Source organism: Triticum urartu, chromosome 3 (assembly GCF_003073215.2).
Source record: "Triticum urartu cultivar G1812 chromosome 3, Tu2.1, whole genome shotgun sequence".
In the NCBI taxonomy this organism is placed as follows: Eukaryota; Viridiplantae; Streptophyta; class Magnoliopsida; order Poales; family Poaceae; genus Triticum; species Triticum urartu.
The window spans coordinates 309,708,589-309,780,677 of record NC_053024.1 but is presented as its reverse complement, the minus strand read 5'-3'; the positions used below and the strand labels follow the sequence as shown (position 1 = coordinate 309,780,677).

Here is a 72,089-nt window from a genome sequence, read left to right as displayed (position 1 = left end):
CCCGTTGAAACGCACGGGCCCTTTTCCTTTTCTTAGTAAACGGGCCCTTTTGCTAGTAAGGACCAGAACACGTCAACCGACCATCAGCCCGTTTGCCTAAAAAAACTTGATGTATGTAGAGCACATTTGCTAGTATGATCCGCTGGATGCGGAGCCCCGGTGAAGATCGGACGGGCATTTCCTATTTGGCGCTGCAGGCGCCCGTTACAGTGTAATTTTGTAAACAGGTGCCTGCAGCAGTCCAAACTGGGCTGGCCCATTGTTGTTTTCAAAAGGTTAAAAAAGTGTTTATGATTTCACGAAATCGAGAGTGATAATGTATCTCGACGATGCAGCAAAATGTGTTCATAACCATTGAAGATTATGACATTTTTTTCTCCCGTTGAAACGCACGGGCCCTTTTCCTTTTCTTAGTAAACGGGCCCTTTTGCTAGTAAGGACCAGAACACGTCAACCGACCATCAGCCCGTTTGCCTAAAAAAACTTGATGTATGTAGAGCACATTTGCTAGTATGATCCGCTGGATGCGGAGCCCCGGTGAAGATCGGACGGGCATTTCCTATTTGGCGCTGCAGGCGCCCGTTACAGTGTAATTTTGTAAACAGGTGCCTGCAGCAGTCCAAACTGGGCTGGCCCATTGTTGTTTTCAAAAGGTTAAAAAAGTGTTTATGATTTCACGAAATCGAGAGTGATAATGTATCTCGACGATGCAGCAAAATGTGTTCATAGCCATTGAAGATTATGATATTTTTCTCCCGTTAAAACGCACGGGCCCTTTTCCTTTTCTTAGTAAACGGGCCCTTTTGCTAGTAAGGACCAGAACACGTCAGCCGACCATCAGCCCGTTTGCCTAAAAAAACTTGATGTATGTAGAGCCCGTTTGCTAGTATGATCCGCTGGATGCGGAGCCCCGGTGAAGATCGGACGGGAATTTCCTATTTGGCGCTGTAGGCGCGTGCAGCAGTCCAAACTAGGCTGGCCCATTGTTGTTTTCAAAAGGTTAAAAAATAATGTTTGAATCAGGGTTCGACCTCGCGACCTTTCATTGCAAGAGGTCGCCCCCAGCTACCAGGCTATACACCCGTGACGTTTAGGTAGTTCATTTTGCTGTCTTTATCTCGTTCTACAGCTCGGTTTATTCTTTTTTCTCATCTTTTTTGTTTTCCTTATTGCGCGGCTTTTTTAATACGTGAACTTTTTCTTTAAATAAGTGAACTTTTTTCGAAAATCGATGAACTTCTTTATAAATTTTTGAATTTTTTTCAAATCCGATGAACTTTTTTCCAAATTTGTTGATATTTTTTTGAAATTCATTGAACCTTTTTCAAATCCGTTGAACTTTTTTGAAATTCTATGAATTTTTTTCAAATTTGATGAACTTTTTTTCAAATTCGATGAACTTTTTCCTAATTCGATGAACTTTTTTTGAATTCATGAACTTTTCCATTTTTGTGAACTTTTCCTTTCAATTCATGGATTATATGATGCCTTTTCAAATATATGTTTTCTCTACTGAAAGAATTTATAGGAGGTATAAAGTACTAGTATATGTTTAATGTTTGTACTATATGAAGATTAAATAGCTTTGCTTTTCTAAGGTAACCAGCAGATTGAGGTTGGTCCGGTGGTTAAACCTTGCAGGCATTTAAAACCTCATGCCGAGTTCGACTCCCGCTTCTTCGGAATAAACCTGGTATTTTTTCCTTCGCTTTTTGCTTCTTTGCAGCTTGCTAGGCCGGCCCAGTTTGCGTCCGTGAGGGTGCCAGCGGGGAAAACCGGCGCTTAGAGCAACTCAAATAGGGCAACCCATTTCGAAGCTTCTTAGCAGCTTGTTGGGTCGGCCCAGTTTGTGTCCGTGCAGGCGCCAGTGGGGCAAACTAGCGCTTAGAGCAACTCAAATGGGGCGACTCATTTCGTCCGCGACCGTTTGTTTGGGTCGGCGCGGACATAAAAGGCGGCTCGCGTGCCGCCGCGCCGACTCAAACGGACGCGCGTCCATTTTTCGTCCGCGGGCGACCTATTCCTGGTCCATTTTTTAGCCAGCTTCTTCGGAATAAACCTGGTATTTTTTCCTTCGCTTTTTGCTTCTTTGCAGCTTGCTGGGCCGGCCCAGTTTGCGTCCGTGAGGGTGCCAGCGGGGAAAACCGGCGCTTAGAGCAACTCAAATAGGGCAACCCATTTCGAAGCTTCTTAGCAGCTTGTTGGGTCGGCCCAGTTTGTGTCCGTGCAGGCGCCAGTGGGGCAAACTAGCGCTTAGAGCAACTCAAATGGGGCGACTCATTTCGTCCGCGACCGTTTGTTTGGGTCGGCGCGGACATAAAAGGCGGCTCGCGTGCCGCCGCGCCGACTCAAACGGACGCGCGTCCATTTTTCGTCCGCGGGCGACCTATTCCTGGTCCATTTTTTAGCCAGATTTGCATCGGCGCGGACACGCGGCGGACGCATGCGCTCGCCTACTCCTCTCCCCGGGCCCGCTGGTCTGTGGCACATTGACCTCCCGTCTCACCTTGCGGCCAACAAGCAACCCTCTCGCCTCCTCCGTCGCCGACCTCGCCGCCCATTTTTTCCGGTGACTCTTCCAACTGTCGCCGCCTCCACATCCGCCCAGCAATGCCGCCCCTCCTCCCGTCGCCCTCCGCCGTCGTTTTGTCGCCGGGGAGCAAACTGCCCCCCACCGCCGCTTCCCTCACCGTACAGCCGTCTGCGACTAAGAAGCCGCCTCGCCGCCCCTACCACATCCGACTGGCACGCTCGTCGGATGCCGTCACACTCGTCAGACGCCGATAGGGCAGCTAGCTTGCCTGTGGGCGCCATGACTCCCCTCGCCAGCCGTCTTCAACGTCGACGCCCGCAAGCTGTTTGACAGTTTGACAAGGTACGAAATGGACTCCGCCGACGAGTTCTTTTTCCACAATTTCCTTTGCGACTCCGACGATTCGTCGTCCGACGACGAGGAGGAGATATTGGCTGCCGTATTGGTCCGTCACCACCTCAACAACCAACGGTCGTTGTTTCGTGGCTCCATTCCGGGCCACCTTCTGATACGTCCATTTTGCATCATGATTTTATATCAATATTTATTGCATTATGGGTTGTTATTACACATTATGTCACAATACTTATGCCTATTCTCTCTTATTTTACAAGGTTTACATAAAGAGGGAGAATGCCGGCAGCTAGGATTCTGGCTGGAAAAGGAGCAAATATTAGAGACCTATTCTGCACAGCTCCAAAAGTCCTGAAACTTCACGGATGATGTTTTCCAAATATATAAAAAACATTGAGCACAAGAACTTCACCAGGGGGCACACCCTGCCCACAAGGGTGGGGGCGTGCCCTACCCACCCCCCTGGGTGCGCCCCCCTACCTCGTGGGCCCCTGGTGGCCCTCCGGTGACCATCTTCTGCTATATGGACTCTTTTGATAGGAAACGATCATAAGCCATCTTCTCGGAAGAAACTCCGCCGCCACGAGGCGGAACCTTGGCGGAACCAATCTAGGGTTCTGGCGTAGCTGTTTTGCCGGGAAAACTTCCCTCCCGGAGGGGGAAATCATCGCCACTGTCATCACCAACGCTCCTCTCATCGGGAGAGGGCAATCTCCATCAACATCTTCATCAGCACCATCTCATCTCAAAACCCTAGTTTATCTCTTGTATCCAATTCTTGTCTCCAAGTCCGGGATTGGTGCTAGCAGGTTGCTAGTAGTGTTAATTACTCCTTGTAGTTGATGCTAGTTGGTTTAATTGGTGGAAGATCATATGTTCAGATCCTATATGCACATTAATACCCCTCTGATTATGAACATGTTTATGCTTTGTGAGTAGTTACTTTTGTTCCTGGGGACATGGGAGAAGTCTTGCTATTAGTAGTCATGTGAATTTGGTATTCGTTCGATATTTTGATGAGATGTATGTTGTCTCTCCTCTAGTGGTGTTATGTGAACGTCAACTACATGACACTTCACCATTGTTTGGGCCTAGAGGAAGGCATTGGGAAGTAATAAGTAGATGATGGGTTGCTAGAGTGACAGAAGCTTAAACCCTAGTTTATGCGTTGCTTCGTAAGGGGCTGATTTGGATCCATATGTTTCATGCTCTGGTTAGGTTTACCTTAATACTTTTGTTGTACTTGCGGATGCTTGCAATAGAGGTTAATCATAAGTGGGATGCTTGTCCAAGTAAGGGCAACACCCAAGCACCGGTCCACCCACATACCAAATTATCAAAGTACCGAACGCAAATCATATGAACGTGATGAAAACTAGCTTGACGATATTCCCATGTGTCCTCGAGAGCGCTTTACATCTTATAAGAGTTTGTCCAGACTTGTCCTTTGCTAGAAAAGGATTGGGCCACCTTGCTTCACTTTATTTACTTTTGTTACTTGTTGCTCGTTACAAATTATCCTATCACAAAACTATCTATTACCACTTATTTCAGTATTTGCAGAGAATACCTTGCTGGAAACCGCTTATCATTTCCTTCTGCTCCTCGTTGGGTTTGACACTCTTACTTATCGAAAGGACTATGATAGATCCCCTATATTTGTGGGTCATCAAACTCTTTTCTGGCGCCGTTGCCGGGGAGTGAAGCGCCTTTGGTAGGTGGAATTTGGTAAGGAAAAATTTATATAGTGTGCTGAAATTTACTGTCACTTGTTACTATGGAAAGTAATCCTCTGAGGGGCTTGTTCGGGGTATCTTCACCCCGACCAGTAGAGCAAAGAGTTGCTCCTCAACCTACCGAACCTACTGAAAATGAAAATTCTTGCTTTGAAATTCTTTTGGGTATGGTAGAAAAACTGCTAGCTAATCCTTTTTCAGGAGATGGAACAAAACATCCTGATGAGCATCTAATATATGTGGATGAAGTTTGTGGGTTATTTAAGCTTGCAGGTGTACCCGGAGATGTTGTTAAGAAGAAGGTCTTCCCTTTATCTTTGAGGGGAGATGCATCGACATGGTATAGGCTATGTGATGATATGGAGTCTTGGAACTACAAACGATTGAAATTGGAATTTCATCAAAAGTTTATCCTATGCATCTTGTTCATCGTGATCGCAATTATATATATAATTTTTGGCCTTGTGAAGGAGAAAGCATCGCTCAAGCTTGGGGGAGGCTTAAATCAATGTTATATTCATGCCCCAATCATGAGCTCTCAAGAGAAATGATTATTCAAAAAAATTATGCTCGGCTTTCTGGTAACAATCACACCATGCTTGATACTTTCTGTGAAGGAAATATTCCCTAGAGGCAATAATAAAGTTATTATTTATTTCCTTATATCATGATAAATGTTTATTATTCATGCTAGAATTGTATTAACCGGAAACATAATACATGTGTGAATACATAGACAAACAATATGTCACTAGTATGCCTCTGACTAGATCGTTGAATCAAAGATGGTTAAGTTTCCTAGCCATAGACATGAGTTGTCATTTGATTAACGGGGTCATATCATTAGATAATGATGTGATTGACTTGACCCATTCTGTTAGCATAGCACTTGATCGTTTAGTTTGTTGCTATTGCTTTCTTCATGACTTATACATGTTCCTATGACTATGAGATTATGCAACTCCTGTTTACCGGAGGAACACTTTGTGTGCTACCAAACGTCACAACGTAACTGGGTGATTATAAAGGTGCTCTATAGGTGTCTCCGAAGGTACTTGTTGAGTTGGCGTATTTCGAGATTAGGATTTGTCACTCCGATTGTCGGAGAGGTATCTCTGGGCCCACTCGGTAATGCACATCACTATAAGCCTTGCAAGCATTGAAACTAACGAGTTAGTTGCGGGATGATGTATTACAGAATGAGTAAAGAGACTTGCCAGTAACGAGATTGAACTAGGTATTGAGATACCAACGATCGAATCTCGGGCAAGTAACATACCGATGACAAAGGGAACAACGTATGTTGTTATGCGGTTTGACCGATAAGATCTTTGTAGAATATGTAGGAGCCAATATGAGCATCCAGGTTCCGCTATTGGTTATTGACAGGAGACGTGTCTCGGTCATGTCTACATAGTTCTCGAACCCGTAGGGTCCGTACGCTTAAAGTTCGATGACGGTTATATTATGAGTTTATGTGTTTTGATGTACCGAAGGAGTTCGGAGTCCCGGATGAGATCGGGGACATGATGAGGAGTCTCGAAATGGTCGAGACATAAAGATCGATATATTGGACGACTATATTCGGACATCGGAAAGGTTCCGAGTGATTCAGGTATTTTCGGGAGTACCGGGGAGTTACGGGAATTCATATTGGGCCTTAATGGGCCATACGGGAAAGGAGAGAAAGGCCTCAAAGGGTGGTCACACCCCTCCCCATGGGGTGGTCCGAATTGGACTAGGGAGGGGGCGCCCCTTCCTTCCTTCTCCTTATCCCTTCCCTTTCCTTCCCTCCTACTCCTACTACTTGGAAGGGCTCCTAGTTCTACTAGGAAAGGGGTAATCCTACTCCCGGTGGGAGTAGGACTCCCCTAGGGCGCGCCATAGAGGGGGCCGGCCCTCCCCCTCCTCCACTCCTTTATATACGGGGGCAGGGGGCACCCCAAAGACACAACAATTGATCTCTTGATCTCTTAGCCGTGTGCGGTGCCCCCCTCCACCATAATCGACCTCGATCATATCGTAGCGGTGCTTAGGCGAAGCCCTGCGTCGGTAGAACATCATCATCGTCACCACGCCATCGTGCTGATGAAACTCCCCCTCAACACTCGGCTGGATCGGAGTTCGAGGGACATCATCGAGTTGAACGTGTGCAGAACTCGGAGGTGCCGTGCGTTCGGTACTTGATCGGTCAGATCGTGAAGACGTATGACTACATCAAGCGCGTTGTGCTAACGCTTCCGCTTTCTGTCTATAAGGGTACGTGGACAACACTCTTCCCTCTAGTTGTTATGCATCACCATGATCTTGCATGTGCGTAGGAAATTTTTGAAATTACTACGTTCCCCAACAGTGGTATCAGAGCCAGGTTTTATGCGTTGATGTAATATGCACGAGTAGAACACAAGTGAGTTGTGGGTGATATAAGTCATACTGCTTACCAGCATGTCACTCTTTGGTTCGGCGGTATTGTTGGATGAAGTGGCCCGGACCGACATTACGCGTACGCTTACGCAAGACTGGTTTTACCACCGTGCTATGCACACAGGTGACTAGCGGGTGTCAGTTTCTCCAACTTTAGTTGAACCGAGTGTGGCTACGCCCGGTCCTTGAGAAGGTTAAAATAGCACCAAGTTGACAAACTATCGTTGTGGTTTTGATGCGTAGGTAAGAACGGGTCTTGCTAAGCCCGTAGCAACCACGTAAAACTTGCAACAACAAAGTAGAGGACGTCTAACTTGTTTTTGCAGGGCATGTTGTGATGTGATATGGTCAAGATGTGATGAGATATAAGTTGTTGTATAAGATGATCATGTTTTGTTGAAGTTATCGGCAACTGGCAGAAGCCTTATGGTTGTCTCTTTATTGCATAAGATGCAAGCGCCAAATAATTGCTTTCCTTTATCACTATGCGATAGCAATAGTTGCAAGAGCAATAGTTGGCGAGACGACCATGTGACGACACATTGATATAGATCAAGATGATGGATCATGGTGTCATGCCAGTGACGATGGAAATCATGACGATGCTTTGGAGATGGAGATCAAAGGCACAAGATGATGAAGGCCATATCATGCCACACATTTTGATTGCATGTGATGTTTATCTTCTATGCATCTTATCTTGCTTTGATTGACTGTAGCATTATAAGACGATCTCTCACTAAATTTCAAGATAAAAAGTGTTCTCCCTGAGTATGCACCGTTGCCAAAGTTCGTCGTGCCCAGACACCATGTGATGATCGGGTGTGATAAGCTCTACGTCCATCTACAATGGGTGCAAGCCAATTTTGCACACGCAGAATACTCGGGTTAAACTTGACGAGCCTAGCATATGCAGATATGGCCTCGGAACACTGAGACCGAAAGGTCGAGCATGAATCATATAGTAGATATGATCAACATAGTGATGTTCACCATTGAAAATTACTCCATTTCACGTGATGATCGGTTATGGTTTAGTTGATTTGGATCACGTGATCACTTAGAAGATTAGAGGGATGCCTTTCTAAGTGGGAGTTCTTAAGTAATATGATTAATTGAACTTAAATTTATCATGAACTTAGTCCTGGTAGTATTAGCATATCTATGATGTAGATCAATAGCTCGCGTTTAGCTCCCCTATTTTATTTTTGATATGTTCCTAGAGAAAACTAAGTTGAAAGATGTTAGTAGCAATGATGCGGATTGGATCCGTGATCTGAGGTTTATCTTGCTGCACAGAAGAATTATGTCCTTGATGCACCGCTAGGTGACAAACCTATTGTAGGAGCAAATGCAGATGTTATGAACGTTTGGCTAGCTCAATATGATGACTACTTGATAGTTTAGTGCACCATGCTTAAACGGCTTAGAATCGTGACTTCAAAGACGTTTTGAACTTCATGGACCATATGAGATGTTCCAGGAGTTGAAGTTAATATTTCAAGTAAATACTCGAGTTGAGAGATATGAAGTCTCCAACAAGTTCTATAGCTAAAAGATGGAGGATAATAGCTCAAGCAGTGAGCATGTGCTCAGATTGTCTGGGTACTACAATCGCTTGAATCAAGTGGGAGTTAATCTTCCAGATAAAATAGTGATTGACAGAATTATCTAGTCACTATCACCAAGTTAGTAGAACTTCGTGATGAATTATAATATGCAAGGGATAACGGAAATGATTCCCAAGCTCTTCATGATGCTGAAATTGATGAAGGTAGAAATCAAGAAAAGCATCAAGTGTTGATGGTAAACAAAATCACTAGTTTTAAGTAAAGGGACAAAGCGAAGAAAGGGGAACTTCAAGAAGAACAGCAAACAAGTTGTTGCTCAAGTGAAAAAAACCAAGTCTGGACCTAATCCTGAAACTGAGTGCTTCTACTGCAAAGGGACTGGTCATTGGAAGCGGAACTACCCAAGTAATTGGCGGATAAGAAGGATGGCAAAGTGAACAAAGGTATATTTGATATACATGTTTGTGTACTTTACTAATGTTTTTAGCAACCCCTTAGTATTTGATACTAGCTCAGTTGCTAAGAATAGTAACTCGAAACGCGAGTTGCAGAATGAACAGAGACTAGTTAAGGGTGAAGTGACGATGTGTATTGGAAATGGTTCCAAGATTGATATGATCATCATTTGTAACATCCCAAATTTTCAATTTGGAATGTTATACAATAGATCATCATTGCATATCACATTTTAATTGCATTTTGGTTGATCCTAAAAATTCTACGCAACTCAAGGACCCTCGGAGAGAGTTGGGGATTTCGTTATTTTCATATTTGAGTTTTCTCAAATTTTGAAAATAGGATCATTTGATTTTATTTATTTTATCTTCAATTATTTCTATCATCCAAATATGAGAGAGGGAATAAAATGACTTTCCCAAAACAAAGAAATATTGAGGATTTCATAATAAAATCAAATAAGATTTTATTTCGGTTTTATTTGCTATTTTATTTGAATTTAGGAAAAATGCGCGTTTTTTAAAATTGCATTTAGGCCCCAAATAAATGTTCATCCTGTGCGGCTTGATTTTAGAAGGCGGGGAAAATTTATTTTGGGATTTTTAGAGTCTGTTTAGTATTCCTTTTGTTTTTTCTTTTGAGCGTAATTATTTAAAAAACGCCCTAACCGACCTACGGGCCGTATCCGGCCCGGACTCCTCGGGGGGGGGGGGGGGGGGGGGGGCTTTATATACCGCGACCCCGGGCCGAGGCAGCCCAGAGCCGCGCCGAGCCGCCCCAAACCCTAAGCACCGCCGCCACCGTCGCTGCCCGCCGCCGACGAGGTTGGCCGCTGCCGCCATTTTTTAGAAAAACCGTTCGGTTTTTCGGTCGGTTTTTTTCGAATTTTTTAGATCCTTTTTTTATAGATCAGTTTTTTTGGTTTAGTTAATTAGCGAGCGTTCGCTCGTTCGTTCATTTTAACGAACGCGTTCATCGTTTAGATCCAGGTAACGAGCGTTCGTTCGTTAATCTGGTCGTCGTTTTTCTTTTTCTCGGATTAAATCCGTGATTTTTCTGATCTCGATTTCTGATCCAATTTTCATTCTAGTATAACTTTTCGCTCGTTTATCGGAATCAGGCGATTCAAGCGCCTGGAGTTTCGTATCGAAACCCTCTTTAACCAACACAAACAAGTTTTTGCCCATGTAAAATTTGACCTAGATCCAGAATAGTAAACGAAGCATGTTTCTTTTGTCGTTTGTCTTTCGTTGCTTCGTTCGATTTGATTCTTTTTGCCAACCTGAGTTCTTAAGTTGAACTTTCTGGTTAGATCTCTTATTTGAGTTTTACTTGTGCATTAGTTGAGTACTTATTGTATGCTTGTTTGTTTGCGATAGAGTACCCGAAGTGCGCTGCTTGCTACTTCGAATCGCTAGGTTTTGCGGATCATCAGCAAGGCAAGTAACACTTTGATCATACCTCCTACTACTCGGTTTTTATTGCATTAGATCAACCCTCACACATTGCATGATTAGGATCTAATTAAATTGTGGGTTTGGGAAGTAGTTGAGGTAGTACCTATTACCTGTTTATTATCAAACCTTTGGGAGTTACTTCTACGTTTGCTTATTATGCCATGTTATGCTACTAGACGTGGATTGGGTGAGTGAAATCCATGATATATGTGAGTTTGTTAAATTAATGGTTTATGTAAGGTGGCAGCTTAAATACACATATGGGTGGATTGAGGCACCTGGGTATTCCAGCGATTGCCTGTTTTTCTTTTGGACCGCCACCCAGACTCAAAGGGATCATGAGATTATTCATGCTAGAAACTTCCGTGTGCAGCCACAAGCTACTATGGGCTCTAGCATAGTTGACTAAGTTGTGCGAACTCTTACAGTGGTAGACTAGCAGATGTAGGGGAAAGTAGGTGTAACGGTCTACCCGATCGTAAGGTGCTAGCGCTTCTGAAAGACTATGTCTCGGTCATCCGTTTCCCAAACACCATGTAGTGCGAGAATCCCAACGGAGGAGATCGAGTCTTGTGGGGAAAAGTGCGCAAACCTCTGCAGAGTGTATAAACTAATCGTGGTTAGCCGTGTCCCCGGTTATGGACATCTTGAGTATCTGGTACTTGGATTATCATGTGAATCTCATCATGTTACTCTAATTAATTCTGTTGAGGTTTTAATGTTGATGTTTAATTGGGATTGAGAGCGTGTCTACACTCTCAATGTTTAGCAACCACCATGATAATTAAATAAAATTTATTCCTTTGCAGTAGGGAAAAATTGGCTTTACGCAAAACTGTAACCATAGAGCTTTCCACCAGCCAAATATGCATATAGAATAGCCTTATTCTTTCATTGTTCTCTATGTGTTACATTGCCAGCATATTCCATGTGCTGACCCGTTTCGGGCTGCAACGTTCATGTTGCAGACTTTTCAGACGACAAGTGAGGTGTTTTTAGGTCGTGGTTCTATACTCAGTGATGCCGTTGGAGTTGATGGACTCACTTATCTTCCAAGCTCCGCTGTTATCGTTATTAGATGGCCTTAAGCCATATTTATTGTAATAAGTTCTCTTTTGAGACATTCGATGTAATAAGTGTGTGATTGCTACTCTGTTATAAATCCTTCAAGTACTGTGTGGTGTCAGCATTACTGATCCAGGGATGACACCGGAGCACAGAGATTGGACCATTTGAGGTCTGGTCGCTACAAGATGGTATCAGAGCACACGCTGACTGTAGGACACGACCACTAAGCTAAAGCCCTAGATCACTACTCACTCTTCTCATTCTGACTCGTCATCTTTTCTACTCTTTAGGATGGCGGATGCAAGGAATAAGTTCACGCAACCGGATGAAGATACACCCTTTGGACGTCAGTTGAAGGAAGTCACTAGATATCTGAATATAGGAGTACCAAGCTTCATCGGGACTTACAACACCACTTTACCTGAAGAAGAGCGCTGGATGATTCAAGTTCAAGTTTCAGGAAGGACATTCATGCTAGTCACTGAGCCCATAGAGTTTTCTTTTGATGCACCAACTTGGAGTCTAGGAAAGAGCATGGCAGCTCACATCGCCATGGGACACATTGGAGAAGTTTACCGTAATGATCTCAAGGATACTATCTACCAGATTTGTGGGCGCCGAGATGAGCACTGGGAGATGATCAGCACCAGGAAGGATAGATCAATTGTAGCTTTTATCCAGGAGTTAAACCAACATATTCGACGTCAGGAGAACCAGATGTGTGCCGACATGATAGATCTGAAGAAGGCAAGGACAATAATCAAGGAACTGGAGGAAGAACTCAAGGCTACACGTGAAGATTATGAAGAGGAAATCGAAGTACTAGTGGATAAGAATGCCGACCTAACAATGAAGCTAGCAATATTCATGGGAGGCCCTACACCAGTAGAAGAAGACGAAGAACCCAAGGAGATTCGCCCGGAAGACTACATCATCATCGTTGACACCGACTCGGATCCAGATGATAGCGATGATGACTATGTTGATGAAACTGGAGCAGATATCATGGAGTCTGCAACCGAAGAATATTTCTAGTAGACCACCCCAACAGTAGTAGTATTCCACCATGTAAATATAGTAGTCCGAGCACTTTTGCGATAGTTAGACCGATTGTATGCCCTTGTTTGATTGAATGAAGTGAATTGTTTGTTTTTGCCTCATGTGCATATGGGTAGTGTTTTCTCTCTAGACCCCTCTCTATTCTTAAATCTCATCTTTTCTAAACCCTCAAATGCCTCCGAGACGTGACCCCGGATTTACCTTCCCGCCGGAGCTCACCCAGTTGATCCAGCAGCAGAACACATTGATGCAGTTGCTAGTCCAGAATCAGAATCAGGGGAACAACAACAACAACAACCCACCACCACCACCACCACCTGTTGATCACTTAGCCCGTTTTCTTAGGCTGAATCAGCCGGTGTTTTCCAGTAGCACCGAGCCGATAGTAGCAGATGATTGGCTCCGCAAGACAGCAAGGGAGTTGACCACAGTAGGATGCACAGATGTGGAAAAGGTGAAGTTTACCGCACATTAGCTTGAAGGACCCGCGGCATCATGGTGGGAGAATTTCACAGCCACTTTCCCTATCGACACTGTCACATGGGACCAGTTCCAGCAGGCTTTCCGTACTGGCCATGTTGCTATGGCCATGAAGAAGCGAGAGTTTCGCAACTTGCGCCAAGGAGGACGGACAGTTGGCCAGTATGTGGAGGACTTTAGTAAGCTAGCACATTATGCCCCAGATGACGTTGCTACGGATGCAGCTAAGCAGGAGAAGTTTTTGGAAGGACTGAATGATGAGTTGAGCATGCAGTTGATGGTAGCAACCTTCAACAACTACCAGGAGTTGGTAGATCAAGCTCTTATGATTGAAGGGAAGCAACAGCAGATTGAGAATCGCAAGAGGAAGTATGGACAAGGGAAGTACAATTCTGGAGCTCAGCAGAAGCCATGTTTTACCCCTAGACCGGGAGGACATTTTCAGCATACCCATGGAGGAGGTAGCTCGCACAATCATAATGGCCCCAAGAATGGTAATGGGAATGGAGGAAGCAACGGCCAGAACCGCACCAACCCATCGACCCCAGCCAAGAGAGACCTGAGCCAAGTCACTTGCTTCAAGTGCCAGAAAACCGGACATTATGCCAATGAATGTCCTGAATCTCAGAATGGAAATGGCAATGGAAGCTCTGGGAAGAAGCCGAACCCTTTCAACAGGGGACAGGTGAACCACGTTAACGTGGAGGAGGTTGAAGAGCAGCCGGATGTAGTAATCGGTAAGTTTTTGGTTAAGTCATTTACTGCACTCGTTCTTTTCGATACTGGTGCATCACATTCATACATATCAAGGGGATTTATGGATAAGTATAACCTGCCCACCAAAGTTCTTAGAACACCTATGCTAGTAAGCTCACCAGGAGCGGAGTATATGGCTAGTAAGGGATGTTTTCAAGTGCCATTGAGTACAGGTAGGCATGTGTTTCCCATGGATTTAATCATTTTGGAATCACAAGGTTTGGATGTAATTCTGGGTATGGATTGGCTGTCGATGTATGGGGGAAACATCGATTGCGCCAGTAGGTCAATTTTGCTTACCACCCCAGAAGGAAGAAGGATCAAGTATGTATCCCGGCATGTGCCGAAGAGGACTCAAGTAAATTCGTTAACTGGAGTTGTGCAGGAGGAAGTACCAGTAGTGAAGGATTTCCCTAATGTATTTCCAGAAGAGTTGCCAGGCATGCCACCGGATAGAGATATTGAGTTTTTGATTGAACTTTTGCCAGGCACAGGGCCAATATCTAAGAGACCATATGGGATGCCCGCAAAGGATTTGGAAGAGATTAAGAAGCAGATTAAGGAGTTACTGGATAAAAGTTATATTCGCCCAAGTTCTTCGCCTTGGGGATCGCCAGTACTTCTAGTGGAGAAGAAGGATGGATCGTTAAGGATGGTTGTTGATTATCGAGGATTGAATGAAGTAACCATCAAGAATAAGTACCCACTACCGATGATCAATGATCTGTTTGATTGATTGCAAGGAGCTAAGGTATTTTCCAAGATCGATCTGCGATCAGGATACCATCAGTTGAAGATTCGAGAACAGGATATACCAAAGACAACTTTTACCACTAGGTATGGGCTGTACGAGTATATTGTTATGTCATTTGGTCTGACTAACGCACCCGCATATTTTATGAACATGATGAACAAAGTATTTATGGAGTTTTTGGATAAGTTCGTCGTAGTGTTCATTGATGATATTCTGGTTTACTTGAAGAATGAAGAGGAGCATAAGGAGCATTTGCATTTGGTACTTGGTAAGCTCAGAGAACATCAGTTATACGCCAAGTTTAGCAAATGTGAGTTTTGGTTGAAGGAAGTTGGATTTCTCGGACACGTTATATCCGGGGAAGGTATAGCAGTGGACCCCACCAAGGTTGACACGGTGACAAGTTGGGAAGCGCCAACCACAGTTGGAGAGATCCGGAGTTTTCTTGGACTTGCAGGATACTACCGGAGATTCATTGAAAATTTCTCGAAGATTGCAAAGCCTATGACGGAGTTGTTGAAGAAGGATACCAAGTTCAAATGGACTGAAGAGTGTGAGGCTAGTTTCCAAGAGTTGAAGAAACATTTGGTTACATCACCAGTGTTGATTTTTCCAGATCAGACCAAGAATTATGAGGTGTATTGTGACGCTTCATGTCGAGGAATTGGAGCAGTGCTTATGCAGGAAGGAAGAGTTGTTTCCTATGCCTCACGACAGCTTAAGCCTCATGAGTTAAATTATGCCACGCATGATTTGGAGTTAGCAGCCGTAGTGCATGCATTGAAGACTTGGAGACACTTTCTCATTGGAAACCATTGTGAGGTGTACACGGATCACAAGAGTTTGAAGTATATTTTCACGTAGAAGGAGTTGAATCTTAGGTAAAGGAGATGGTTGGAGCTCATCAAGGATTATGATATGAGATTGCATTACCATCCCGGAAAGGCTAACGTAGTAGCTGACGCGTTGAGCCGTAAAAGCCATGTCAACACCTTAATGACGGGAGATTTACCAAGGGAGTTAGCCGAGAATCTTCGTGAGCTATGTTTGGAGATAGTCCTGAGAGGCTATGTAGCAGCATTGGAGATTCAGTCTACTTTGATGGGTAAGATCAGAGAAGCTCAAAAGACTGACAAGGAGATCGCTTCTATTAAGGAGAAAATGAGCAAGGGAAAAGCTAAAGGATTTCGTGAGGATGAGCATCATACCTTATGGTTTGAAGGCCGTGTTTATGTTCCTAATGATTCAGAGATCAGGAAGTTGATTCTGCAAGAGGCCCATGATTCACCATATTCGATTCACCCAGGAAATACCAAGATGTATTTGGATTTGAAGGATACTTTCTGGTGGACCGGAATGAAGAAGGATATTGCGGAGTATGTGGCAGTTTGTGATGTATGTCAAAGAGTAAAGGCAGGGCATCAGAAGCCAGCAGGATTGCTACAGCCATTGCCAATACCCGAATGGAAGTGGGATAAGTTAGGCATGGATTTTATTACAGGATTTCCCAAAACTCGTTCAGGCTATGACTCAATTTGGGTTGTAGTCGATCGTTTGACAAAGGTAGCTCATTTCATTCCAGTGAAGACCACCTATACTAGTGCCAAGTTGGCAAAGATATACATGACCAGGATCGTATGTCTGCATGGAGTTCCAAGGAGCATTGTATCAGATAGAGGAACCCAATTTACCTCAAAGTTTTGGAATCAGGTGCATGAAACTTTTGGTACCAGGCTAGAGTTTAGTATGGCTTTCCATCCGCAGACAGATGGACAGACCAAGAGAGTCAATCGGATTTTAGAGGATATGCTGAGAGCTTGTGCGCTAGATTACGGATCTAGTTGGGACGAGAATTTGCCATACGCATAGTTCTCTCATAACAACAGTTATCAATCCAGTTTGAAGATGGCCCCTTTCGAAGCCTTGTACGGAAGGAGGTGCAGGACCCCATTGTCGTGGGATGAAGTTGGAGACCGCCAGTTGTTTGGACCGGATCTGATTAAGGAGTCTGAACAGAAGGTGAAATTGATTCGCGATAGGCTCAAGGTAGCCCAGTCCAGGCAGAAGAGCTACGCGGATTCGAAACGCAAGGAGACAGTTTACGAAGTCGAAGACCGAGTTTATCTTCGAGTATCTCCACTTCGAGGAGTTAAGCATTTTGGAGTTAAGGCAAAGTTAGCACCACGTTTTGTAGGACCATACAAAGTTTTGGAGCGTATGGGAGAAGTAGCCTACAAGTTGGAATTGCCCGAAGGATTGTCAGGAGTTCACGACGTGTTCCACGTTTCCCACTTGAAGAAGTGCCACGCGGAGATGGCTGATATACCGCTGAGAGACACGGTACCGCTGGAAGCGATTCAGTTGGACAATGGTTTGACCTATGAGGAGAAACCAGTCAAGATTCTTGAGTATGCCAGCCGAGTTACCCGCAGCAAGGTTATCAAGTTTTGCAAAGTTCAATGGAGCCACCACACGAAGGGTGAAGCCACCTAGGAACGAGAGGAAGATCTGTTGAAGGACCACCCTCACCTATTTTCTAGCCAACCCGAATCTCGAGGGCGAGATTCATTTTAAGGAGGGTAGGTTTGTAACATCCCAAATTTTTAATTTGGAATGTTATACAATAGATCATCATTGCATATCATATTTTATTTGCATTTTGGTTGATTCTAGAAATTCTACGCAACTCAAGGACCCTCGGAGAGAGTTGGGGATTTCGTTATTTTCATATTTGAGTTTTCTCAAATTTTGAAAATAGGATCATTTGATTTTATTTATTTTATCTTCAATTATTTCTATCATCCAAATATGAGAGGGAATAAAATGACTTCCCCAAAACAAAGAAATATTGAGGATTTAATAATAAAATCAAATAATATTTTATTTCGGTTTTATTTGTTATTTTATTTGAATTTAGGAAAAATGCGCGTTTTTAAAAATTGCATTTAGGCCCCAAATAAATGTTCATCCTGTGCGGCTTGATTTTAGAAGCCAGGAAAAATTTATTTCGGGATTTTTGGAGTCCGTTTAATATTCCTTTTGTTTTTTTTCTGAGCGTAATTATTTAAAAAAACGCCCGAACTAACCTAAGGGCCGTATCCGGCCCGGACTCCTCCAGGGGCGGGGGCTTTATATACCACGACCCCGGGCCGAGGCAGCCAAGAGCCGCGCCGAGCCGCCCCAAACCCTGAGCGCCGCCACCGCCGCTGCTCGCCGTCGCCGCCGTTTTTTTAGAAAAACCGTTCGGTTTTTTCGTCGGTTTTTTTTGGTTTTTTTGGATCCGTTTTTTTCGATAGATCGGTTTTTTCGGTTTAGTTAATTAGCGAGCGTTCGCTCGTTCGTTCGTTTTAACGAACGCGTTCATTGTTTAGATCCAGATAATGAACGTTCATTCGTTAATCTGTTCTTCGTTTTTCTTTTTCTCAGATTAAATCCGCGATTTTTCTGATCGCGATTTCTGATCCGATTTTCATTCCAGTATAACTTTTTGCTCGTTTATCGGAATCAGGCGATTCAAGCACCTAGAGTTTCGTCTCGAAACCCTCTTTCCGTTTAACCAACTCAAACAAGTGTTTGCCCATGTAAAATTTGACCTAGATCCATAATAGTAAATGAAGCCTGTTTCTTTTATCGTTGGTCTTTCATTGCTTCGTTCGATTTGATTCTTTTTGCCAACCGGAGTTCTTAAGTTGAACTTTCTGGTTAGATCTCTTATTTGAGTTTTACTTGTGCATTAGTTGAGTACTTATTGTATGCTTGTTTGTTTGCGATAGAGTACTGGAGTGCGCCGCTTGCTACTTCAAATCACTTTGTTTTGCGGATCATCAGCAAGGCAAGTAACACTTTGATCATACCTCCTACTACCCAGTTTTTATTGCATTAGATCAACCCTCACACATTGCATGATTAGGATCTAATTAAATTGTGGGTTTGGGAAGTAGTTGAGGTAGTACCTATTACCTGTTTATTATCAAACCTTTGGGAGTTACTTCTACGTTTGCTTATTATGCCATGCTATGCTAGTAGACGTGGATTGGGTGAGTGAAATCCATGATAGATGTGAGTTTGTTAAATTAATGGTTTATCTAAGGTGGCAACTTAAATACACATATGGGTGGATTGAGGCACCTGGGTATTCCAGCGATTGCCTGTTTTTCTTTTGGACCGCCACCCAGGCTCAAAGGGATCATGAGATTATTCATGCTAGAAACTTCCGTGTGCAGCCACAAGCTACTATGGGCTCTAGCATAGTTGACTAAGTTGTGCGAACTCTTACAGTGGTAGACTAGCAGATGTAGGGGAAAGTAGGTGTAACGGTCTACCCGATCGTAAGGTGCTAGCGCTTCTGAAAGACTATGTCTCGGTCATCCGTTTCTCAAACACCATGTAGTGCGAGAATCCCAACGGAGGAGATCGAGTCTTGTGGGGAAAAGTGCGCAAACCTCTACAAAGTGTATAAACTAATCATGGTTAGCCGTGTCCCCGGTTATGGACATCTTGAGTAACTAGTACTTGGATTATCATGTGAATCTCATCATGTTACTCTAATTAATTTTGTTGAGGTTTTAATGTTGATGTTTAATTGGGATTGAGAGCGTGTCTACACTCTCAATGTTTAACAACCACCATGATAGTTAAATAAAATTTATTCCTTTGCAGTAGGGAAAAATTGGCTTTATGTAAAATTATAACCATAGAGCTTTCCACCAGCCAAATATGCATATAGAATAGCCTTATTCTTTCATTGTTCTCTATGTGTTACATTGCCAGCATATTCCATGTGCTGACCCGTTTCGGGCTGCAACGTTCATGTTGCAGACTTTTCAGACGACGAGTAAGGTGTTTTTAGGTCGTGGTTCTATACTCAGTGATGCCGTTCGAGTTGATGGACTCACTTATCTTCCAAGCCTTTCGTTGTTATCGTTATTAGACGGCCTTAAGCCATATTTATTGTAATAAGTTCTCTTTTGAGACACTCAATGTAATAAGTGTGTGATTGCTACTCTGTTATAAGTCCTTCAAGTACTGTGTGGTGTCAGCATTACTGATCCAGGGATGACACCGAAGCACAAAGATTGGACCGTTTGAGGTCTGGTCGCTACATCATCGCACACTCCCTATACTTTCGGGATTAGTGGTAAACCTAAAATAAATGTTATTTAGTGTTTGCGTTGAGCATGAATATGATTGGATCATGTTTATTGCAATACGGTTATTCATGTAAGTTAGAGAGTAATTGTTGTTCTGTTTACATGAATAAAACCTTCTATGGTCCTATACCCAATGAAAATAGTTTGTTGGATCTCGATCGTGGTGATACACATTTTTATAGTATTGAAGCCAAAAGATGCAAAGTTAATAATGATAGTGCAGCTTATTTATGGCACTGTCGGTTAGGTCATATTGGTGTAAAGCGCATGAAGAAAATCCATGCTGATGGGCTTTTGGAATCACTTGATTATGAATCAGTTGATGCTTGCGAACCATGCCTCATGGGCAAGATGACTAAGACTCCGTTCTCCAGAACAATGGAGCAAGCAAGAGATTTGTTGGAAATCATACATACTAATGTATGTGGTCTGATGAATATTGAGGCTCGCGGCAAGTATCATTATTTTCTGATCTTCACAGATGATTTGAGCAGATATGAGTATATCTACTTGATGAAACATTAGTCTGAAACATTTGAAAAGTTCAAAGAATTTCAGAGTGAAGTTGAAAATCATCGTAACAAGAAAATAAAGTTTCTACGATCTGATCGTGGAGGAGAATATTTGAGTTACGAGTTTGGTCTACATTTAAAACAATGCGGAATAGTTTCGCAACTCACGCCACCCGAAATACCACAACGTAATGGTGTGTCCGAACGTCGTAATCGTACTTTACTAGATATGGTGCGATCTATGATGTCTCTTACTGATTTACCACTATCGTTTTGGGGTTATGCATTAGAGACAACTGCATTCACATTAAAAAGGGCACCATCTAAATCCATTGAGACGACACCGTATGAACTATGGTTTAGCAGGAAACCTAAGCTGTCGTTTCTTAAAGTTTGGGGTTGCAATGCTTATGTGAAAAAGTTTCATCTTGATAAGCTCAAACCCAAGTCGGAGAAGTGCATCTTCATAGGATACCCAAAAGTAACTGCTGGGTACACCTTCTATCACAGATCCGAAGGCAAGATATTCATTTCTGAGAATGGATCCTTTCTAGAGAAGGAGTTTCTCTCGAAAGAAGTGAGTGGAAGGAAAGTATAATTTGATGAGGTAATTGTACCTGCTCCCTTATTGGAAAGTAGTTCATCACAGAAATATGTTCCTGTGACTACTACACCAATTAGTGAGGAAGCTAATGATGATGATCATGTAACTTCAGATCAAGTTACTACCGAACCTCATAGGTAAACCAGAGTGGTATGGTAATCCTGTTCCGGAGGTCATGTTACTTGACCATGACGAGCCTACGAACTATGAGGAAGCGATGATGAGCCCAGATTCCGCAAAATGGCTTGAGGCCATGAAATCTGAGATGGGATCCATGTATGAGAACAAAGTGTGGACTTTGGTTGACTTTCCCGTTGATCGGCAAGCCATGGAAAATAAATGGATCTTCAAGAGGAAGACGGACGCTGATAGTAGTGTTACTATCTACAAAGCTAGAACTGCCGCAAAAAGGTTTTCGACAAGTTCAAGGTGTTGACTACGATGAGAGTTTCTCACTCGTATCTATGCTTAAGTCTGTCCGAATCATGTTAGCAATTGCCACATTTTATGAAATCTGGCAAATGGATAAACAAAACTACATTCCTTAATGGATTTATTAAAGAAGAGTTGTATATGATGCAACAAGAAAGTTTTGTCAATCCTAAAGGTGCTAACAAAATATGCAAGCTCCAGCGATCCATCTATGGACTGGTGCAAGCATCTCGGAGTTGGAATGTGCGCTTTGATAAGTTGATCAAAGCATATAGTTTTATACAGACTTGCGGTGAAGCCTGTATTTTCAAGAAAGTGAGTGGGAGCACTACAACATTTCTGATAAGTATATGTGAATGACATATTGTTGATTGGAGATAATGTAGAATTATTCTGCAAAGCATAAAGGAATGTTTGAAAGGAGTTTTTCAAAGAAAGACCTCGGTGAAGCTGCTTACATATTGAGCATCAAGATCTATAGAGATAGATCAAGATGCTTGATAAGTTTTTCAATGAGTACATACCTTGACAAGATTTTGAAGTAGTTCAAAATGGAACAGTCAAAGAAGGAGTTCTTGCCTGTGTTACAAGGTGTGAAGTTGAGTAAGACTCAAAACCCGACCACGGCAGACGATAGAGAGAGAATGAAAGTCATTCCCTATGCCTCGGCCATAGGTTCTATAAAGTATGCCATGCTGTGTACCAGACCTATTGTATACCCTGCCCTGAGTTTGGCAAGGGAGTACAATAGTGATCTAGGAGTAGATCACTGGACATTGGTCAAAATTATCCTTAGTGGAATAAGGATATGTTTCTCGATTATGGAGGTGACAAAAGGTTCTTCGTAAAGGGTTACATCGGTGCAAGTTTTGACACTGATCCAGATGACTCAAAGTCTCAATCTGGATACATATTGAAAGTGGGCGCAATTAGCTAGAGTAGCTCCGTGCAGAGCATTGTTGACATAGAAATTTGCAAAAATACATACGGATCTGAATGTGGCGGACCCATTGACTAAACTTCCCTCACAAGCAAAACATGATCACACCTTAGTACTCTTTGGGTATTAATTACATAGCGATGTGAACTAGATTATTGACTCTATTAAACCCTTTGGGTGTTGGTCACATGACGATGTGAACTATGGGTGTTAATCACATGGTAATGTGAACTATTGATGTTAAATCACATGGCGATGTGAACTAGATTATTGACTCTAGTGCAAGTGGGAGACTGAAGGAAATATGCCCTAGAGGCAATAATAAAGTTATTATTTATTTCCTTATATCATGATAAATGTTTATTATTCATGCTAGAATTGTATTAACAGGAAACATAATACATGTGTGAATATATAGACAAACAGTATGTCACTAGTATGCCTCTACTTGACTAGATCGTTGAATCAAAGATGGTTAAGTTTCCTAGCCATAGACATGAGTTGTCATTTGATTAACGGGGTCATATCATTAGATAATGATGTGATTGACTTGACCCATTCCGTTAGCATAGCACTTGATCGTTTAGTTTGTTGCTATTGCTTTCTTCATGACTTATACATGTTCCTATGACTATGAGATTATGCAACTCCCGTTTATCGGAGGAACACTTTGTGTGCTACCAAACGTCACAACGTAACTAGGTGATTATAAAGGTGCACTACAGATGTCTCCGAAGGTACTTGTTGAGTTGGCATATTTTGAGATTAGGATTTGTCACTCCGATTGTCGGAGAGGTATCTCTGGGCCCACTCGGTAATGCACATCACTATAAGCCTTGCAAGCATTGCAACTAATGAGTTAGTTGCGGGATGATGTATTACGGAACGATTAAAGAGACTTGCCGGTAATGAGATTGAACTAGGTATTGATATACCGACGATCGAATCTCGGGCAAGTAACATACCGATGACAAAGGGAACAACGTATGTTGTTATGCGGTTTGACCGATAAAGATCTTCATAGAATATGTAGGAGCCAATATGAGCATCCAGGTTCCGCTATTGGTTATTGACAGGAGATGTGTCTTGTTCATGTCTACATAGTTCTCAAACACGTAGGGTCCGCACGCTTAAAGTTCGATGACGGTTATATTATGAGTTTATATGTTTTGATGTACCGAAGGAGTTTGGAGTCCCGGATGAGATCGGGGACATGACGAGGAGTCTCGAAATGGTCGAGACGTAAAGATCGATATATTGGACGACTATATTCGGACATCGGAAAGGTTCCGAGTGATTCGGGTATTTTCGGGAGTACCGGGGAGTTACGGGAACTCGTATTGGGCCTTAATGGGCCATACGGGAAAGGAAAGAAAGGCCTCAAAGGGTGGCCGCACCCCTCCCCATGGGCTGGTCCGAATTGGACTAGGGAGGGGGGCTCCCCCTTCCTTCCTTCTCCTTTTCCCTTCCCTTTCCTTCCCTCCTACTCCTACTACTTGGAAGGGCTCCTAGTTCTACTAGGAAAGGGGGAATCCTACTCCCGGTGGGACTAGGACTCCCCTAGGGCGCGCCATAGAGAGGGTCGGCCCTCCCCCTCCTCCACTCCTTTATATACGGGGGCAGGGGGCACCCCAAAGACACAACAATTGATCTATTAATCTCTTAGTCGTGTGCGGTGCCCCCCTCCACCATAATCCACCTCGATCATATCGTAGCGGTGCTTAGGCGAAGCCCTGCGTCGGTAGAACATCATCATCGTCATCACGCCGTCATGCTGACGAAACTCTCCCTCAACACTCGGCTGGACCGGAGTTCGAGGGACGTCATCAAGTTGAACGTGTGCAGAACTCGGAGGTGCTGTGCGTTCGGTACTTGATCGGTTGAATCGTGAAGACGTACGACTACATCAACCGCGTTGTGCTAACGCTTCCGCTTTCGGTCTACGAGGGTACGTGGACAACACTCTCCCCTCTCGTTGCTATGCATCACCATGATCTTGCATGTGCGTAGGAAATTTTTGAAATTACTACGTTCCCCAACATCTTGTGCTAGCTCTTTTATGATGAAGACTATTGAATTCAAATGGGATTTATTGGAAAGAATTAAACACAACTCCGAAGATTGGGACCTCGACAATGGTAAGGAGTCAGGTATGACACCTAGTTTTGATTGTGTTAAATCTTTTATGGATACCGATATTTTTCGTAAATTTAGCACTAAATATGGACTTGACTCTGAAATAGTAGCTTCTTTCTGTGAATCTTTTGCTGCTTATGTTGATCTCCCCAAGGAGAAGTGGTTTAAATATCATCCTCCCATAGAAGTAAAAGTAGTTGCACCTATTAAAGTTGAAGAAAAGACTATTACTTATAATGATCCTATTGTTCCTACTTCTTATGTTGAGAAACCACCTTTCCCTGTTAGGATAAAGGATCATGCTAAAGCTTCAACTATCGTTTGTAAAAGCAATATTAAAACATATACACCTTCTGAGCAAGTTAAAGTTGAACCTAATATTGCTATTGTTAAAGATCTCTTGTCTGATAATATAGATGGGCATGTTATTTATTTCTGTAATGAATCTGCTAGAATTACTAAACCCCTTGATACATATAAACCTAGACCTGTGGTAGGCATGCCTGTTATTTCTGTTAAAATAGGAGATCATTGTTATCATGTCTTATGTGATATGGGTGCTAGTGCTAGTGCAATACCTATTGACTTATACAAAGAAATTATGCATGACATTGCACCCGCTGAATTAGAAGATATTGATGTCACAATTGAACTTGCTAATAGAGATACTATTTCACCAATGGGAATTGTTAGAGATGTTGAAGTCTTGTGTGGGAAAACTAAATATCCTGCTGATTTTCTTGTTCTTGGTTCCGCACAAGATAGTTTTTGTCCCATTATATTTGGTAGACCCTTCTTAAATACTGTTAATGCTACCATAGATTGCAAAAGGGATGTTGTTACTGTCGGTTTAGATGATATGACTCATGAATTTAATTTTTCTAAATTTAGTAGACAACACCGTGAAGAAGAATTACCTAGTAAGGATGAAATTATTGGTCTTGCTTCTATTGGCGTACCTCCTAGTGATCCTTTAGAACAATATTTGCTAGACCATGAAAATGATATGTTTATGAATGAAAGAAGAGAATTAGATGAAGTATTCTTTAAACAGGAACCTATTCTGAAAAACAATTTACCTGTTGAAATCCTAGGGGATCCTCCTCCACCCAAGGGTGATCCCGTGTTTGAGCTTAAACCGTTACCTGATACTCTTAAATATGCTTATCTTGATGAGAAAAAGATATACCTTGTTATTATTAGTGCTAACCTTTCAGAACATGAAGAAGAGAGATTATTACAAACTCTGAAGAAGCACCGTGCTGCTATTGGGTATACTCTTGATGATCTTAAGGGCATTAGTCCCACTCTATGTCAACATAAAATTAATTTTGAAGAAGATGCTGAACCAGTTCGTGATCATCAACGCCGTCTGGATCCTAAAATGAAAGAAGTGGTAAGAAAGGAGATTTATCCCGTTGCTGATAGTAAGTGGGTAAGTCATGTCCATTGTGTCCCTAAGAAGGGAGGTATTATTGTTGTTCCTAATGATAAATATGAATTTATTTCTCAAAGAATTATTACTGGTTATAGGATGGTAATTGATCTCCGCAAATTAAATAAGGCTACTAAAAAAGATCATTACCCCTTACCTTTTATCGATCAAATGCTAGAAAGATTATCCAAACATACACATTTTTTATTTCTAGATGGTTATTCTAATTTCTCTCAAATAACTGTGTCAGCCAAAGATCAATCAAAGACTACTTTTACTTGCCCTTTTGGTACTTTTGCTTATAGACGTATGCCTTTTGGTTTATGTAATGCACCTGCTACCTTTCAAAGATGCATGATGGCTATATTCTTTGACTTTTGTGAAAAGATTTGTGAGGTTTTTATGGACGACTTTTCCGTCTATGGATCTTCTTTTGATGATTGCTTGAGCAATCTTGATCGAGTTTTGTAGAGATGTGAAGAAACTAATCTTGTCTTGAATTGGGAAAAGTGCCACTTTATGGTTAATGAAGGTATTGTCCTGGGGCATAAAGTTTCTGAAAGAGGTATTGAAGTTGATAAAGCCAAGGATGATGCTATTGAAAAGATGCCATGTCCCAAGGACATCAAAGGTATAAGAAGTTTCCTTGGTCATGCCGGTTTTTATAGGAGGTTCATTAAGTACTTCTCAAAAATCTCTCGGCCTCTGACTAATTTATTACAAAAAGATATACCATTTGCCTTTGATGATGATTGTGTAGAAGCATTTGAAATACTTAAGAAAGCATTGATCTCTGCACCCATTGTTCAGCCACCTGATTGGAATTTACCCTTTGAAATTATGTGCGATGCTAGTGATTATGCTGTAGGTGTTGTTCTAGGACAAAGAGTTGATAAGAAACTAAATGTTATTCAATATGCTAGTAAAACTCTAGACAATGCTCAAAGAAATTATGCTACTACTGGAAAAGAATTCTTAGTAGTTGTATTTGCTTGTGATAAGTTTAGACCTTATATTGTTGATTCTAAAGTAACTATTCACACTGATCATGCTGCTATCAAATATCTTATGGAAAATAAAGATGCTAAACCTAGACTGATTAGATGGGTTCTCTTGCTTCAATAATTTGATTTACATATTGTTGATAGAAAAGGAGCTGAGAACCCCGTTGCAGACAACTTGTCTAGGCTAGAAAATGTGCTTGATGACCCACTACCTATTGATGATAGCTTTCTTGATGAGAAATTAAATGTCACAAATACTTCTCATACTGCTCCATAGTATGCTGACTATGCTAATTACATTGTTGCTAAGTTTATACCACCTAGTTTCACATACCAGCAAAAGAAAAAGTTCTTCTATGATTTGAGGCATTACTTTTGGGATGACCCACATCTTTATAAAGAAGGAGTAGATGGTGTTATTAGATGTTGCGTACCTGAGCATGAACAGGAACAGATCCTACGCAAGTGTCACTCCGAAGCTTATGGAGGACACCATGCTGGAGATAGAACTGCACATAAGGTACTGCAATCTGATTTTTATTGGCCTACTCTCTTCAAGGATGCCCGTAAGTTTGTCTTATCTTGTGATGAATGTCAAAGAATTGGTAATATTAGTAGACGTCAAGAAATGCCTATGAATTATTCACTTGTTATTGAATCATTTGATGTTTGGGGCTTTGACTATATGGGACCTTTTCCTTCCTCTAATGGTTATACACATATTTTAGTTGTTGTTGATTACGTTACTAAGTGTGTAGAAGCTATTCCAACTAGTAGTGTTGATCATAACACTTCTATTAAAATGCTTAAAGAAGTTATTTTTCCAAGGTTTGGAGTCCCTAGATATTTAATGACTGATTGTGGTTCACATTTTATTCATGGTGCTTTCCGTAAAATGCTTGCTAAATATGATGTTAATCATAGAATTGCATCTCCTTATCACCCTCAGTCTAGTGGTCAAGTAGAATTGAGTAATAGAGAACTCAAATTAATTTTGCAAAAGACTGTTAATAGGTCCAGAAAGAATTGGTCCAACACTACTGGAATCAGCTAATTTGCCATCTGCCAGCTCTTTGCCGTCTGCTAGCTGATGGCAAAGAAGCTCTTTGCCATCAGCTACCAAAGCAGACCAAGATCTGGCGGACGGCCAAGCTCTGCCGTCCGCCAGATCTGCCGTCTGCCAGCTGACGGCAAAGAATCTTTGCCGTCTACCAGCTGACGGCAAAGAATCTTTGCCGTCAGCTGGCGGATGGCAAAGAGAGAGGTGGCCCCCACCCCCCGCCCGTTTGGGAAACACTTAACGGCCCACCTCTTTGCCGTCTGCCAGCAGACGGCAAAGAGGCAAAAGGCGGACGGCAAAGAGGGGCGGACGGCAAAGAGGCAGTACCTAACGGCCCGTATGCCCCCCGCCCCTCTCTGTTCTCTCCTCGCCCCACTTCCCACCCGGCCCACTGCCGCCGCCTCTCGCCCCCGCGCCGCCCCGTCGCCCCCGCCTCCCCGGGCCCCGGCCCCGCCGCCCCGGCGCCCCGGCCGCCCGCGCCCCCGCCCCGGGCCCCCCCGCCGCCCCAGGCCGCCCCGGCGCCCCCGGCCAGCTCCTCCACCGCCCCGCCCCCCTCCTCCACCGGCCCTGCCCCAGGTGAGCTCCCTCCTTTTTTCTGTTTTTTTCTTTTCTAGTTTTAGTTTAGATTTAGTTTTAGGTTTAGTTTTAGTTTAGTTTTAGGTTTAGATTTAGTTTTTTCCTTTTTTTCTGTTTTATTAGTTTTAGGTTTATGTTTAATTTAGATTTAGTTTTAGTTTTAGTTTTAGGTTTAGTTTAGTTTGAGGAAAGAAGAAGAAGAAGAGAAAAAGAGGAGAGGAGGAGAAGAAGAAGAGGAAAAAGGAAAGGAAGAAGAAGAAGAGGAGGAGGAGAAGAAAAAAGAAGAAGAGGAAGAAGAAGAAGAAAAAAGAGGAGAGGAGGAGAAGAAGAAAAGGAAAAAGGAAAGAAGAAGAAGAAGAAGAAGAAGAAGAAGAAGAAGAAGAAGAAGGAAGAAAAGGAAGAAAAGGAAGAATAGGAAGAAGAAGAAAAGGAAAAAAGAGGAAAAAAACCCGACCCGACACGGCACCCCGACCCGACACGGCACCCCAACCCCGACCCGGCACCCCGACACCGACAGGACACCCCGACCACCGACACCTCCCGAAAAGGTGTTCTTTGGCCTTCCAGAGGCCGACGGGGTCATATATTTGTGAATTATTAGTTAGGTCATATATTTTTCGATTTTGTTATGAAAAACATCATATATAATTGTGTTGATCGTGTAGTTTTAAATGTGCAGTTGTTTCATCGCTGCGAGGTTTGGTGTTCGACGACCTCGCCGTGCGTTTGACGAGCTCTGCCCCTTCGTTCGTGGGTGAGCACAAATGACAAGTCCTCCTCCCCCATTAATTATTTGATCTATTCCGATGAAACCTGATAGCTAGCTATATATGTGTCTTGAATCATCAGTATGCGTAACCAATATGTGTCTCCCGTTCGAAAGCGTCATAGTTATAAATATGCATGCATTTGCATATTTATAACCTTGATTCTTTCGAATTGTCCAACGCTATCCATGGACAGCCCGAGTATGTGTAGATTGGGTTCGTTTTTCCATATGCTTTGCTCCGGATCCGACGCATATATTTCGTCAGTGCCTCCCCTGTTGTTCTCCGGGTACACATCCTCTCTGTTTATTGCAGAGACATGTATCAGGAGAACAGCGGGGAGGTGCTACCGAAATTTTGCGTCGGATCCGGAGCATAGCATGGGAAAATATACCCAATCTACACATACACGGGTGGGATTAGGACCTATCATTACCTATTAGAGTGTAGGTTGCATGGACGTAATAAAATTGACAAAGTAGATCAACTGATGAATACATACATGGTGAATTACATATATAATTGTTGTGTGTCCAGTAGCTCTAAAAGTCAAGATGAGTGACCGTGCTTGGATGTATACCGGTCACACTGGTCAGAACAAATGGAGCGCTGAATGGTTCACAAAAACTAAGGGGTTTGTGCAAGCCGCATTTGCAAATGGCCAAAAGAAAACCTGGTGCCCCTGTTTCCGGTGCGGCAATTGGGAAAAGAAGACAGAGGCTGAAATGGGCAAACACCTGCAGAAGAGTGGTTTTACGCCCGATTATACGGTGTGGACATTTCATGGTGAGTCTGCCCAACGTGACCGAGCTGAGGTGGATCGTCGTCGCACCGACGAGCATGGTACCGGGATGGAAAACATGGTGCAAGGCTATGATGATGCTCGGGATTCGGACGAGAAGATGGAGGAATCTGCAAAGGCCTTCAATGAAATGTTGGAGTCTTCGAAACGTCCGCTCCACAAGCACACTGAGCTTTGTCAGTTGGATGCCATCTCACAAGTAATGGCTCTGAAGGCTCAGTTCAACTTGGGCAGAGAATGCTATGACGCAATTATGACAGTATTTGGACGCTTTCTACCCAAAGGCCATGTAATGCCTGCAAACCTGTACCAGTCGGACAAAATCCTCCGTGCACTGAAGATGCCCTATGAGAAGATACATGCCTGTGAGAAAGGATGTGCCTTATTTAGGCTTGACTATGCGGACTTGAACTATTGTCCCATTTGCAAGTCTTCCAGGTATATTGTGGTAGACAACGGTATGGGTGAGAAGACACAGACCAAAATCCCCGTTAGTGTTCTTCGGTATATGCCAATCGTACCAAGACTTCAACGTCTTTTCATGGTCGAAGAGACGGCCAGACAGATGACATGGCACAAAACAGGCAAAAGAACCGAACTAGATGCAGATGGGAATCTGATGATGGTACACACATCGGATGGTGTTGCGTGGAAAAGGTTTGATGAATTACATGCTGACAAAGCGGCAGATCCGAGGCATCCTCGAGTCGGCATCAGCATGGATGGGTTCAGTGTGTTTGGTATGACGGCAGCCCAATACAGTTGTTGGCCCGTATTTGTCTTTCCACTCAATCTCCCCCCCGGACAGATTATGTAAAGAAAGAACATTTTCCTGACGTTGATAATTCCAGGACCCAACTATCCGGGCAAAAATATGAATGTGTACATGCAGCCGCTTAAGGACGAATTGCAAGAAGCCTGGGATAATGGGTTCAAGACATACGACGCCTTTAGCAAACGGAACTTCATAATGCATGTCTGGTACATGTACTTGACGCATGACTTGCCGGCGTATGCGCTATTCGTTGGCTGGTGTGTGCATGGAAGGTTCCCGTGCCCCACATGCAAGGGAGCTCTTGAGTTTCGTTGGCTTCAGGCCGGTCGCAAGTTTTCTTGCTTCGACATGCATAGACAGTTCCTGGATCCTCGCCATATGTTCAGGAAAGACAAGAAGAACTTCATCAGGGGTAGAGTTGTCAAAAACTCTGCACCACCTGCATTGACAGGCCAACAGACCCTGGATCAGTTAAACGCTCTCGAGCCAGATCCACAACGTCCAGGGTACTTCAAGGGGTATAATACTAAGCATGCGTGGACTCACAAAACATGCTTATGGGATCTGCCTTACTTCAAAGACCTCCTTTGCCCACACAACATCGACGTGATGCACACTGAGAAGAATATCGCCGAGGCACTTTTTGGTACATTGTTCGGCATAGATGGGAAGTCAAAGGATAATACTAAGGCTAGAGTCGATCTGGAGGCGCTATGTGATAGGCCGTTACAACACATGAAAGAACCGAAAGGAAAGCAGAACTGGACGAAGCCAAAGGCATGGTTCAATCTTGGAAGGCCAGCTATGAGGGAAATTCTCTTGTGGGTGCAACAGCAGTTGATGTTCCCCGATGGGTATGCAGCGAATCTAAAGAGGGGAGCGAATCTTGATAAACTAAAGATATTTGGTCTCAAGAGTCATGATTGGCACATATGGATTGAGCGGGTAATGCCGGTGATGTTGCGTGGCTTCATCCCTGAGGATGAATGGCTAGTACTGGAAGAACTCAGCTATTTCTTCCGTGTTCTTTGTGCGAAAGAACTATCGCCTGGCGTGCTAGAAGAAATGGAAGAGTTGGCGCCGGAGTTGATCTGCAAGTTAGAGAAGATCTTTCCACCAGGCTTCTTTAATCCAATGCAGCATTTGATTTTGCATCTCCCGACCGAGGCAAGATTGGGGGGGCCCGTGCAAAATCGTTGGTGCTACCCAACTGAGAGGATGCAGAAGACGCTTCGAGAAAAATGTAAAAATAAACGTAGAATTGAAGCATCGATGGCTGAGGCATTCATCACAGAGGAGGCGGCAAACTTCATAACAGCGCACTACGAAGCCAAAAATCGTCATTTACATAATCCGAAGCCTCGGTACAATGCTGACGAGCCTAAAAAGGGTGGATCCAACCTCAGCCTATTCAAAGGGAATCTCGCACCAGCTAGTGTTTCACATCCAGTATCTTTGGATAACGAAGAATGGCGGACCATTTCGTTGTATATCTTCAACAACCTGATAGAAGTGCGGCCGTACATCGAGTAAGTTCTCGGTACATTGTTTCGCAACTTCTATTTCCTTTGAACTACTCTTATTCTTGGATATGTCATACAGTCGATACGTCACCATATTCTTGTATGGAGCGGAGATCCAAAAGGATTCCATCGAAGAGTATGAGCTTCTCGCAAAGCAAGGAGGTGGCTATCCCGGTTTCATCTCTTGGTTCAAACAAACGGTAATTTCTATTAGACAATTTCATATCATTCGCTAATTTGTGCATAATGCAACAATCCTTTCATATTAAACTTGTAGGCTAATTCAGAGTCTATGGACGCCGAATTGAGACAAGTCGCTAATGGTTTTGACTATAAGGTCCGTTCATTTGACAAGTACGACATCAACGGGTATCGCTTTCGTACCTATGGCAAAGAGCTATCTATGGCCGACCGAAAGTCAACAAATTGTTGTGTATCTGCTATCGGCGAAGGAGGTACCGAGTATTATGGGAGAGTTGAAGCAATTTATGAACTTCTGTTCTATGGTGAAAATCCACCGAATGTCGTAGTCTTCAAATGTTATTGGTTTCAGCCGAAGGAGACTAGAAGGACTCATGAGCATGTAGGGCTAGTTGAAATCAACCAAAGCACTCATTTATATGTTCCTGATGTCTATATTATGGCTCAACAGGCGACCCAAGTATTCTATCTACCGTGGGCCTGCCAAACTAATCCAAATCTGAAAGGTTGGGATGTCGTTTATGAAGTGCCGCCACGTGCTAGACTTTCTCCCCCAAAGGAAGAGGATTATGAACCTCACATTAACCCAGACACATATGAAGGAGAATTCTTCCAAGAGACACGTCTTTCCAAAAAGCGTTTCAAGAACCGCTATACTTCACCCCAAAACATTGAAATAAACAGCGACAATGAATCCGACATCACCCCAGAGGAGGAACAAGAAGAGCCGGAACAAGAAGAGGTTACTGCTGCGGATGACCTGTCAATGCTTGACCGATTACGTCAAGGTGGCCTTGCACATGTTGATGCCAATGAACCCTATGAGCCCGTCATTGATTATAGTGATGATGATGATTATGCATTTATTGATGATACTGATCGAGATTATTAGTAGTGTCAGGTATTACATTTTTTTTATGTTGTACTTGATGATGATACACTTAAGTGATACACATATTATTATTCATGTCGGTCTTTTTTTATGTTGTACTAATTTCGTTTACTGTTTGTCATGGCAGGTGTTGAAAGATGGTGGGCGCTGGTCGGGAGCGTGGTCTGAGGTCTTCCATTCCAGACGCACCTCTCCGCCGAGCGTTGCTTGACAGTATGGCCACACCGCCGGGCCCTTCTTCGTCGACCGCGGTGCCCAGCAGGGGACGAGCTCGAGGTAGGAAGAGAGGAGGTGGGGCACGTGGTCGTGGGAGAGGAGGTAGGGCTACGGCGCCTTCCTCGCCGCCACCCCCGGCTGTTTCACCCGAGCACGTGACTGCTAGGGTGGACTCGTCCAAGGAGGAGGCTACACGGACTCCGGTCCACGAGCCTCCGGTCCACGGGTCTTGGGCCCACGAGCCTCGGGTCGACTGGCCTTCGGCCCACGAGAGTTCGTCCCACGTGACCCCGGAGGAGCACACGTCCGGATGGGGTACCTGGTCGGATCAGCCCGAGGAGCCGAGTGGCCATGCTGATGATGGTGGGGAGCCGATTGATCTTGAGGAGGAGGGGGGCACCGTCTACCAGCGTGGTGCTACACGGCTCCCGTCCGTGCCGGTGACCCGCGAGCAGAGGTGGTTGATTTTCCCTGATGGGGAGAGGTACGTAAGTGCATTTAATATTTTTGTACCTTGTGCATTCACGTTTTTTCAAATAACTAATGTGTTGGCCTTGTCATGCTGCAGGGGTTGGGACCACCATCATAGTGTCCGCCGGCCCAACTCCGTCCTTGGAGTTCTTTGCCGGCAAAACTTCCCGGGGTTTGTCACGTTGCCTGGTGAGGGTCGGCTTCCAGAGCTTGGATTGAGCTGGGAGCACTACGTGGCTGCCCCGGCCCCGCCGGATGAGATTATCGACGGTGTCGTGTGCGACACGAGGGCAGACATGGTGATCAGAAAGTTTTGGGTAATTTCTCCTTTACACATTTAAAAATCTTCAACTAGCTAGTTATTAATTGTACTAATCAATATTGTCTCATTTGATTGCAGACATTCTACAGGTGTGAGGAGGGATACGAGGAGGACGCGGCACATGTTATCGAGAACGTCTGCAAGCGCCTACTCCAGAACTTACGGGACGAGGCTCGGGTGCAGGCTGTTCGAGACTACTACGCCTTGCGTGGTATCAAGAAGACCAAGACGGCGTGCCGCGATAAGTTCCTGAGTAAGGAGTAGTACATGAAGGTAATTCTTAAGGCCTTCTCTACTTAAGTTCCTTCATTTAGTAATTCTTAGTCGTAGCGCTCAAGTTTCTATTTGCCAACTTAGGCGCCTCCGAGATGGTGTGCGGATCGGATGGATTGTTGGGAGGTGTTGGTCGATGAGTGGTGCTCTCCACAATGGCTAGCCCTCCACAACGAGGCCAAGGACAAACGTGCCCAAATGGAAGGTGTGCCACACCATCAAGGCAGCTCCAACTTATATCAGTTCGGGCGCAACTGGGTATGTGGTTTGCTTCATGATTCATGCAATTCATTCATCATGCTAGCTTGAGCCCTTTAATTACTAATTTTCATTGTTTCTCTCTTTCAGGCACGCTACAATAAGGCGGATAAGGTGCCAGAGGTGTACGACCTGTATGCCATGGCCCACACTGCCTCTTTCAAGAAAGTCAAGGCTTTCTCTCAGTCTGACCTCGATGATGCAAACAACTTCACCAACATCTCCTCCCACAACAAGCTCGTGAGATATAGAGATGAGGGGAAGGCGAGGAAAGGGGAGGACTTTAACCCGAGCCAGGGTCCCATTGATCCAGAGCTGTTGATGATATCTAGTGGCGGGAGGTCCCATGGCTCCATAGCCATTGGAGATGGACTTATCCGTTGTCCTAGCACTCTCCCGGAGATCAAGGCGCGCCAGTCGAGCTCCGCTCCTGAGATAAGGCCTCGTGAACGGCCAGTGCAACTCACCATCAAGGTTAGTGATACGTACTCAGTTATCTTTCTCCATTACATTCTGTGCGCTTCCATCAATGATTACAAATGGTCATGTGAGTGGTGTTGCAGGCTGCTATACAGAGTGAGAGAGATAGAACAGAGAAACTTCTGGCGGAGGCGGCGGAGAGGCAGCGGGAGTTGGAGGAGAGGACGACAAAGATGATGGAGGAGGAGAGGGCACGGAATGACATGTAGGCAAGGGCCATGTACGAGCTCCTTGTGGTAAGTTTCTTCTGCAGATTAGCCAAAACATTCATGTAGTGTTTGTCTCATTACTAACTAGTATGACTGAGTCATCAAAACCAAATGTGCAGTCTGTGTGCGAGAAGACAGGTCAGACCGCTCCGCCGATGCCAGTGATTGCTCCTGGGACCACGGTGAGTTTTATTGAATGGACATTACTTGCTAGTCTTAACATTTGAGTGTCATCATGCTAACAAGACATTGGAAATGATCTTTGGTGCAACGTAACTCCAGACAAGCATCGCACGATCCTTCTCCAGCTACCGACACGAGCCACCCCGCTCCTACACCTCCTACATCTTGGTAAGTTTATCTAGTGTTTTGCTTAACACATGCATAAAGACCTAGACTTAGCTTTATTTCCTCCAATGCTTACCATAATGACCTAGACTTAGCTTCTTCACCTCCAAAATGACTTAATAAGCTTACTGACCTCCAAAACCATCCATTTTACCTAAGTTAGCTCTAAAACGATCTGTACTTAGCTTTGTTTCCTCCAAAATGACCAAAGTTAGCTCTAATATGCTTAGTTAACTAGGTTTGCTCAATAATGACATGTACTTAGCTTACTTATGTCAAAAATGGCATAATTAGCTTAGTTAGCTCATAAACGATCCATTTTACCTAAGTTAGTTCTAAAATGATCCATTTTACCTTACTTAGCTCATAAATGATCCATTCTACCCAAGTTAGCTCTAAAATGACCCATTTTACCTAGGTTAGCTCCAAAATGATCCATCTTACCTAGGTTACCTCTAAAATGATGCATTTTACCTAAGTTTGCTCATAAGCGATCCATTGCACCTAGGTTAGCTCATAAACGATCCATTTCACCTAAGTTAGCTCACAAATGATCAATTTCACCTAAATTAGCTCATAAATGTCATATATTCTTCTTCTTCTTCATTTTCTTCTTCTTCTTCTTCTTCTTCTTCTTCTAATCTTCTTCTTCTAACTTTCTTATTTCCCATTTTGCAGAATTCATTCACTTCACGGAAGCTTGCATAGATGGAGTGCTTGTTTGGATGAACTATGTTTCCTTTGTATCTATGAACTATGCATCTATGGTAGGATGACACTATTGTAATATGTATGGTTGGATGCATGTATATGTCGAACTTGTTATGTATGGTTGATGGAACTATGCATGTATGATGAAATTATATGTGTTGGATATCTCATATGTTTGCTGTGAACTTGCCATGTGAAAAATATATATGTATCATCTATTTGCTGTGAAAATGGTTGGGTATATGAAAAAACAGAGGCAATGCAGGCTCTTTGCCGTCTGCCACTGACGGCAACGGGCTCTTTGCCGTCTGCCGCGGACGGCAAAGAAGCCACGTGGCATCCAGCTGTGCTTCCTGGGAGCTGACCCATTTGGTCAGTTTGCCTACAGTGGCAGACGGCAAAGACTTTGCCGTCAGTGGCAGACGGCAAAGAACCTGCCATGTAGTGACGTGTCGATGACATCATACGGCGGACGGCAAAGACCCTAGAAATTTTGCCGTCAGCGGCGGATGGCAAAGGCCTTCCGTTAGCCACTTAACGGACTGACAGCGCAATTATTGCCGTCCGCTCTCTTTGCCGTCCGCCGCGCTCTCTTTGCCGTCCGCCGCAGACGGCAAAGACTTTGCCGTCAGTAGCAGACGGCAAAGTAGCTGTTTACCGAAGCCTACTTTGCCGGAGCCTTTTGCCGTCCGCGGCTGATGGCAAAGGCCTTTGCCGTCCGCCGTTCAGGCCTTTGCCGTCCGCCGTGGCAGACGGCAAAGTAGCTGATTCCTGTAGTGCAAGAAACTTGATGATGCATTATGGGCCTATAGAACTGCATATAAAAATCCTATGGGTATGTCTCCGTACAAAATGGTCTATGGAAAAGCATGTCACTTACCTCTCGAACTAGAACACACGGCTTATTGGGCTATTAAAGAACTTAATTATGATTTTAAACTTGCCGGTGAGAAGAGGTTATTTGATATTAGCTCACTTGATGAATGGAGAACCCAAGCCTACGAAAATGCCAAGTTGTTTAAAGAAAAAGTTAAAAGATGGCATGATAAAAGGATACAAAAGCGTGAGTTTAACGTAGGTGATTATGTATTGCTATACAACTCTCGTTTACGATTTTTTGCAGGAAAACTTCTCTCTAAATGGGAGGGTCCTTACGTTATCGAGGAGGTCTATCGTTCCGGTGCCATAAAAATCAACAACTTTGAAGGCACAAATCCGAAGGTGGTGAACGGTCAAAGAATCAAACACTATATCTCAGGTAATCCCATAAATGTTGAAACCAATGTTATTGAAACCGTAACCCCGGAGGAATACATAAAGGACACTTTCCGGAATTCAGACTCCGAAAAGGAATCAGTATGTGGTACGGTAAGTAAACCGACTCCAAAACAGTTTTTAAGGCAATATTTCTCCATTTTGGAATATTTAGAAAAATAGAAAAATAAGCAGCAGTCCGGGAAGGACACGAGGGCTCCACGAGGGTGGAGGGCGCGCCCTACCCTACTGGGCGCGCCCCCTACCTCGTGGGCACCTCGTGTGCTCTCCGGACTCCGTTTTCATACACGACACGTATTTTGGTCGGTAAAAATTCATTATATAATCTCCCGGGGGTTTTGACTCCCGTATCACGCAAAAATTCCTTGTCTTTGTTTTGAGCTGTCCTGCTGCACACAGAGCAACATGTCGTCCCAGGATTCAGAAGGAGAAAGCTACGTGGCTGATTACCTTGAAGTTCCTAAGATCTATGGGGATGTGGAGCATTGCAGTTGGACTACGGAAGAAGAATAGGACTATGAACCCAAGGGAAAGGAGGAGACGAGCTCAGATGAAGACGAAGTCCCACTACCTCAACCTGGGGATATGCATGTGGAGTTCAAAAAGTCAAGTCTCCCGGATAGAGTAAAGAAACCTAAGATCGAGTTTATCCCCTTTTGCCTCTTGCAGGAGAACAAGCAGGAACTATGCAAAAAGATACTGAGCCTGGAACAGGAGATCAAGGACCTAAGGGACCAAAATTCCGTCCTCAAACGCAAGTTAAGGAAGAAGCCTACGCCATCAACAAAATCTCCACCATCTCCACCAACAAAGAAGATTTGAGTATCTGGTATGGGCACTCCACTTGGCAACTGTCAAGCTTGGGGGAGTGCCCCGGTATCGTATCACCATCACTTTATCTTTACCGTTTTTCTTAGTTCGATCCTTTTAGTAATATCTTGATCTAGTAGAATAAAAGTTCTTAGTATGATCTAGTTGTGAGTTTTGCTTTTTTATCCTTCTATGTAATCGAGTCCGTGAACTATATAATAAAGATTAGTGTTGAGTCAAGGGCTTGATTATTTTGCCACGATCCTAAAGGAATAAAAGAAAAGAGAAAAAAATAAAAAGAAACAAAGAGATCATATCAGTCTTATGGAGAGTAATGAGCTCACATATAAAGAGTATGATGAATAAAAGTTATTGAGGGTTGACAAACACAGTTTTGGTCATCGTTGCAATTAATAGGAAGTAATAAAGAAAGAGAGGTCTTCACATATAAATGTACTATTTTGGACATCTTTTATAATTGTGATCACTCCTTAAAATATGACATGCTAAAGAGTTGATATTGGACAAGGAAGACAACGTAATGGGTTATGTTTTCTTACATCTGAGATAAATTATATTGTGTTGGATCTTCCAACATGTTGAGCTTGCCTTTCCCCCTCATGCTAGCCAAATTCATTGCACCAAGTAGAGATACTACTTGTGCTTCCAAACACCCTTAAACCAGTCTTGCCATAAGAGTCCATCATATCTACCTATGGATTGAGTAAGATCCATCAAGTAAGTTGTCATCAGTGCAAGCAATAAAAAATTGCTCTCTAAATATGTATGATTGATTGGTGTGGAGGAAATAAGCTTTATACGAGCGTGTGATATGGAAGTAATAAAAGCGATAGACTGCATAATAAAGGTCCATATCACAAGTGGCAATATAAAGTGACGTTCTTTCACATTAAGGTTTTGTGCATCCAACCCATAAAAGCGCATGACAACCTCTGCTTCCCTCTGCGAAGGGCCCATCTTTTACTTTTATCTCCTACATTGCATAAGAGTCATGGTGATCTTCACCCTTCCTTTTTACATTTTATCCTTTGGCAAGCACAATATGTTGGAAAGATCCTGGTATATATGGCTAATTGGATGTGAGTTTTCATGAACTATTACTGTTGACATTACCCTTGAGGTAAAGCGTTGGGAGGCAAAAACTATAAGCCCCTATGTTTCTCTGTGTCTGATTAAAACTCCATACCCATAAGTATTGTGTGAGTGTCAGCAATTGTGAAAGACTATATGATAGTTGAGTATGTGGACTTGCTGAAAAGCTCTTATACATTGACTCTTTCTTATGTTATGATAAATTGCGATTGCCTCAGTGACTGCGATTATAGTTTGTCGGTTTTCAATGAAGTTTACGATTCATACTTGATATTGTGATTGAATTATTACTCTAGCATAAGATATCATATGACAAGAATTATATAAGTTGCTGCTCTAAGAATGATCATGATGCCCTCATGTCCGTATTTTATTTTTATCGACACCTTCATCTCTAAACATGTGGACATATCTTTTCGATTTCAGCTTTCCGCTTGAGGACAAGCGATGTCTAAGCTTGGGGGAGTTGATACGTCCATTTTGCATCATGCTTTTATATAAATATTTTATTGCATTATGGGCAGTTATTACACATTATGTCACAATACTTATGCCTATTCTCTCCTATTTTACAAGGTTTACATAAAGAGGGAGAATGCCGACAGCTGGGATTCTGGCTAGAAAAGGAGCAAATATTAGAGACCTATTTTGCACAGCTCCAAAAGTCCTGAAACTTCACGGATGATGTTTTTCAAATATATAAAAAACATTGAGCGCAAGAACTTCACCAGGGGGCACACCCTGCCCACGAGGGTGGGGGCGCGCCCTACCCCCCTGGGCGCGCCCCCTACCTCGTGGGCCCCCTGGTGGCCCTCCGGTGACTATCTTCTACTATATGGACTCTTTCGATGGAAAAAAAATCATAAGCCATCTTCTCGGATGAAACTCCGCCGCCACGAGGCGGAACCTTGGCGTAACCAATCTAGGGTTCTGGCGGAGCTGTTCTGCCGGGAAAACTTCCCTCCTGGAGGGGGAAATCATCGCCACCGTCATCACCAACGCTCCTCTCATCGGGAGAGTGCAATCTCCATCAACATCTTCATCAGCACCATCTCATCTCAAAACCCTAGTTTATCTCTTGTATCCAATTCTTGTCTCCAAGTCCGGGATTGGTGCTAGTAGGTTGCTAGTAGTGTTAATTACTCCTTGTAGTTGATGCTAGTTGGTTTAATTGGTGGAAGATCATATATTCAGATCCTATATGCACATTAATACCCCTCTGATTATGAACATGTTTATGCTTTGTGAGTAGTTACTTTTGTTCCTGAGGACATGGGAGAAGTCTTGCTATTAGTAGTCATGTGAATTTGGTATGGTATTCATTCGATATTTTGATGAGATGTATGTTGTCTCTCCTCTAGTGGTGTTATGTGAACGTCGATTACATAACACTTCAACATTGTTTGGGCCTAGAGGAAGGCATTGGGAAGTAATAAGTAGATGATGGGTTGCTAGAGTGACAGAAGCTTAAACCATAGTTAGGCGTTGCTTCGTAAGGGGCTGATTTGGATCCATGTGTTTCATGCTATGGTTAGGTTTAGCTTAATACTTTTGTTGTACTTGCGGATGCTTGCAATAGAGGTTAATCATAAGTGGGATGCTTGTCCAAGTAAGGGCAACACCCAAGCACCGGTCCACCCACATACCAAATTATCAATGTACCGAACGCGAATCATATGAACGTGATGAAAACTAGCTTGACGATATTCCCATGTGTCCTCGGGAGCGCTTTACATCTTATAAGAGTTTGTGCAGGCTTGTCCTTTGCTACAAAAGGATTGGGCCACCTTGCTGCACTTTATTTACTTTTGTTACTTGTTGCTCGTTACAAATTATCCTATCACAAAACTATCTATTACCACTTATTTCAGTACTTGCAGAGAATACCTTGCTGGAAACCGCTTATCATTTCCTTCTGCTCCTCATTGGGTTCGACACTCTTACTTATCGAAAGGACTGCGATAGATCCCCTATAATTGTGGGTCATTACCTTCCGGCGTTGAATCGCAACTAAGAGAGCGGGCATTTCCTTCTCTGGAAGGACTACTTTGATACAACAAACCCGTTGTTCAAACATCACAAATTCCACCGCCGGTTCCGTATGAGTAGGCATGTTTTCAACCGTATTAGAGAGGGAGTGGTCGGCTATGATGACTACTTCGAGTGCAAAGAGGATGCCGTCGGCAAGATTGCTTTCTCCTCTTGTTAGAAATGCACTGCCACCATCCGAATGCTTGCATACAGAGTGTCCAGTGATCTCATTGACAAGGACGTCTGTATGAGCGAGTCTACATGCCTAGAGTCACTGTATAAGTTTTGCAAGGTTGTTATTGCTGTGTTTGGCCCTAAGTACTTGAGAGAGCCGACAGCTGAAGATACAACCCGTTTGTTGGCGATGAATGTCAGTAGGGGCTTTCCAGGGATGCTTGGCAGCATAGACTGCATGCACTGGGAGTGGAAGAACTGTCCTTCTGCTTGGCAAGGGCAGTATAAGGAACATGTCAGGGCTTGCACTTTCATACTAGAGGTCGTGGCGTCTCAAGATCTCTGGATCTGGCACTCTTTCTTTGGCATGACTGGATCACACAATGATATCAACGTGCTTCAGCGCTCGCCGGTGTTTGCTAGGCTTGCAGAAGGCAACAATCCATTGGTGAACTTTACTGTCAACGGCCACAACTACGACAAAGGGTACTATCTGGGTGACGGTATCTATCCTTAATGGACCACTATTGTCAAGACAATACCCAACCCTGTCGGAGAGAAAAGGAAAAGATTTTTCCAAGAGCAAGAGAGTGCTAGAAAGGATGTCGAGCGTGTCTTTGGTGTTTTGCAATCTCGATGGGGCATCGTTCGTTATCCTGCTAATACTTGGAGCACGCAGAAACTGTGGGAGGTGATGACTGCTTGTGTGATCATGCACAATATGATCGTAGAAGACGAGCGTCCGGAACGTCTGTACGATCAAGGCTTCCAGTTTCAGGGTGAAAATGTTGTGCATGAGCATGGAGTAGTGGCAACATTTGAGCAGTTCACTCAATTTCATGAAGACATGCGTGATTAGGAAACTCACTGCAACTGCAAAATGATTTGGTTGAGCATATGTGGGCTCATGTTGGCAACCAATAGATGTATCTTCTTTTATTCGTTTGCAAAACCATGTGAAACATTTTTATTTGTATTTGGCTTGTAAAACTATACTATTTATTTGGGCGGTCAGACTATTTGGCTTGTTAACATTTTCATTTGACAATATGTTGAATGCAAATCATGTAAAATTGGGCGGCCAACATGCCACGCGGACACATATGGGTCGACGCGTTGGGCGCGCTGCCGACCCATATCAAAAACAGGGCGGACGTCGGGCGAACAGCTGACCCAAACGGACAAAAAACAGACAAATGCGCCGTTCGTTTGGGTCGGTCCGTTGGAGTTGCTCTTAGAGCATCTCCAGTCGCGCCCCAACAAGGCCCCCTAGGTGATATTTCGGTCGCCGGCACCGAAAAATCGGTCCAGTCGTGTCCTCAAAGACCCTTTTTTCGCCTGCTCGGGCCGAAATTGGCGCGAAAGTCGGCGGGTCCTCCTTGGCAGCGACTCGGCTATTCTCGACGCTTCGTCGTCCTCATCGCCTCGGTTCCCATGGCGAATCAATGCCAAAGCTATCGCGCGCTGCCGCGCCGGTCAACCTTCTCCATTGATGCCTCACGGGCGGCGCAACCGGACGCCGCGCGTCCCTCGCCCGCCACGTGTAACACGGCAGGCACGCGTACGCGCGGCACCTCCGCCTATATAAGCCGCCCCCAGTGCGCCGGTGACGCACAGACTCTCAACCGCCGATGCCTCGTTCCTCCCTGTTCCTCCCTCTCCTCTCGCCGATCCAGTTCAACCATGGCGGAGCGCTTCCCAGGCGACGACGCGGCGGCGAACGGCTTCGGCCGCCGCCACCTCCACGAGGACGAAACTCGGCTCCTCTATGAAGCCGAGTACCCGGTCCCGCTGGACATGCGGGTGCCCGGGGCGTGGAGGATCAGCGCCGACGGGGTCCCGATGCCACCACCGCCCACCACAGCGGCGCGACGTGCGAAGATCGCGCGTATCCGCGTCTCTCTACCGCAGATGGCGAGGGAAGGCCCACGGTACGTCCCCGATAGCCCGCTGTGGGAGCCCTACTTCCGCCGCCGCCACGCCGAGCAGCTCGAGGCCACCAACGGTGTCGTGCCCTCCGCAAGCCTCAACTCCGAAGGCCGCCGCCGATGGTGGGGTGTGCCCGGTCGCACGCTGGAGGCCGTCCTCGAGTACATCGAGGGCGGCAACACGCCCAGGCTGGAGTACCCCTTTCCCCCGTCCATCTCCCGCCGGCGTGGGAGCTCATGGACGCCAAGGCGCATGGATCCGGGGGCGTCCTCCTCCTCGTCCGGCTCTCCCAGCCTCCGCCCCGTCAAGCCGGAGCCCCAGGACGCGCCGGCCAGCCACCGCACCCGCAGCTCCGGCGTCCGCATCGCCGACTCCTCCCCCACCTCTGGCCGCCTCATCCTCGTCAGGCCGAAGGCGGAGCCCGGCCTCCCCGCGGAGTACAAGGCCATTGTCTGGCGCGGCTTCTCTGACGAGGAGGCCCTAAAATGGGCGTGGGACGACTACCTCCGCGACGAGATGGTCCGGCAGCGCCGAGCCCCGGAGGAGATAGCCGCCTGCAAGCGTGGGCGCGAGGACGAGCACGGCGTGGTGATCCTCGACAGCGACGAGGACGAAGACGCCCCCGGACCGTCCAACCCGCCGCGCCAACCTGGGGAGGGGTGCAACAGGGACGGCGACCGCGGAGGAGGCGACGACGACGACGGCGCGACTACACGAAGTTCTACAGGCTCCTCGGCATGTAGAGCTTTAAGGGCGGCGGGCGGCGAGGAGCGGCGAGGGCGACGGCGGAACGCGACGAGTAGCGTTTTTTTTTTGTAAAATATTTTAAATATGTATGAACTCGTCGAAGTTTGGATGAATTTACGTCTAGTTTATGGTTTTCAAATAAATCGTGGGCGCCGCGACTGAGGCCATCATGTCTCTGATACGTGGTTTTCGTCGATGCGCCTTTAAGGGGCGATTTTTAGCGTCTTAGGATGCTCTTAGAGCATCTCCAACAGACGCCCCAAACGACGCGCGTGGAGCGGTTTGCCGCGCTCCAGCGGCCGCGGGAAACAAGCGCGCGCCGAAACCGTTTGCGCGCGTGCGAAAAGGCGTCAGCCCGCGCGCAAGATTTGGCGCGCCGCTTCGCGCGCATCTATAAAGCCGCGCGCCGCTTCGCCACGCGCTTCTCCACGCTTCCTCTTCCCCTCTTCCTCTCCCTCTCTGCCACGCGCCGCTCCAGCGCCCCGCCACCGACGCGCCGCCATGCCGCCGCGCCGCCGAGGAGCGTCCGGCTACCGCGGCGTCCGCCTGCGCCCCAACGGCTGCTACACCACGGAGATACGCTCCGGCAAACTCCGGCTCGGCCTCGGCACGTACGGGACGGCGCGCGAGGCCGCCCGCGCGTACGACGCGGCGGCGTGGCGCCTAGGCCGGCCGCGCGGCCAGATGAACTTTCAAGATGTGTACACGTTCCAGCAAGCGCTCAACCTCGCCCCTCTGCCTCGTCTGAACACGGCGGAAGACCGTGCGGAGCACGCCGAGCGGCAACGCCGCCTCCTCGTCGCCCAGGAGGACGAGCGGGTCATGGCGGAGTGGCGCCAGCGCCACCCGGAGGACGTCGCCTACGAGCAGACCTACTGGGCAAGGCGCCGCGAGGAGGACACGCGAAGGCGCCGCAAGACGCGGTTGGAAAGGCGTTAGCGGAAGGCGTTGGCGAATGCGCAGTCAGACATCGTTGCAGCAGGTGGACAGTCGTTCTTCGCGCCGAACAATGATCGGTGGCTGGACATGTGGCTAGACACCTCGGACGACACCGTCGAGGATGATAATGATGATGATGATAGCGACTTAGAGTAGTTTCTATCTAGTTGCGCCGTAGTTTATCTATGCGTTCGAACTATCTATCTAGTTGCACCGATGTAAAATACCTTTGTATCGTTTTTTATTTATGCAATCTATCTAGTTTTTATTTTATCTATGCGTACGAAAATTAAAAAAAATATTATGTGCGCACTGCATTTTTTGCGTTGCATTTTAGCGCGGCTGCTGGAACGGGCGTAGCGCGCCGCGCCAAATCAGACGATGAGCGCGCGTTAAAACTGTTTTTTGCGCGCGCCGTGTTGGGCGCCTATTGGAGATGCTCTTACAGCGCTGTCTAGGAGCTCCCGATCGGACGATGGGAAAGGCGTGGCAACGGCACGAGTCGCAACCTGGAACAAACGGCGGAGAGGGAACTCGCGAACCAGGACCCTCAAGCCTTAAAGATGAGATAAACCTTTACACTCTCGAGAGCTTGGACGGTGAACCATCCATATGGCAACCAACACCCTCCCCTCTCGCTCCCTCCTCGCTGCTCCGGCCCAGCACCCTGGTCTACGGCTCGGGACTTCTCTCCGCCTCTCCCTCTCCCTCTCTCACCACAATCAACCCGCCGACGACCCTGAGCGCCGCCGAGCTCCGGTCGGCTCTCACCCGGCCTTCTCGCGCGGTGACCGTGCCAAGAAGATCCCCGTCCCGACCACTGGCGAGCCCGCCGCCGGCATCCGGGTCACCGACCGGGGCCTCGCCTACCACCTCGAGGGGGCGCCGTTTGAGTTCCAGTACAGCTACACGGAGGCCCCACGAGCACGCCCCGTCGCGCTCCGGGAGGCTCCATTCCTGCCGTTCGGTCCCGAGGCCACGCCGCGCCCGTGGACCGGAAGGAAGCCTCTCCCCAAGAGCCGCAAGGAGCTGCCTGAGTTCGACTCTTTCGTGCTACCGCCGCATGGCAAGAAAGGGGTGAAGCCCGTGCAGTCGCCAGGGCCATTCCTCGCAGGGATGGAGCCAAGGTACCAAGCGGCGTCCCGGGAGGAGGTCCTCGGGGAACCGCTCACCAGAGACGAGGTCGCCGTGCTCGTCAAGGGAAACCTCAAGGCGAAACGGCAGCTCAATATGGGTAAAGTTTCATGAACTCGCTCAATAAGCTAGGAGTTACAGCTATGTTCCTTTTAGTTTGAATGTGCATTTCTGCAGGCAGGGATGGTTTAACACACAATATGTTGGAGAACATTCATGCACACTGGAAGAGGAAGAGAGTTTGCAAGATAAAATGCAAAGGTGTATGTACAGTTGACATGGATAATGTCTGCCAACAACTCGAGGTAACTATGCTACCACCCTCTATTGTTTCTTCGGGCTGCTACAAGTACATCTCGTTTCAGTTCTAGCCCTCTGTTTTCTTTTTTGTATCCTGCAATCTATTTAGGATATATCCTATCTTGTAATTCTTCAAATATATCGATTTTACATCATGGTAAAATTTGTCACTCTTGGTTTCTTTAGAATGTCTGGCTTTATATTAATAAAGCCCAACCGAGAGGCAAACACAAAGTCTTACAACCAAACCGAATAAAATGGAAAGCAAGATAGCAAGGATATCAGTTTAACAAAACAAGCCACATAAGCGAGTACGTAAACTCGCAACACAAGACACACGCAGCCAAGATCCCAATTAGCTGCTCGATGTTAGATGTCTATTGATGACATACGCTGCCCTGCGCTTCTTCCCTTGGGGGAGGCAGAGCTGAGAGAAAGAGATGGTTTTGAAGATGTAATCAGCTGGGAGACCTGGGATAATTCTCTCAATAGAATGCTTGTTAATCACATTCCATAACCCCCAGAATTGCGCCACAAAGCAACGCCAAACGACCCTATGAGTAGGACCCTTAGGGTCACACAGTAGCTCTAAGGACTCAGGTGTGTAGTTGGCGTTCCAGGAGCATCCCATGCAATCTCAGACGCAACTCCACATAAACTGCTACTCTCTCCTCAGCGCCTCCCGAACTAGCCAATTTTTGAGAGGGAACATTATGACAGAACACCATGCTGACAAGCTGTCATGGAAAACAGAGTGAACTGAGGCCTCTGTCTCCACGGCTAGCATGTACACTTGTACAGGTTGTGATAATTTTTGGAAAAGAGGGGTGTTTTGGTCTCAACACATAATTAGGTGGTTTTCTCTCAGAAAATGAGTAGTGAAAGTGTAGGCACGTTCTGATGGCTCTCTCTTGAATAGAGAAGGGGGTGAAGGGGTATATATAGCCTCCACACAAAATCCAACCGTTACACACATTTGACCCCACTCGGTCAGACCGAATAAGAGACCTCGGTGAGACCGATTCAGTTCAAAATGTGAACGTTAAGATTCTCGGTGGGACCAACATGATCAACTCAATGGGACCGATGTGCTAGGGTTAGGGCAAAACCTTATCTCGGTGTGACCGATTGCATGAACTCGGTGAGACCGATTTCAGCAATGAGCAAATCTGAGAGTTAGTCAGGCAAACTCGGTGGGACCGATCGCTCATTTCAGTAAAACCGAAACGTTACGAAGGGAAATAGAGAGTTTGCATTGCGAATTCGGTGTGACCGATCGCTCATTTCAGTAAGACCGAAACGTTACGAAGGGAAACAAAGAGTTTGCATTGCCATCTCGGTGAGACCGAGATCCTGATCGGTGAGACCGAATTGATTAGGGTTTCTGGCAGTGGCTATGTTAAAGGAACTCGGTGGCGCCGGATAGATCAAATCGGTGGGGCCGAGTTTGACTTTAGGTTTTGGACATATTTGGAATTGAGAAAGTGGTTGAGGGCTTTGGAGCATATCACTAAGCATTTTGAGGTAGTAGACTATTAAACAACATCTCATCGCCTTTTAGTAGTATTGACTTTTCCTATGGATTCAATGTGATCTTGGATCACTAAAATAGAAATGAAGAGTCTTGAGCTTTTGTCAATCTTTGTCCTTAGCATTTTGAGGAGTCCACATCTTTAGTCCATGTCATGTCAATTATTGAACTTTCTGAAATATTTAATTTGAAAGGATATTAGTTTAATGAACTATATGTTGTTATGAATTACCAAAACCATTCGGGGATTAGTTGCACTTGCAATCTGCCCTTTTTGTAATTGATGACAACATATAGATCAAAGTTTCGACAAATGATAATATGAATGAAATACATCGACGCTTTGAGAAATATATGATAAGCAAGAGCTCCCCTTAAGTTTATGCATTATTTAAAATTTGCTTTTGAATGTAAATACACAATCAATTAGGATCATGAGTCACTCTTTCATGTCATATGCATCTTGGTGGAGCGCTCAAAATGATAGAATATAAAGAACATGCACTCATCACCAAAAGAAACATGATTGATCATACATAAGTATTAAGATATTATCATTCAAGCACACATTAAAGCATAGTATGATCAAACACATGATCATAAGAGTATCTCACACACAAGTATAAATAGTAGCAAGCAAACGAACAAATAACAAGTAGCAAGAGAAGCAACAAAAGGAAAAACGCTCTTTTTCGAAGCCTAATGATCTATACACTTTCTCCCCCTTTTGCAACAAGTTATCAAAAAAATTGAAAATGCATAGTGCTATGCGGCACTCTAGGTACGATCTCTGGGAGCTCCTGAAGTGGTCTTCTGGCTGGTTGCTCGGGTGTGCGTAGATGGCATGGAGAGGATAGCATCTGCAAACGCTTCTGAGGATGTCTGAGGAGCTGGTGAAGTTGCAACTAGAGGTACAACGGTGGCAGTTGTTGCAGGTGCAAAAGTAACAACACCTCATCCCTTTTTAATAGTATTGGCTTTTTCCTATGGACTCAATGTGATCTTGGATCACTAAAATAGAAATGAAGAATCTTGAGCATTTGCCAATCTTTGTCCTTAGCATTTTGAGGGGTCCACATCTCTAGTCCATGCCATGTCAATCACTAAACTTTCTGAAATATTTAACTTGAAAGGATATTAGTTCAATGAGCTATATGTTGTTATGAATTACCAAAATCACCCGGGGATTAGTTGCACTTTCAGACGCGATGGACGATTCGGCGGCAGCCGCCGACGCCGTCTGGCGCGGACGAGCCGTGGGACAACTCCAAGGCGCACACTGCGCAGCGCCACCCGGTTGCGCCGCGGCCCATAGGAGGAGGACGAGGAGCGGTCGTCCGGGTCGCTTAGCGCGCGGCGATGAAGTGGGCGAGGAGCGAGGGGGCAGCCGGTCGCCGCGTGCGGCGAAGACAAGCTTGGTGATGTGCTTGAGCCAGGCGTCGTGACCGTCTCTGGCGGGGCGACAGCGCAGCAGCCCCTGTGCCATGAGCAACGCGGCGTGTGGAGCGGGAGGTTCGCGACGTGCAAGCGAGGAGGCGGTGGCGGAGCAGCCACGCGTCTGCTCGTTCACCGATGGACGGACGAAGGAGGCCACCCGCTCCCCAACAGGCTCGGTGGCGGCGCGAGGGTGCTGCCCAGGGGCACCTTGGGCGGCGGGCGCCACATGGGCCTTGGCGGCAGCTCGGCGCGCAGCGGCGTCGTCCATGTCGATGTTGACGTCGAGGTCGAGGGCGCGAAGACGGCAAGTCCCCCTACCTGGCGTGCCAAATGTCGGAGTCTAGGATCTGCGTCCAAGAAACTTCTCCAAGAACTAGGGTTCGAACTCTGGGGGCTTTGCTTAGCGACCTACGACCCGACGAAAACTACGGTGAGATCAAGATGAGCACACTCACTCACATCGGACACGAAGGGGACGCGCGAGTTCTGTTAGAATAAATTCGAGGCATACCGTCGATCTACTGAGGACCAAGCAATCACACCAGCATGACACCGAGATTTGTTAACGAGGTTCACCATCATGGCTACATCCCTGGGGCTTGACTACGGGCGCTCCTCCCCGTGACACCATCACAATACGGCCGCCCGGGCGCCGGCACACGCCGTCGGCTCCCCCACGTGCCCGTGCTATTATGTTGGCATAGGTTACATTGTGTGTCTACCCTCGCTATATATGAGAGATGTAGGATACAAGTGTCCTATTAGGACACAACTCCTACCCTGTCTACACACAGTCTAAAACCAAGTCCAACTGTAACCTAACTTGTACAATAATATTCGACACAACTCTAACAAACTCCACCTTGGCGAATATTCTCCACCACCTTTAATTCATCCATGCGTCAAACCTTCATGTACATTGGACTTGAGATACGTCATGAGCACCGCTGCTACTCCCAGACTCCACGTGACTCCACCTGCAATTGTAGTCCCTTCTCGTCTTCCTCACAGTCAATACTCGAGCAAAATTAAGTTCCTCAATACTCTACTTTGTGCTCCCAACTTCCGGAGAATCCGTTCAACACCATCACACACCGACCACTGTCTGCGTGAAAGTGAACAACTCACATATTGGACGCCACATATAAGAGTTATCTGAACTCAACGCCACCACTCTTTCTTGACCGTCTGTCTGAAACTTGAAGGAATTTCACCGTTGCCCTGTGTCACCCTGAGTCTAATTCGCAGTTGTCTCACCCTTCTTCCGGATAGTCTCTAGCATGTCCCATAGCTATAGCACTGCGCCTCCTTCTGTATTTGCCATCCGCACTTTGCCATGTGCACTGAACACCACAGAATATACGGCCATGTACTCTCCTAGCTTTTGACAATTTCAGACTTTCCGCCACTTTCTCAGATTCTCCATGGTCAACTCTCATCCATATGACATGTCAAACTCCATAGATCTAGTCACCAACTTGAACCTGGTACTCGCCAACACTGCTTCAGCACCCCTGCACACTTTGTCTGACCACATGTCTCACCATTAGTGCCTTGGTCTGTCGCTGTGTCCCGTGCTTACCGCACACCTCGCCGCTATCACCACGTCGAGCCTCTTCTGTTCTGGTAGAGTCTCCCGTGTAGCTAGCCCACACTGCCTCAACCCCCCACTGCAGAGAACCATCGATCATCACCGACCGATGCCGAGTATCACGCCTCCATCAGACCACTGGTACCCAGTCCGATCCACGTGTCTCTTGCTATTCCGTTGAAATAGGCTTCGACTCTCCATGAATTTACGCCGTAGCCCCTCCATCAGCTCAGAGTGAAGTCGACCATCAGACTCCAGCTCCACCTTCAACATGACTCCATGTAGCTGCGCTACGCTACCCTGCGCCCTGTCGACTTCAAGTTCTCTCATGTGTGCACCATCTTGAATCAACCCCGCGCCATAGTCTGTCGAAGCCGCACATGCCCTCAGGCCTGCACCACGTGTTTCCACGCCCCAGAAGTCGGTCACCATCAGCATCACGCTCCTATGTCGTCGTCGCTGAAATCATCCCTGTCTTCTGCTTTGACCAACATCCCCGTCGGTCCATCAGACTGTCCTGTCCGACCCAGCCGAACATGTCCGACTGCAACCATGCTCCACCATGCATCGTGTCTGCCCGCACATCGCTATGCATTGCTTGACGCCCTGTGTATGCATGATCCTGCCACGATGAGCTCCAGACTCCTTCGAGCCTTATACGCACGTCGCACATCACCGGCTCGTTTCCCCTTTATTTGCCACGTCAAACAACAGCCCCTTCAACCATCATGTACCATGCAAAGAACACCAGAAGCAGTCTCTTTTTAGTCTTCTCGTACATGTAGAAGCAAGCTCAAGCTCACCTTCATGCATGCAGCACCCGTGACTCCTTTTGACTATCTTCTTGTACTTTTCCACGCTATAGCAACCTGATGGTAATCGGAACTCCCATGTTCTAACACGCTGTAGCAGCTCCCTTCGGAAACGAATCCTGCTTTTCCTTAACAAATCTCAGCCTTGAGCTTTGTACGTGTCTCCGACAGCTAACGCACGTCACGCTTGTAGCCCACAGACCAGACCTCCCTGGTGCGGCACGCACTGTCGCTGCGGACCTGCCTGGGCAGCGCCACGCATTGTCGCTACCCACGCACGGGCCGCTCTAGCCCACCAGCTGGCTTCTGCCTGCTTGGGTTGTACCCATGTGAGTTCTGCATGTACCTCGTATGGGCCGCCCGCCCTAGCTGGCCCTGCCCGCAGCGCTGTTGTAGCAGCGATTCCAGTCGCCGCCGCCGCTCTCGATCAGATGGAACGGATCAATCTCCGAGACGCCAAGACTTCTGTTGCTACACGTTTCTCCACTGCCGTTGCTTCTGATGCCTTTTAGCTGGACCACACCGCACCAAGCTGCTGCCTCGGCTTTGATCTCGTCGAAACACGACGATCCGATCTGAATCCACCGCCGCCATATACCTGCTGCTGCCAATCCCGATTGCTTCTTGAAGAACTACAACAACCGCAAACACTTCATCGCTGCCTCCTGGATACAACTTGCCAGCAACGACTCGCCGACTAACTCTGCTCCCATGGCTGCGATCCCTTTGCACACAAGTCCGTTGATACGTTCTTCCTCCTCTGAATCAACTTTCACGGCCTCTTTGAACCTTGCTTTGATACCACTTGTTAGAATAAATTCGAGGCATACCGTCGATCTACCGAGGACCAAGCAATCACACCAGCACGACACCGAGATTTGTTAACGAGGTTCACCATCATGGCTACATCCTCGGGGCTTGACTACGGGCGCTCCTCCCCGTGATACCGTCACAATACCGCACCCCGGCCGCCCGGGCGCCGGCACACGCCGCCGGCTCCCCCGCCTGCCCGTGTTATTATGTTGGCATAGGTTACATCGTGTGTCTACCCTCGCTATATATGAGAGACGTAGGATACAAGTGTCCTATTAGGACACAACTCCTACCCTGTCTACACACAGTCCAAAACCAAGTCCAACTGTAACCTACCTTGTACAATAATATTCGACACAACTCTAACAAGCTCCCCAGGTTTGGGCCACCGTGCGGTGTAATACCCTACTCCTGCCTGTGTTGGATTGCTCTTTAATGGAGAGCTTGTGGCTCGAGGGATACGAGGTGTGGGAGAGAATGGCTCGATCCCCTTACATGGAAGCGGCCCTGCCCCTTTTGTAGTGCCTTGGCCCTCTTCCGCGAAAATATGAGCAGAAAAGGGTGGCCACAGGGCGGCAATTCAAAAGGGGACATATGCCCGGGCTTATCTTGACTAAAGGCGGTCTCCGCCTGATAAAGCGGTCTTCCCGACGCACTGGTGGGCTCGGCGATGACCTCTGCCCGGGCGCACCGATCCGTTATGATCCCCCTACACCAGAGGAAATGCTTTGGGACTTGCTTTGTGGGAGGCAGACGCCGCTGCTCCCTTATCATCAGAATGGAAACCAGTCTGAACCGTGCCCTGCTGCCTTTACCCTGACCAGCGGGACGTCACCCACGTGATGGGCCTGGAGCCCCGCAGCTGGCGCCGTACATCATGCCTCGTGAAGCGGCCTCATGAGGCAACCTGGTGCTTGGCGGCCTCGGCAAGGCTTGGCCTGGCGGCGAGGGGCTTTGCGATGCTCGCACTTGCGAGGCGACTCCCTTCGGAGCGGCCGAGGCAGGGCTATCTTTCCTGGGCCTCCTCTGGGCCAGAGGCAGATGGGCCGTGGTACCCTAGTTCCCACCGGGCCGACAACTTTTTGAGCTAATCAAATCCACCCTTTGTCGAAAAAAGCAAGGTCACATTCGTAATTTCTGAGTTCATCACCCTGGGGCCTCCCTTGGCTTTCGGTTTACAAATATCGACCCATCTGATTATATGGTATTTGTGTTTGTTACCTCCCCCTTCCCAAAAGAATCACGCACGCACCTTATCAAAGTTTGCTATCAACTCCATAGTGAAAGAGGGAATCACCGATTAATACGCATTCGCTAAAGCCAATCTTCCGCCCGAAGGCTTGAATTTGCCTTGCCAAGGTTCCACCCTCTTGGCAACCTTGACACCCAACTGATCCCATTCCGCTATGCTTAGATTTCTATCACTAATTGCAAACCGGTACAAGATCAGGAAGGCCGCCAAGTTACTATTCAGAAGATTGGCCACCATGCGATCTTCGCCCTCGTGCATCCCCATGGCGACCACCTTACGTTTGTAGAAAGAACTTTCCTTCGGTACACCTCCCTAGAAAATTTTACGGACATCGATGCAGATTAAGGGTGGAGATTAGAAGGTACCCCTTCAACAAAAACGGATAATATAGTCTTTTGTATCCAAATCAATGTACTCAATACGTTTGATCTGTAGGCTAATACGACGATAGCCTTTTAAAATAACTTCAAGATCCGTGCAAACTTTTAGGGGGGGGGGGCACCGAAGCAAAACCCAGAAAGAAATTGTTTTTTATATTGGACATTACCTTGAAACTTAAAAGGAGCTTGTTGGTGGCAATGCTATGTTGGTCTGGGTGAAACAACAACATGGGGTTGTTTGCCTATTGGAGTTGGGTAACCCCCCGGGATGAAGTGCGGCACCACTCTTAATGTGACATGCCTTATCGAGCATCGAAGCAACCGCTTGGGCAACAATATCAAACATTGTGGGGCTGAAAGCAGGCTGCCTTAGTGCAAATCTCTTCCGTTCCTAAAGGGCTCCAACTCCTCATTGATAAAAAATCACAATTTGCACTAGGGCTTCTTGAGCTCAAGTTTAAGTAGGACCGCTGGTTGTTTCCTAACTCACGTCACACACTATTCGTAGAGGGAGAGAACTAATTCCAAAATATGCCTACCCACCCAAACGAAGTGCAAAATGTGGTGCACTAGGGCTTCTTGAGCTCAAGTTTAAGTAGGACCGCTGGTTGTTTCCTAACTCACGTCACACACTATTTCGTAGAGGGAGAGAACTAATTCCAAAATATGCCTACCCACCCAAACGAAGTGCAAAATGTGGTGCACTAGGGCTTCTTGAGCTCAAGTTTAAGTAGGACCGCTGGTTGTTTCCTAACTCACGTCACACACTATTTCGTAGAGGGAGAGAACTAATTCCAAAATATGCCTACTCTTAATAGATGCAGATTGGCAGCTATTGACGATGTGATGAGCTAAGTGAGCCAGTCTGTTAGTGTAGTACTTAGCAACCAACTTGAACATTACGTTTAGGGCGAAATTTCGTAGTACAGTCACCCCCTTGAACATCGGGAGCAGCAATGTCGACCATCCCAAGCACGAAATCATTCACAATCGCGCAAACTATGTCCTTAATTGTTCCCCAGAGCTTTTTAACCTGTAACCTGTCCGGTCTTGGCATTGTATTGTATTAGTTTTCACGGAGTGCAATGCCGACTCAATTTCTTCCTTGGAGAAGGGAAGCATGAGAGCCTCATTTTCCTCGTCCAAGACCAGTTCCCACCCTACCAAGGTATTAACTGCCAGCTCTACCAACCTAGGTTTGCCTGACCCCATGAGCTTAATGTAAAAATGTATATGTGGTCTTGAAGCTTAGCGTGTTGGGAAACGTAGTAGCAAACAAAAAAATTCCATCCTACAAATAAAACCCAGGACCACTATGAAGATGCAAAGAGAGTCAGATCTGATTTTTATCAACTACGCAGCAGAGAGAAGAGGTTGGTGAAGATGTTGAGGCAGATTCCCGCAACTAGGATTAAACCTCCCAACCGGAAGAATTACTTGTCCCATTCGAGGATCAAAGGACTGATCCCTCTCTCGGTATTCACGTGTATGGAATCACCAATGCAGCTGGGTTTCCCGTCTAGAATGAAGAACATTTGAAGATTAGAAGTGGTGATGGAGCAGCCTCGCGGAGGAGAGGGGGGGGGGGAGGGGGGAGTACAAATTGGTTTGGCTAGTTCGAGTTGCTGGCACAACTCTATGTCTGCTTGGAGAGGCCAAGATTTAATTCAGAAGGCAAAGCCTTTATCCTATTCTCCTTGAGCTAAAGTCACTTAGACTTCGCCCAAGATCTTCGAGGTAGATCTCTAGGACCTTCATAGTCTTGTTCTTCGGTCGTCCACAGTTACTCTTAGAGCTCAGAATTGACACCTAACAGTCTAGTGGATGCATAGTCCACAAGAGTAATAGGTTAAGTTAAGTTTCGACTTGTTCTTCAGTGATGCTCAATCACTTAGCAGATTTTAGGCTCTGGGTTTTTTTTTCCTCCCTTAGGATTCTCTCAATCTCTTGCGAGAGGATTGGTTGGTCTGACAAACTCCTGTCAATTCTTTCTAGAGCAGCCAATCATCTAAAGTTGAAGCAGGGTGGCTATTTATAGTCGGCGCAATGCCAAGGTTTGAAATGACCAACATGGGTACTCGCCACCTAACAGACAACCGGCACGTGGAGTTATTGTCGGATTTTAAAAGTGGCCTGTGACTTACTTGCAGCACAAGTCAAGTCGACTCAACTGCACCTGATTCTTCTTTGGAGTCCTGAAGAACATCGTCTCGGACTCACAGAGAAAATCACGGCGCACGAAGAGATTTCCAAGTCTTCACTTGAAGAGGTTTGGATTAAGCATACATCAAAGACCTAGATCTCAACTTTCACTTAAGACTCCCTTAATAGTACGGTTTGCCCTATGACACAAATAGAAGAAAATGAAACTAGAAAAAAGTCTTCACTACGCTTCATTATCCTCTCTGCGAGCTGATTGTTTCTCGAACAGGCAATCCCAAAGTATTCATTGTCATCACAAATTTTCGGGGTCATAACTCTCATTCTAAACCAAATCCCCAGGGACTTTCGCCTGTGTATACTCACAAACACATTAGTTCCTTAACTATTTTGTCATTAATCATCGAAAACCCTCTAGGGGGCAGTAGATGCACTTACATAATCTGTGGGAGTGCATTGGGTATGAATAAGAAGGAAGAAACAACAATGCACATATGTGATCTTAAAGAATTGGCAACATGCATATGAATAAGCACGTCACACATATTGTAGCACAATATCACAGAGACTTAGAGTTTACAAATCATACATGAATCATCAGAGGAACTGAGAACCGTATATCAACTTAGGTTGCCCTCCCAAATACTGTTGGAAATTCGCCCACAGGATCGATCACATCAAACTAGACGAACACGCGCACACACAACTGATAGCCACATCAAACTAGACGAACACGCGCGCACACAAAACTGATAGCCAAGGGCTCTTGTCGTGCCCTCTTTTCCTCTATTGATTTTCTGGTTTTCTGGACTCACGGTTACAATAAACTTACGCACCTGGCTGTGTATATATACACAACCACGACCATCGGGAACCCAAGTCCTATACGGACAAGCTACCTAGTCCCAATAGAACTCACGCCAACATAAGGAAACTCTAAACCGACTTGTTTATACTTTCCTTTTTTTATTTTATTTTTAGAAAAGGAGGATGACCCCCGGCCTCTGCATCTGGGAGATGCATAGGACCACTTTATTGATTATTCTCAAGGACCTTACAAAGTATTACAAACAATATACTTGAATCCACCATCTTGGCAACATATGCCGCTACTCCTATCCATATGATGAAGGGATGCTAGCTGGGCCACTACCCAAACCACTCACCTAAGCCTAACATCAAAAGCCGGAAGCCCCAGCCGAGCCACATACCGGGTCTGGGGCACAATCTGGTCAGACGCACTCGTGTGTCGTCGCCGCCATCTTCCACAGGTCCGTCTTCAGATTATATTGAGGCTTCTACCTCGTCTGGCCACTCTGCCATCGACGTCACCATGACGCCAGACAGCTACCTCCTCCTGCGCGAGTCCATCTCCGCGCATCGGACGCCGAGCCTCCACAGCGCCATGTCGCCGATCTCCGCCGCCATCAATGTGTGAGATGAAGTACCGCTCCACCACCCCCCTAGCCATCACTTGCTCCAAAACGATGCCCCCAGGAGGGAAAGCGATAAAACGCCATCATCGTCCGATCCGGAAGACCTAGATCTAGGGTTTCCCCTGGAGCATCCCGAGCCTGATGACGCAGACTGCAACGACGATGCCTCGACAAGGGAACGACATCGAAGACGCCGTCATCGTCCGCCATGACCGTAGTCGGCGCGATTTTCATCGGCAGTTGCTCCACCAGACGTGCGCCACCGACGTCGCTGGTCCCTTCAACCGGAGTAAACTCCAAAACGATGCCCTAAAGAGGGACTACGACGCAAAAGCGCCGTCATCGCTCGATCCCAAGGAGATCTAGGGTTTCCCCCGGAGATGCCCGCGCTGTCAAGGATCAGACAAGGGTAGAATCCCGGCGGATCTGCCCAGCTGCCGACGAGTCGCACCCGCCACCGTGCCGACGGCAGACCAGCGATCAAGGCCCACGCTTGGGCATAGATCCGGCCGCGCCGCCGTGAACCGATCCGGTCACGTCGCCGCCGTCCCTGGCGACCGCGACGCACCAGATCGCGAGGCCTCCTGCTGCGGGGGAGCGAAGTCGCCGAGGCGCCGCCACCACCCGCCGTGGCGTCCGGCCCGCCGCCATGCTCCGGCCCGGGGGCGCCGGCCCGCACCAGCCCCACGCGAGCGAGAGGGCCCGAGTCCCCGCCGCCGCCGGCGACGACCAGGCTTCGCCTGGCCGCGCCCTTGGGCAGTGGCAAGGGAGGAGGAGGAGGAGGGGGGGAGGGCCGGCCGACGGGATCTGGGGGCCTCCCGGCCGCCCACGCGGGGGGCGACTCGGGAGGGGAGAGGGGAGGGGAGATGAGAACAATTCCTTGAATATTCCCGCCGGAGGCGGCGGTCCGCAGCAGCAGCAACGCACGGTCACGGTCATTGGTCCGGCCGCGCCGGTGTCCCATGGTGAACCCGAACCGAAGTGCTGCGCGCGAGACGCGCCGGAGCCCCGGCGGAGAGGCGGCCGGCGGCCCGGATCCCACCGGGCGGGCGGGGGCTCCATCCGTTACCCTCCTCAGTCCTCACCCTCGGCGTGTCTATACTTTCCTATATTACTAGTACTACTAATTATCCGGCAACCTTGATCACACTTATACTAATCCTAACCAAACATGCTAGCACCCACGGCTACACTAGCCTAGTTAACTAGCATACTCCTAACAGAACTCAAATTTGTTTGGATTAAGCTAACAAATACATCTTGAAGCTTCTAATCATTATGTTCTCCCTCTTTGGCATCAAAGCTAACCAATAAGATGAGGACATAGGCACTAGTCGTCCCTGGCGCCGGGCGGTGAAGAAGTTGAAGGAGGCGCATCCAGTTCTTCAACTGTGTAATGCTTCTTCAGAAGAAGCCAAGAGCGCTTGAGTGCTTCTTCACTGGCATGTTGATTGACCTTGACCTTAATCATGTTGTAAAGTTGGTTCATCTCAGAAAACATCAGTTTATGCTCCTTCTCAAGATTGTTCAGTTGGAACCACTTCTGACATCCCCGTTGGCACCAGTAAACTTCCTCTTTGTACAAAAGGATTGGTCTTCAAGCGCATATCAATGAGCCCATTCTCTATGAGAGACCGGACGCATCAATCTTTTGGTCCAACTAGATCTCTTGGGGCGTGTCAGCTTTGAACGGTCTGGCGCCCCTTCCCCTTTTGGCGCCCCAGACGTGGAGTAGATGTTCGCTTTTATCCGCATTCTCGTGGACCAAGTTAAAGTTTCCACCCATTACTACGGGTGTCAATACTGATGCCACTTCCTCTTCTAGCTCGGAGAGGAATTGCACTCTTATTTTTTAGTTCACCAGTAAGCTAGTTCGCCATTTTAAATGAATTAATCTAAAAGTTGTGTTAGTTAAACTCATTTATGTAGTTTCTGTTTTGTTGTCCTCTTCACTTTCTGGTGGCAGCTTGTCTGCTGATTACTTTCTCATAAGTTACACCACATACTTGAGCAGGAAAAAGTTGGAGGAAAAGTAATACACCGTCAAGGGGGTGTTATATTTCTCTTTCGTGGCAGAAACTATAATTACAGGACTCGCCCAGTTTTTCCACTTATGCTCTGGAGACCTGCAGCACCGATGTACCCTCGCCTGGTCAAAACGGTGCCGGATGGCTTAACTTCAGACGAGGCAACACAAATGCGCAAGAGAGGGTGTCAATTAGCACCAATTTGCAAACTTGGTAAAGATGTTTATTTTCCATGTATGTTGCTTTGAACCATATTTTAAACATCGGATGCTCAGTAGATAACATAGTAAGGAGAAAGAAGAGCCCTCTCGCAAAAAAGGCAAAAGAAATCCGAAATCACAAGTTGATGCATGTTGCATGGCTTATAAAATGTACCAGTCAATTACTCTAATACGACAAGTTGATGCATGTTGCATGATATATTATTCATTGTTCAAAAAATAGATAAGAAAAGAAGATCTCTTAAACAAGGCCAAAGTAGTTATTGTTGCAAAATTTGTATGCCCTTTTTTTGGTTCTACCTTCTACGTTGTACTTATGTTAAAAAACAATTAAAGATTTAATGCCTGTGACCAAACTCAATGTAGAGTAGACACTCATACTTGCTTTGCCTCAACTGGTTAACTTGCTATGGTTTGGTCCTACAGCCATACGTATGGCGAAAAAACTGGATGATATCTGAATTTTTTTCCCTATTTCCTATAGCCTTATTCCAGCTTTTCTGATTTTTCTTAGTACGGTGTATATCGTATATCCATATACAACATTTTGATCTGCACGTTTCGATTGTATGATTGAGTCATTGGGCCATATCTCAATTCGTTTAATTTTGTACAGGAAAAAATGGTGTTTATGCTAACCTTGTGAAGGAAGTTAGAGAAGCATTTGAAGCATGTGATCTTGTCCGAGTTGATTGCTCAAGTCTAAACAAAAGTGATTGCAGAAAAATTGGAGCTAAACTGAAGGTTTGATTAATCTGTTGTATTGTGTTGTTATATGGTTGTTTTGTTCAAAGCATGAGTAACTGTACCTTGCAGGATCTAGTTCCATGTATCTTGCTGTCTTTTGAGTTTGAACATATACTGATGTGGAGAGGAAATGATTGGAGATTCCAACCATCTCTTCCTTTGCCAAGTGATCAACATCCGTTCAATGGTGAAGAAAAATTGAATAAAATGGAAAATGATTCAGCAACTGTTCCAACTTCTATCGAGGTGGTCAATAATGCAGCATCTGTTTACAACAGCATCTTGAGTGAACGTGAACGTTTTCTGGAAGATCCCTTGATTCCTAGTCTTGCTAATGATATGGTGCTAAGTTCTCCACTTACAGTCCCTGGATTGTGTAATTCTAAGAGTGTAGCTGTAACTGAAATCTCAGTTGTTGGTCCATTACAACTTTCTACTTCAGATACAGTGATTCCATCTCTTACGTCACAGTTTTATGGCCAAGGTATCCTATCAGGCAACAGTGAAAATGGAGATCCAGTTCAAAGGTCTCCTGTTGACTCTGGGAAGTCTGAACAATATCCAGATGTGGTAGAAACTTCCATTTGTCCGACGAGCAGGAATGATGTGGTCAGCAAATTAGAGACTATGAGCAAAATTAGTAAAGATTTGAATGGACATGATGGTGTAAAGAGTTATTCAAATATATTGTCCTGTGTGGAGGGAATGTTACTTCTTTTAGAACAGGCCACAATAACTGGAAGGGCAAATGTGTTGGATGAAAATGAGTTTGTTGATGCTGATGTGATTTATCAAAAGTCTGTTGCCTTTGCAAAGACAGCTCCACGAGGTCCACTTTTCAAAAGTGCACGAAGGAAGTCCGGCCTTGGGAAAAGCATGCCAGATAAGAGTGTAAGAGTAAAGAAGCATTCTATAGAACATGAAGAACCTAGTGATGTTGAAAGGAAATATGATGTTGACAGACGATTGGGAAAGCAGAGAAATGATCTTGCACAAGAGTTTCTATCGGATGTGGTTCCACGAGGTACACTGAGAGTGGATGAACTAGCGAAGTTACTTGCTTAGATATGGCTGCTCTTTACTCTTACGCTGGAGGGAGGAGGAAGATGAACCAGCAGCCTTGGATTGCGTTGGATTTCAATGGCAAAATCTAAGGAAACTGAACTTGCCCCTTAATTTTTAGACTCAAGAATTGTTTAGAAGTACTCAGTCAATTGCGTTGGATTTTGTTGGATTGCGTTGGATTTTAAAGGTAAAATCCAAGGAAACTGATTTTTGTATTCTTCACTGGCGACATTTAGGCGGAGGGTGTGATGTTGGTGACAATAAAATTACCCTTGTTCTCCTCCCACTGTGACGGTGCCTTATCGGGTAGAGGTAGGGAGCCAGAGATGTCCACGTATTTGATCTTACGGAATTTCGGTTTTTGTTCTTGTAGATGATTCCATGCAGATTTGATCAGTTATTGTTAGTGTTTGGTGCTATTGTTCGTTTGATCTCTTTTGGCTTCGGTGCACTTCTCTGACATTTTGGTGAAGAATTTTGTTAGCGCCAATTCTCGCTCAATTGTATTTCATGGCGACATTGCTAGCAACTCGAGCTACAATTCGAAATGGAGGAGGAAGGGGATCGACAACTCGTCCACCCTACACGCACGAGCTGTGCCTCGGCTTCCAGCCGTTTTGTCCCGCTTGCCTTACACACACACGCGCGCACTCTCTAGCTTAAGTAGTTTTTTTAGGGGATCTAGCTTAAGTTTTTTTTGAGACACGGGGATCTAGCTTAAGTAGTTGACATAGTAACTTGGGCCCATTCAGGCCCAGCTAGCCTAGCAGGCCGCTGAGGCTTGCGACTGGGCCTGGTTGTGTTTTGAACCTCTTCACCACGCGCTTCTTGGTCAACTTGATGGTCTTGATCGCTGAAAACCCCCCTCAAAAAATCTCTCATTTCCGATGCCAATAGATTTTCTTATTTCAAAATAAAGGTTATTGTCTTGTGGGGAACGATGCACAAATTTTTGGAATCCAGTACCAACAGGTATAATCCTCTCAGAACTGTGTTTTCTTTCAAGACTTTCAATCAATCAATGCGATCTCGTAGGGCAGCTTTTGCTAAAACTCGAGTAGTTTCTTGAAAACTTGTTTCAGATATGAAACTTTGGGTATTCAGGGAAGCCCTTGTTATTCCCAATAAGATTGCCCGATAATAGATTGATTCATCCAAAGCTTGCCTTGCTCGTTCCGCTCGCAATAGTCCGATTAATTCCCCAGGCGAAAAAACATTAGACATTCCATCTTCAGAAACTCGCACTTTTGATGTCACTTGGCGTATAATAATCTCTATATGTCCCTTACACACGGCTTGACCCCAAGCCGGTGCTCATGAAAACATGTGTTTTAGCGTCTCCTTATCTTTCCACGTAGCAAGTTCCGCAGAGGAATCACTCCATCGGAACAACACTTGAACTACAAAATTATTGCCACGGCGGACCACCCTCTGTTGCAGCACTTGTTCAGGAATCTGCAAATGAGCATCAGGAGGAGCCAGGTGAGGTAAAACCTGAGAATCCGATGCTAGAACACGCTTCAGCAGAGACACATGGAAAACAGGGTGCACACGACTGGTAGCCGGCAGATCAAGCTCATAAGAAACTTCGCCCACACGAGCTAGAATCCTAAATGGCCCATAAAACTTGAAAGCTAGCTTGTGATTTGCTCTCGGAGCCACCGATGACTGAAGATAAGGTTGCAACTTGAGGAAAACAGAGTCACCAACAGCAAATGTGCGTTCAGTCCTATGCTTATCAGCTTGCGCTTTCATGCGTTGTTGAGCTCGCAACAAATGTTGATGAATTGAATCCATGATTACTTGACGCTGTGAAAGCCACTGCTATAAATCTGTTGACTGTATAACATCATCCGAAGTCAAACCAAAATGACGGGGAGAATGCCCGTAGATGATCTCAAAAGAAGTAGAACCAGTGGCTGAATGCCAGTTCGTGTTGTATCAAAAGTCACAAAGTGGTATCCACTGAACCCAGCGTGCGGGATGCGCACTGATAAAACAACGGAGGAAACATTCAACCTGCTGATTAACACACTCGATTTGGCCGTCTGACTAAGGGTGACGGGCAGAGCTCATTCGAAGTAGGCTTCCTGTTTTGTGAAAGAGCTCTTTCCAGAAAAGGCCGGTGAAAATGCGATCGCGATCAGAAACAATAGACAAGGGCATACCATGTAATATGTAAACAGAGTTCAAGAAGGCCTCAACAACTGTAGCAGCAGTGAAGGGTGATGCATTGGGACAAAATGACCATACTTCGAGAGTTTATCAATGATCACCAAGAGACAATTGTGTATCGCGCAGACGTGGGCAATCCTTCCACAAAGTCCATTGTTACCATTTCCCAAGGCATGTTAGGTACAGGCAAAGGCTACAGTAGCCTAGGGTAGGGAGTTCGATCCAGCTTGGCCTGTTGGCAAACTAGACAATGGCGCATGAACTGTTTGATGAACCCACGCATTCCTGACCAACAGAAGAGCTGGCGAACACGACGGTAGGTCACAAGGAAACCAGAGTGGCCACCTAGTGGACTGTCATGGAACACACTAACAATCTTCTGACGCAAATAAGGTTCAGCTCCAACCCAGATACAGTTATCCACCCTAAGCAGACCAGCTTTCAGAGAAAATTTCTTGTCAGCTTCAGCATCAGTGGCAAGACGCTGCAACAATCCCAAAGAGAAGGTATCCTAAGAATAACTAGCCAGAATTTCTTCAAGCTACAACGGTTGAGCAGAAGACAATGCCTGAATTTCAGGAACTGCTTCAGAAGAAACATGTGGCCTGCGTGACAAAGAATCAGCAGCCCCATTATCGGATCCTTTTTTATAGCAATGCACACAAAAGAAAGCAAAATAAAGCAATGCACACAATGGTGGAACAACATCTTCCCCAAGCAGAGTAACTGTGGTGTTATCAAGCTCAAAAGAAAGCAAGTGAGCAGCCCAGTCAACTTGCATAGGGCTGTGAGCAGCTAGCCAATCAATGCCTAGAATACCATCATAGTAACCCAAGGGGAAAACCTTGAAATTACTAACAAATTTATGACCCCCACAAGTCCACTTACCATTCAACAGTTCTTGAGTGCAGGGTATTAATTTTCCATTGGCCATTTAGACCATAGAGACAGCCATATCAGAAACTCCTTGCATCCTAGCAGCCACTGCACAGTCCAAAAATGTGTGGGTGCTGCCAGAATCCACTAAGAAAACCCGTGCATGTCCCTGTAACTGAATTTTCATTTTCACTGTCATGGTTGAGCTTTCAGAGGGATCACCCAGAGCTGCTGCAGATAGGAACATAGCATTAGCCTCCGAGATAGTATCATCCTCAAGAACTTCCTCACTATCCGATAGTGAACACTGTACATAATCCAACATCTCTTGCACCACATGTAGCTGAACTTCCTGCTTACATTTGTGTTCTCTGGCTCACTTCTCTCCACATACAAAGCAGAGGCCCTTGGACTTGCCAAAAGCACGCAGTGCAGACCAACGATCATCTGGAGGTGGCTTAGGAACATCACTGAATTTTCTGTCAGAAACAGGGCGAGATACTAAAGAATGTGACAATGGTGTTGCTATTGAAATAGACTGTCGTGGGAACTGAATAGAGGTGCTAAGGTGTTTTGGCGAATCAGCAATTTCTTTAGATATCAAGGCCAATGCATAAGCAGAGTCTAAGTCAACTGGTTGCTAGATGCCCACCAACAGTCGCACCGAGGGTGTCAACCCTTCCATGAAACAAGTCACATAGTGAACGGTGTTAGGATGAATCTCATAAACTTTCAGTTGATCATACAATTCAGAAAACTGTTCAACGTACTCTTCAACTGACCCTGTTTGTTTGATGCTAAACATCCGTCGCAAGAGATTTTGATGCCTATTGCGACCAAAATGAGACAACAACAAACTATAGAATTCAGACCAAGTAGCATTGGGGGCTCTGCGTTGCATTGCTTCTAACCAATGAGCTGCTGCTCCATCAAACAGAGAAGAGGCAAATGAAACCCACTGACTGTCAAGTGTGTTCCAAAATCGAAAATAGTCCTCAAAATGGGTTTGCCACAGCTTGGGGTTAGATCCATCAAATCGAGAAAGCTCAATTCGTGGGCCGAAACTCAAAGCATCAGGAAAATAGGGTCAAACAATTTTAGAGGTCGAGATTAGCTGGAGAGATGAGTTGCAATCCTGGTGTGTACCTCGTGCCGGTGGCGGCACATACCTTGGTCCTGTGCTTTTCTGATAAGAATCGGTGCGGAATCCTTCTTAGACAACGGATCCGCTACCTGACGGGGCTTGCTTGGTAGCTGCAGGCGGAGCTCATGGGGACGGCGACGCGGTTGGTGACGACGCGGCGCTGCAGTCAGCCATGAGCTCTCCGCGGAGTTTGTCGAGGTCGAGACCAATGCCGAGTTTGACCGCGTCGATGCATCTCGAAAGTTGATTCAGCTTGGAGTCTAGCTTGGCGAGGGTAGTGACCATCTCCTCGCTCTTCGGACGAGGTCTTCGACAGGGCGTCATCAAAATTGACCCAAAGAAGATCGTAGATCGCCTTAGTCTCTGGCGAGATCCGCTCCATGGCTTCAGCTCGACGGCGGTCGGCAAGCCTGGTGTGATGGCGGTGAATCGGAAGACACAGGGTCGGAACGACTCTGATGCCAGATTGTTAGCACCAATTCTCTCTCAATTATATTTCATGGTGACATTGCCAACAACTCGAGCTACAATCCGAAATGGAGGAGGAGGAGGAGGAAGGGGATCGACATCTCGTCCACACTACACGCACGAGCCATGCCTCGGCTTCCAGCCGTTCTGTCCCGCTTTCCCTACACACACGCACTCTCTAGCTCAAGTAGTTGACATGGTAGCTTGGGCCCATTCAGGCCCAGCAAGCCTAGCGGTCCGCTGAGGCTTGCGACGGGGCCTGGTCGTGTTTTGAACCTCTTCGCCACGCGCTTCTTGGTCAACTTGATGGTCTTGATCGCTGACAAATTTGTGATTAGTTGACCCGTACTTCTAGTGGTTAATTTCCATGAGCGACTTGTGGTTCTTTCAGAAACCTTTGAATGTAGTTAAGTTAATATTCTTTTATCGATATTAAAGAAAAACTCAAAACTAGATCATACTAAAACTTTATTCTACTAGATCAAGATATTACCAAAAGGATTGAACTAAGAAAAACGGTAAAGATAAAAGTGTGATGGTGATACGATACCGGGGCACTCCCCCAAGCTTGGCAGTTGCCAAGGGGAGTGCCCATACCCATGTGTTTATGTCTCCTTCCTCGGAGGTGGCGATGACGGAGTTGTTGATGATGTGGGCTTGCCGTCCATCTTTCAAGGCATAGGCTCACCATCATAGAAGGATGATCGAGTCTCCGGGATCCTCAAATCTGCAGCCAAACTCATCCTCTTGAATCTATATTCATACTCATAGTTTTGGTTTTGCAGGTCATAGATCTGGGCTTGGAGGCGCTCGATTTTCTCGTGAAGCTTGAAGATGGCCTCCCCAATGTTCTTGTCATCCAGCCTGTGGTTGTTGGTGAACTCCATGATCATTATATGATTGGAGTCGAGTCCACGTTCCACCATCTCCTGGCACTTGAAAACTTGTTGCTCCATTGCCTCGAGCCTTGTCTCCACGCTTCCGGTCCTCCTTGGTCCCATCTCCTGGCACTTGAAAACTTGTTGCTCCATTTGCCTCGAGCCTTGTCTCCACGCTTCCGGTCCTCCTTGGTCCCTCAACATCGCGGATGTGCAGCAACCCCTCACGCATCTCAATGGTTTGAGGGTGTTGTAGCACCTCCGCGAGGTAGGGGTTGATGACCTTCTCGAAGAACTTGTCCTTGGGCGCACTTGAAGACGCCATGGCGATCAAGATTTGTCAAAAAAACAGCTCGAAACAAAGACAGAATATATTTACGTGATACGGTGGTCAAAACCTTCAGGAGATTATATAATGAATTTTTACCGACTAAAAGAAGTATCGTGCAAGAAAACGGAGTCTGGAGGGTGTTGGGGAACATAGTAATTTCAAAAAAATTCCTACGCACACGCAGGATCATGGTGATGCATAGCAACGAGAGGGGAGAGTGTTGTCTACGTACCCTCGTAGACCGTTCGCGGAAGCGTTATATCAACGCGGTTGATGTAGTCGTGCGTCTTCACGATCCGACCGATCCAAGTACCGAAAGCACGACACCTCCAAGTTTTGCACACGTTCGGCTCGGTGACGTCCTCGCCTTCTCGATCTAGCAAGAGGGGCAAAGTAGTAGATGAGTTCCGACATCACGACGACGTGGTGACAGTGTTGGTGAAGAACAATCTCCGTATGGCTTCACCTAAGCACTACAAAAACTATGACAGAGGATAAACTAGAGGGGACGGGGTTGCCGGCACACGGCTTGGTGTTTCTTGATGTGTCTTGGGTGCTAGCCCTACCCCTCTATTTATTTGTTGAGCCCTGGGGTCGAAACTTGGAGTAAAAGCCTCCACAAAGTCGGTTTCACCCGGAAGGCAAGAGTCCCTCTCAGACTCCAGGGCCAGACGCCAGGGTTCCCGGCGTCTAGACCAAGACGCCAGGGACCCTGGCATCTGGCCCCTGGACTTCGCAAAACTTCCTTTTGCGCTTTCCAAAAACCTTGTGGGCTTTCCCCTTTGGCCCAAATAAAGTGTTCTCGTACCCAAACATTTCGGAAAATATCCGGAACCCCTTCCAGTGAATTCCGGAACCCTTCCGGTGACCAAACACTATTATCCCATATATCAAACTTTATCTCCGGACCATTCCGGAGTTCCTCGTCATGTCCGTGATCTCATCCCGGACTCCAAACAACATTCGGTCACCAACAACATAACTCATAGTACTATATCGTCAACGAACGTTAAGCATGCGGACCCTACAGGTTCGAGAACTATGTAGACATGACCGAGACACCTCTCAGGTCAATAACCAATAGCGGGACCTGGATGCCCATATTGGCTCCTACATATTCTACGAAGTTCTTTATCGGTCAGACCGCATAACAACATACGTTGTTCCCTTTGTCATCGGTATGTTACTTGCCCGAGATTCGATCGTCGGTATCTCAATACCTAGTTCAATCTCGTTACCGGCAAGTCTCTTTACTCGTTCCGTAATACATCATCCTGCAACTAACTCATTAGTTGCAATGCTTGCAAGGCTTATAGTGATGTGCATTACCGAGTGGGCCCAGAGATACCTCTCCGACAATCAGAGTGACAAATCCTGTAAGTGCATCTAGTGCCACCCCTAGTTGGTTTTGGAGTATTGACGACAAACCTAGTTGAGGGACTAATGTGTTTGTGAGAATTGCAGGATAACACAGGTAGAAGTCCCTCATTGATTCGGTTTTCCTACCAGAGATGACCCCTAAAAAATGTAAGAAGACATTGAAGGCAAAGGTGGTATGTGAAGACATTCACATTGAAGACTATGACAAGAGAAGACATCGCATGAAGACTATGGAGCGCGAAGACTTAGTTCTTTCGTCGTTCTTTTTCTTCTTTGTTGAGTCGTAGGAACCACCGTACTGTTAAGTGGGGTCCAAGTGAACCAGTCAGAATGACTGAAGTGATGCTTAACCAAAATCCCATGTCTTCGAGTGAAGACTATGAGAGAAAATCTTGTCCAGAGTTGGATAAGTCATCTTTGCTTGTAGCTCAAGTAAAGTTGCCGTGTGTGTTTGAAATCTGACCGTTGGAACACGTGTCAGTTCCTTAGTGACCAAGGGTCATTTCGGGCAAATCAGGTCGGGTTGCCTAGTGGCTATAAATAGCCCACCCCCTACAACCATAAACGGTTGGCTTCTCAGAATTAGTGCACGACTTTTGTCGTTTGAGAGCAACCCACCTCGAAGCCTTTGAGAGAGAATTCCTTGCGAGGATAAAACCCTAAACACCCAGAGCCAAAGAGTGTTAGGCATCACTTAAGTCTTCCTGTCTGTGTGATCTGAAGACTTATTACACTTGAGGACTATGAATCCTCCAGCCGGTTAGGCGTCGCGTTCTGAGCATCCAAGAGTCATTGTGGATCGCCGGTGAACGAAGTCTGTGAAGGTTTGGAAGTCTACCTTGAAGACTTACCAGAGTGATTGGGTAAGGACTGGGTGTCCTTAGCTCAAGGGGAATAAGGTGAAGACGAGGTCTTCTGAGTTGAATCTCAGCCTCCCTAACCAGACGTACAGTTGTCACAGCAACTGGAACTGGTCCAACAAATCATTGTCTTCAACGAGTCACTGGTTTCATCCTTCCCTTCCCTTTACTTACTGTTGGTCCTTGTGAAGTCATTGTATGATTGCTTTATCTTTTATCTTCACTGAGTGACTGCTTGTTCTGATTGGCTTCACAATATCTTCCTACCTGATCTTTACTGCCTAGCTGCTATTAGTCATTGTGCTTTCACTCCATTGAATACTTGACTATGGTTTGTCTACTGTAGTCTACCTTCCGCTGCATGGTAATAGGTTTATTTCTATCGTTTGTCTTCGAAACTTCCATGTTTTGAAGACTTTCATAAAAATCGCCTATTCACCCCCCCTCTAGTCGATCACTAGCATTTTCAATTGGTATCAGAGCAAGGTACTCCCTTGTTCTGTGTGATTCAGTTTAACCACCTGGAGTTTTAGCTATGTCGACTGCAAGGATAATCAAAGTCTCCACTGCATGCCCAGTCTTCGATGGAACTAAATATCCCTACTGGAAGAACAAGATGCGCATGCATCTTGAAGCCATTGATGTTGACCTATGGTATGTCATCAAGAATGGCGTTTCCAAGGCTGGTGAAGGTGTCACCACTGCTGATGTCAAGAAGTTCATTCAACTGGACTCCACTGCCAAGAACATCATCTGTGGTCATCTGACCAAAGGACAGTATGGCCGTGTGAGTGCTTTGGAAACATCTAAGCTAGTCCGGGACTGGCTCTCCAAGGTCAACGAAGGCGTCTCAACCCAGAGAGGTCAAAGAATCAATGTCCTTCGCAACCTCTTCAACCGCTTCAAGAGAAATGACAATGAGAATGTTCAAATCATGTTTGATCGACTCACTGACATCACAAATGAGCTTCAAGCCCTCGGCGCCACTGAGATCACCAAGCATGAAGTTGTCAAGACACTCCTGAGATCACTTGACAGCTTGTTTGACACCCTAGCCCTGATGATTCAAGAACGTCCTGACTTCAAAACACTCGATCCGTCTGACATACTTGAGAGGCTCAACACACACGAGTTTCAGCTTTCTGAGAAAAGAGACATCTACGGTCCCAACTATGGGCGAACTCGTGCCTTGAAGGCAAAAGCTGTCTCCTCATCTGAAAAAGAGTCTGACAGCAGTTCTGATGATCCTGAAGACATTGGAAAGGAGCTTTCTATGCTTGTGAAGAAGTTCCAAAAATTCACCAAGAA

The 72,089-nt window shown here is 45.9% G+C and overlaps 1 protein-coding gene across 1 annotated transcript; it reads left to right on the top strand.

Annotated features, from left to right (window-relative positions):
- The first annotated feature begins 46,334 nt into the window (after positions 1-46,334).
- On the top strand, positions 46,335-63,100 carry LOC125543890 (CRS2-associated factor 1, chloroplastic-like). Its single transcript, XM_048707386.1, has 5 exons — positions 46,335-46,997; positions 47,075-47,202; positions 60,624-60,849; positions 61,474-61,601; positions 61,674-63,100. Exons 1-5 carry the CDS (start codon positions 46,376-46,378, stop codon positions 62,667-62,669), a joined length of 2,100 nt encoding a protein of 699 aa, XP_048563343.1. The 5' UTR covers positions 46,335-46,375; the 3' UTR covers positions 62,670-63,100.
- The last annotated feature ends 8,989 nt before the right edge of the window (positions 63,101-72,089 follow it).

Bases quoted from the DNA above. Each gene is read 5' to 3' on its own strand.
- LOC125543890 (XM_048707386.1), top strand. From the start codon at position 46,376: ATGGCAACCAACACCCTCCCCTCTCGCTCCCTCCTCGCTGCTCCGGCC. The intron at 60,850-61,473 runs GTAAAGATGTTT...AATTTTGTACAG, and splicing joins AGCACCAATTTGCAAACTTG to GAAAAAATGGTGTTTATGCT. The intron at 61,602-61,673 runs GTTTGATTAATC...TGTACCTTGCAG, and splicing joins AAATTGGAGCTAAACTGAAG to GATCTAGTTCCATGTATCTT.